The 71,760-nt window shown below is 47.8% G+C and overlaps 1 long non-coding RNA gene across 2 annotated transcripts; it reads left to right on the forward strand.

Annotated features, from left to right (window-relative positions):
- The first annotated feature begins 12,820 nt into the window (after positions 1 to 12,820).
- Positions 12,821 to 49,954, forward strand: LOC120875250. Of its 2 annotated transcripts, XR_005723899.1 has the most exons (6): positions 12,821 to 12,944; positions 44,849 to 44,961; positions 45,966 to 46,283; positions 46,701 to 46,761; positions 48,843 to 48,996; positions 49,416 to 49,954. It is a non-coding gene; the product is annotated as an uncharacterized LOC120875250 (long non-coding RNA). The 2 variants fall into 2 exon arrangements; XR_005723898.1 differs by lacking the exon at positions 12,821 to 12,944 and having other exon boundaries at positions 44,129 to 44,961.
- Positions 49,955 to 71,760: the final 21,806 nt, after the last annotated feature.

Below are 71,760 nucleotides of genomic sequence, written 5' to 3' on the forward strand. Positions count from 1 at the left end.
CGCGAGCCCCTCCCGAGTTGGGGTGGGGGGGTCGGGATGGTGGAGTGTGGGGACCGGTCGGCCATCCCCCCTGCAGGACTTGGGCACAGCTAACTTGCTTCTTCCGTGGCAAACTTGGAGGGAAGGGGGCTTTCCCTGATGGGGGGCTGCCTGGGGGCGCGCAGGGGCTGAGGGTGGGCTCTGGGCGTGGGGGCGGGCGTCGCAGGCCCTAGAAGCGCACGAGCCGGCGTGGACGGCGCCCCTGACAGGAGCCCTTCTGCAGTAGAGGGGATCTCTTATCGAACAGGTTTGAGAGCAGGGGAGGTCGTCCGTGGGACAGATCCGGCCGCCCATAGAGGGTCTCCTGAGGGCCTCTTCAGAGACTGGCTGGGGCCCGGGCTGAGCTCTCCGCCGACGCGGGGAATCGCCCCTGAACGTCCCACTGTAGCTCCAGCCCAGGCCTGGAGACCCTTAGCCTCAGCCTCCTGGGAGAGGAGCGAGGTTACTCTCTGAATTCCGGGCCTCGTCAAGATTTATTGAAGTTAGGTTTAAAAAACGTGCTTCAGATGATTTTTTCCCATTTTCTCAGATTTCAAAGGCTCCCTGCAGTGCGGCTGCCTAATTAATGGTGAAATTCAACTAAATCTAATTATGCAGTAATTTTAAAGCAGTTAGTGCTGGGCGTTGGTTTGTAATAGGACCCCAGTTTTTTAAAGTTTGCTTACTGTGTTGGTTTAGGAGAAAGCTATCTTTTGTATGGCAAAGAAAGAGGGGGAAATAGTTTTCCTGCGTGAAGGCCTGAGACCGCCCCCCACCCGCTCCATTTCCATCCCCACGTCTATCTATCTCCCTGCCCTTCTCGCTCGCTCTTTTTCCTTCTGCCAAGCTCAAGCTGAAAGGCTGAGCGAAGTGCTAACCCAGCCAGGAGACCCGGTTTCATAGCCAAAGGGGAAAGACCGAATTTTTCTCAAGGAGACACAAAGGGACTTGGTATCTGCCCTCCTGGACGCATCTGTAAATGCCCGAAAACAGGGAAGGGACTCTCATCTCCTCTAATAGAGAACAGATATCCTCTCTTTAACATCCATTGTCATTAAGGGGAAAAGCTGACTCTTGGAGTTATAAATCTTATCGTCTTTCTGATAACAGACTTGTAATAAGTTAGCGTCTTATTCAAAGTGAACTGTAAAACTGCCTCATTTAATATGGCATCTGCGTCATTAAAACTTTTCCATTTTTTCCCCCCTTGCGTCTTGCAGGCCTGGCATTCGGGCAAGCCCCGAGGTGCCTAGTGGGCCTCTGGGGTTGGACCAAGAGGGAGAGAGGTGTGAAAGATGGGCTGCCTGGTTTAGCCTCTGGATCTCAGTCTGGGGTTGAGAGACCCCTGAGGCAGAGAGGACGTGGGTGGGGGGGTTGCTGTGTCCCCCTTTCCCATTCCCCGGAGCAGCCCCCTCGAAATGACGTTCCTTGAAAGAAACATGCTTGTGATTAGCTAAGCAAACACATCTGCTTTCGGAGTTGGGCCTTCGTTAATTAGCTGAACAAAGGGCCGTTTTGCTTTTTACCTTTTGCTGGGGGAGAGTGTGTTATTTCAGGAGTGTCGCGGGCCCTCCTCTTTTCAATTGCAGCCACGACGTTAATTTTATTGGGATTACTGATGGGAAATGAGGTGGCGCAGGCTTCCGAGAGGAAAAGCTTGATCATTACCCCCTCTGGAACTATATTTTTCCACCCAACCTCCTGCTTGCGAGGAGGGGGTGGGGGGCGAACTGCGCAGCAAGTTCGGAGCAATTGGAATCAGGCTCGCCGTCCGCTGATATCGGGTGACAGAGCGTGTGTGGAAGCTGAACTCTGTAATTTGCGCTTCTGTTTCTTTATTAGGCCTGGACAACGAACTAATGAGCTTTGGCCCAGCACAATGTCACTTGTATTTATTTTCTTATGGCAACTTTGAGGTAGCAGAAGTGTTCCTCACCAAGAGCCGGGGAGGGCCAGCAACTCTGACCGAGGCTGCCCTCGGCCGGGGCTGGTGGCCGCGTCCCCGGGGAGCGAGGAGGCGCGCAGAACTGACGGAGCCGGGGACTGGGCCTTTAGGTGAGGCCCTGGGGCGCTCAGGAAGGGTTAGGCCCTTTGGAGGCCCAGGCATTCCCGCAGGCCAGCTCCCTGAGATCGAGGTCGAGGGCCGTGAGGCTAGCCTGGGGCAGGTCCCCAGGCGGGATGATGGTCAGAGGTGCAGAGGTTGCGTGGCTCCCTCCTGGCGCCGGACGGAGGAGGGCTCCACAGGCCGAGCAGGTCGGGCCAGAGACACCTTGGAGCGAGCGGGGCTCTCCCGCCCCGTGGCCAAGGCGCCGGTCTGCTTTGTGTCGAGGGAGGCCTGGCTCAGCTCTCTGGCTAACTGGTTGGGGGGTGGGTGGGGCGAAGGGGACGCTTTAAAGGCGCTTTCGGAATCTTCAAGTGCCGGGGCTTCCCTGCCGCCTCTCCCTGGCTTGCTCCAAGGAGTGTCAGTTGGAGAGGCCTGGGATACAGTCAAGGAGGAGTTGGGGGCTGGGGACCGCAGAGGGTCAGCGGAGGCAGCGCGCGAGCATCCCTTGCGCTGCGACTGAGAACACAAGCCCCCCAGGCGGAGAGGGGGGCGGGGTGCGGGGCGAACGGGAGCCCAGGGAACTGCGAGGCGAACGCGGGCTTCTCCGCCCCACAGCCGGAGGCTTCCCGCCTCGCTCCCCGCCAGGCAGCCCGGCTAATAACGCCCAGGCGCTGTGTCCCCGCCCGCCCCATCTCCCCTCGCCCCATCCCTCTGCTTTTTCTCCCCACTCCCCACCTCTTCCTTCCTTCCTGCAAACGGGTGTTAACGTGGGTCTTTATGTTCTGTCTATAACTAGGATGTAATCACGCGCCCCATGCCTCTCTCTAAAAGCATTTAATAAATGTCTATTAAAGCGCTACAAATGTAAGATGAATTTAGTGGCGCGGCTGCCTCCCTGAATCTGAACGGTAATGATGGATTTATCAACGGGGATTCGCCTTCAACACAGCAAGGGAGGTTTACTCAGCAAATACGTCGGCGAGCACCCACCCAAATAGAATCATTTGACCCCCTGAGGGCATTAGCCACCTCACCTCTTCCGCGGCCTGCTTGGGGGTGGGGGGGAGCCTAGGGTCGCCCGGGGCCAGCGCCACCCGAAGGACCAGAGGGGCACCGCCCCTCCCCTGGCCTCTTGCCTCTCCTCTAGGCCTTCGGGTCTCGATCTAACCTTTTGGACGAGTGGGGGACCCGGCTTGCAGGTTTGGGGAGTGGGTGATGGCAGTGTTGGAGCACACGATGAAGTGTGGGCTGTCTTGGTTTTGCCAGGTGACATCAGGGGGGCTAAAGCCCCCTTTCGCTCCTCTCAGTTTTGAAGAGATAGCAATTGTTCCTGCGAGTGGGCTCTCGAGTACCCAGCTTTTGAGCACATCTTAGGTCCTCAGATCCTTGCTGGGCCCTGGGCACCGTTCTAGGAGAGGCGGCTCCAGGACAGAGGCCTGGGCTGCCAGGCTCTCAGAGGGTCCCAGTGTGCCCAGAGCGGGTGCCCGGTGGGCCTACTGGGCCTGCTGTCCCCAGGCTCCCTAGAGCAGCCAAGCCGAAGCAGAGGCGGCTGTTTTCCGAGGTTAGGATGGAGCCCCTAAGGCGGAGGGCAAAACTTCCGAGCGTCTTCCCCTGGACAGATCCAGCTTCTCTCCCACCTGCCCTGGCAGAGCCCACCCGGCCATTTTAAAGTCTCTGTGCCAATGAGTTTTATAGAATTTGGTTTGGACTGTGATCATTAACGCGCACAAACCCCCACTGACCACCACCTCTTTCTTTTTGTCTTTTTATCTTTCTTCTGGAGAGAGGAGGAAAAGTGCTGGCCTGTTCCATCAAGCCCGGTTCGCATTTGCTCTGGCCTCTGATTTCTCTTTCTTCTTGGAAATTTCATTGAGATGTCTCTGTACTCCGCTTGTCAGTTATCTTTGTTCCTTTTAAATAAAGGGCTTTTAAATGGACTTATTGCTCCCAGCGTGGGTTCCTCTCTCTAAATGTTAGAAAATTGTGCCATCTACCCGCTATGCTGAGTACTGTCACACTCGGAGACCTCGGGGACCTCCGGGCCGGCTTCAATGCCGCCGTGTCAGGGGCCGCGGGCGGCTGGAGGAGGGGGCGGCTCACGTGGATTTTTGCAGATTTCCGCCGGCAGCCGGCCCGCGTGGCCACGCCAGGGCCCGGCCCGCCCCGCGCGCTGCCGCCGGCTTCATGGCGGCCGCGAACCCAGGACTGCGGCCGATCCCGGAGCACATCGCAGGCGTGGCCGGGGCTCTCCCCTTCTCCCTTCCCTCCTCCGAGATGCCCCGGGCCAGGAAGGGGAGCGCCAGGGCTGCCTGTGGACCCGAGCAGCCGCCGGGGGTGGGGGGGTCGGGGATGAAGGCGGACAATGAGGGGAGGCCGCCGGGGAGGGGCCGCGGGGGGAGTTGGCCACGCCGCTTTGGAGCGCTCCTGCCCGCCGCCAGCCCCCCTCTCTGCCTCGGGGAAGCCGGGCCCAGGCCTGCGGAGAGCCACGGCCGCCAACCGGCTTCCCCGCCTCGGTGAGCGAGAGGGGAGCTCGGGCCAGGCAGTTCGCTGGCAACTTTCAGCTCTGTTTTCCCCGGTAGAGATCCTTCTGTAGTCTTCTGGAAGGCCACTCACTACTTGCTTTGCTTCAGGGGAGTGTGGTTTAGCTGAACCGAGTTCGAACAAATCAGATGTCTGACGTGGGGTCTCCTCACCCCGACCCCTCCTCTGCAAAACCACAGGTTCTTTTTGAATTAGTTAAAATGGATTAGCAGTTTAGATTTTATTATGTGGCTACCCCTCTCAGATGCCTTTTTTTTTTTTTTTTTGCCTATTAAAAGTATTAGCTAAGATTTCCAAGTGTCAGCCGGGTATTTATGCTACTGGAGGTGGGGGGAATCTCCGATACGGTTTATGACTTTTATTACATGTTTCACACTGTTCGAGAAATGGAGTTTTAAACAACATACAATTAAATCTATATTGCTCTTTGGAGAAGGGCCAAGGAACTCGACAATCAATTAGTTTAGATATTTTGATACTTGTTGCTAAAATCAAGGTGTAAAACTACCACCCCAAGGTAGAGCTGCTTCTCCATTTTTCCTAAGGTCACGGAGCTACCACATAGGAAATGGCAGTTGCTTTTTCCCATCCCAGGCTGTTTTTCCTGATTACTCTGCACAGATTGGTCTTTTTAAAAAATTCAGACTCTTTTCTGTGTTTTTTCCTCCCTTTTCTCTCTCTTACTGCCATCTCACATCTCCTGCCTTGATCAGTTAGGTTTAGTTTTTTAAAAACACATTTAATTTGTATTATTTGAAAATGAATTGTCTGCTCACCCTTTCTCTTTATCCCTCTCTCCTTGCCTTGACACTAAGAAGGGAAGCCGGCATGTTTAATAACCACAGTAATATAGTGGTTTCCAGACAAAGACAAAATTCTCTTCTTTATAACCACAACAAGATGAGAATAGGGGACTCATCCTTTCTCTCTCTCACTCCCTCTCTCTCACTCACACTTCTGTCTCTTTCAATAAGCAGTTTAGGAAACAATCTGCATTTAACAGAAACTGCTTCCTTCTTAAAAATGACACCTTTTCCACCTCCCTGGCTCTCTCTGGGCCAATCCCCTTGACTGCCTGGTGGCAGTCTGCCTGTCCTTGGTCCTGGCAGGGGTTGGGGTGCCTATGGAGACCTGGAGCATCATGAGAAAGTGGGAGGTCCAGCTCACCTGTACCAGGCAGCTGAGGCAGGTCTGCTGACGAGTTCCAGAGGGGAGCTTGCTAATTTATTAGATAGTTCTTACTTCCCCTTAGCATCTTCTCCTTGCAGACACCCAAGGTTCTGGAAAGGAGACGGGTGTCTGAGGTTTTACGCCTGTCCACCCAGCCCACCCCACCACCGCCCACTTCCTCTTCTGCTTTCTAGGCTGGGCAGCTCTTGGCCAGCTTCATGACTGATTTGAAACCCCTGTGGCTCTTGGGATTGCACAGGCCAGTCCCTGAACAGCCATCTTTACCAGGATGGGGCATCCAGAACCTTCCTGCTTCTCTAAAAGAAAGGCTCTGAACCCAGGGAAGGGATGGGATGGGATGTCACTAGCCTCCCTCCAGAAGCCTTCCTCTTCCTCCTGTGGCGGAGAGGGACCTTTGCCTGGACTCAGCGATGTGGCCTTGCCGCGCCTGGGCCTCCGCTATCCACCCTGCCTTGTACCCACCCCCATGCCGCGGCCCTAATTGTGAGGAAGGTCTGGGAAGCATTTTCTCTGTGCTAATTTTATATTTCCCCTTTCCCCCTCACAACATTAAACATAATTTTGCGCTGTCAGTGTCACTAAGATTGCGGTTTGTTGACGTCTCTACTTGGAAACACGACCCCTCCGCCTCCAACGGGGAGTCCTCCCTGCGTAGCCTCTGGGAGGCCGCTTCTCCACCGAGGCTTTCAGGGTTTCTGGAACACCCTGAGAGAGAGAGAGAGAGAGACTGCAATAAAGGCCATAAGGGTCCCTACCAGAACCCCGCAATCATTTCAAATCCCCTCTCCCTGTGACAGCAGGAGCCAATGTGTTTTTGATGTGCGTTTGGTTGTTGGCTTGTTTGTTTAATAAAATCCCTGTGTGTGTGTGTGTGTTTTACTGTCTCAGTGTCTGTGACGTGTAACCACAGCCACTCCACTTTAAAAAATTCCCTTTGAATTTCTTTTCAGTTGGTCTGTTTTAGTCTGTCCTCTGCAACTTCTTTCTGTTCTCCATCCCTGCCCCCTCCCTCCCCAATATATTTCCTTGGCCTCAGCAATAATCCTCTGGCCCACCGGCCACGTTCCTGGAGATAAAAAATCCATTTATCTCTTATGTTGCTTCACCGAGGCCCAGTTATCCAGGGTTTTTGGCGACAGAAGGGAGCAAGAGAGAGGAAGACACTTCTTACTTTGCAGGCCCTGCTTCTTTCTTTCCTGTGCCAGCCTGGAGGGGCTTGGGACTTAAGCAGATGCACCTAGGGTCTGCAGGTTTACTCTTCATGCCTGGCTGTGGTTCTGGTGGCTTCTCCTCTGTTTTCCTTTTCTTTGAAGGAGCTGCTAGCTACTCTGCCCTCTCCACAGCAGTGTTTCCGCGCCTGTGTGCACCAAGGCTGGTGGGTTTCAGGGCGATTATCTCATTTCGCTGGTGCAGAGCGAAGCGGCTTGCAGCCCCTGGGTCAGGCATTCAGCAGAGGGCCCATGTCACAGACCCAACCCAAAGGTTAATTTTCTCTCATTAGCATGTCCATAGTTTGCTTCTAGCCCAGGAACTCGGGTCCTCAGTGTGTCACCTCCCGGCTCCCCTCTAAAAGTCTCTGGCACCTTGGCTGTCTCTTCTGGACCTTTCTTCACAACCTCACGTTCTGCCAGGGTCCTATTGGGTTCATGGACTCTAATCTCTGAAAACCCATCTCATCCGTTTTCAGACAGTTTGCCTATTTTCATCCTGGAGCCCCTATCTTCCATCCGCCCCTCCTTGCCCCCCCCTTTCCTCTATGCACCTCATTTACAAACGGATTCTGCTTTATTTGAATTAGTTCACTTCTCCTCTTTTTTGCTTTCTCCCCTCCCCTTATCCTTTCATTCAGGGCTAGTAAAAGCAAAAGATACAAAATGGCAAAGTTCAGCTGCCTGTGCTTGAGGGGAGCCAGCCACCCCAGCCACCTAGAAAGAAGTTGAAGGTTTGTAACAACAGAAGAAACAACAAAGAAAAGAGAATTGCATTTGCGGCTTAAGTGGGCGAGTGTGTTTGTGTGTCTATATCTGTGTGTGTTTTTCAGATTTCTTTGAACTGCTTTTGTGCTGACTCGACAGAGACATTTGCCGAAGCTAGTCACGGTATAGGAACTTTGAGTTAACCTCTTATATCAAATGAATCTTTTCATTTAGAGACCAATAAATCTCAATCTCTAGCTACCTTGTGTAGACCCAGCCTGAGCTCAATGAGACAAGACAGGGGCTTATAATAAAGACCAGATAAAGTTTGCCAAACTTTTTTTTTCTCTCCTCCCTCTCCATTTTTTTTTTAAAACTAGCCTGAAAAATTCCCCCATCTAACAAATAAAACTTCAGGGAAGTAGCAGCTTTTCCTCAGCAGAAGGTTGGGGATTTCTTTACCTTCTAGCAGCAAGCCTGTTGACTGAAGTGGTTTTCCAAGCTCAGACACTGAAATGATTTATAGTTTTTCAACAAGTCATTATTTTGGTGTGTTGTTTAGGTGGGGTTGAGACAATCTAATAATCAACGTAAGATGGGGGGAGGGGATTGTCAGTGACTGAGAGGAGAGTTAACATCAGAAACATGAAAGCTAGTCCGGTCTCCAGGGACAGAATTTGGGAAAGAGCCTGCACACGTCTGCTCCTGGGCTATAAAGAAATACATTGTTAACAACAACAAAACAGACAATGCCCTGAGCTCTGCCTTGATTCAGAGCTGAGCTACTTTCAAGATTTTTTAGCAGCACTGTTCATTTTGATGGGGTTTCTGGGCCATTTGAAATTCAACCTTTAGCCAGCCTGCTCATGGGGTATGGTTACAGAATTCATTTTCTGATTTACTATCCCTCCTCCTGTATTTTCTTTATTTCCTGATGGCCTCCCATGGGGCTAATCTTTTTTTTTTTTTCCCCCTTTTCTTTTATATTATCCAGTTTTGTTCTCCACACAAACGACTCAGTGTTTTTCCTGTTTCTAGTGATCACTCATTTGCTTCCTTTTTCTCTTTCCTTCCTTAAGAGGAAAATAAAAAGCATGGGAGGGGGATTTCCAAATCATTCCTAAGTGTTATTAATTACTGTTACAAGGCAGGCGATTCTTAACTAATAACAAAGTTGTAAATTACCCCTGACTTTCAAATATTTCTCATTTGTCAGCTCCGATTGATTTGATTAATATTCCATCCTTTGGAATAATTTTAGCCGCACTTACAATCAGCTCTACTCATGAAGCAGGAAGCAAATCATCACACTCTCACAGCACCTCGCCTCTCTGCTTTTACTTTTCAAGTGAAGTTTTGGTTTCCATCCTGAGGTCCATGATTCTGACTGGAGAGCAACACTGGAAAAGCTCATAGGCAGTTAAACTGCAGAAATGGAGTGGATGGGGGGGCGGTATCTGCGTATGTTCAGTGATTTATGTGTAATTTTGAAAACATTGTTGAGGAAATTAATTTTTTTGAGACAACCAAACAGCTTCATTTCCTAGTTCTCCTAAACATTTTCCCCCTCCAGATTCAGGCTGAAGGGATGGATTTCTATAGGATTCCTAAACACAGGACATTCACCCAGGCCAAGCCCAATTTCTCCTTATTTTCCTTTTCTCAGAAAGAACTGGTTTACTCCCAGTCCACCCAATCAGAGATGGGGATTGCTGCTGAGGGGAAATGGTGTACGCTGAGCGTTGGGGGTCGAAAAGGTCAAAAGGGCTGCCCAGAAGAGAGCACCCTGAAAACCCCATCCTTTCGGAAGGGGGTTTGTATTTTCCAAAAGTCCTTTTCCCTCCCATCATCATATTCAGAACGCAATTTTTGAAGCTATCAATACCCGCTGCCTCCAATACCTCCGGAGTTTTCATCTTAATTATATTATTAAGTGAAGTACTGTGCTTTCAGGGAATTGAACATGATTTATGACATCTGCCTATTAAAGGATCGATTGTGAATATCGCTACTATCATCTATCAATATTCTTAGGCCGGGGTATTTCTCGCTCCACGGTTGTTACTTGTAATACCAAAATGATAGACTGCAGGATAAGACTATTTTTTCTTCGCAGGACTAGCTTTCCAGGTGCGGCGGTGAGTCAGCGTGGGGAGATCGGAAGCTCAGCGCGACCCACCATGTCTCGCACCCAGAGAGGGTTTAAAGTTTGTTTTGTTTTCTTAATGTGAATTTTCCCTCGGGTCTAATAGAAGAAGCTAGAGTCGCTTTTAGAGAAAGAAGTAACTTCTACTGGTCGATATCAGGAGCCGGTGTTTCCGAGCTGCCAGGTGATTCGCAATGAGACCAGAAGCCAAAAAAGAAAAAGAAAAAAGAGCGAATAGGGGGCCCTTTTATAGGAGGGTGGCTGGGTGGGGGCAATCGGGGCGGGCGGGGACAGACTGGATATTTTGGGAGCAGGTACTCGGGTCGCGCCTATGCCGTGGGCCTCGGAGGTGTTTGGTTTCTGGGATCAGTCGGGGCTCTCTACCCCGACCACCCCGACCACCTGCTCCGCCTAGGTGGAGGCGGGTGCGAAATGTGCTCCAGCCGAGCCTGCACGCGGAGGCCTTTTGTCTGCAGACAGAGCGCAGCGTCTGTTTTCTTCCACCCTTGCGGGGCACGGCAGGGGTCACCGGCGAGTCTCAGCCCCTGGTTTGGGGGGGTGGGAAGGGGAGGCCGTGCAGGAGGAAGCCAGAGCCCTCTTCCCCGGAGCCGCCTGGGAGCGGAGGCCGGGGCGCCCCGGCGGGGTGGTGCGTGGAGAGCGGCCGGACCTGCGCCCAGCTCCGGCCCCGGGGCGCGCCTGGGGCCGCGAGGAAGGCGGAGGCCTCGGAGCCGGTGCAGCGCCCGCGGCCCCGCTGGGGAGACGCACCTCGCTCGGAGCGCCGCCGCGCCCGGGGCCTGGGCGGCGGGAGGAGGCCTCGGGCCTGGTTGCAGGCCTAGTCTCGGCGCGCCCTGCGCTCGCTCCGGCCCTCGCGAGGCCTTCGCCCTCCTCACTGCCCAGTCTTCTTGCCTCCTGAATTCCAGCAGGAAGAAGTGGGCACATCAGTGGAACTCCTAGCCCTCCTTCTCTCCGGCCGGAGGTTGGGGGCCCCGCACAGTGCGTGGCCGCGCGGGGCCGGCCGGATGTGAGAGGACCACAGGCAAGGCGGGAGGCCGGCTGGGCCCGGGGCCTGGCTGCCCCGCGCGACCCCTCTCAGGCAGAAGATGCCTTGCGAGGCAGGAACCTCTCATCCGCCGCCACGGGCTCCCACCTCCCTGGCTACCTATCTGCTCCCTCCCTCTGGGCCCCCCAGCTCTGCGGCCTATCCCTGACCACTGCGGGGTGTCCCAGGGGAGGACACAGTGTAAATGTGTGGACACACTCAGTAAATGTTAGCTGTGGCTCTTAGCATTATCAGGCGCTTCTGGTTCCTCCGTGAGCATCACCTCTCTAATACACGTTTATTCCGAATCAACCACAGCACAGCCGCGGTCCCCCAGCCCCCAACTCGTGCCTAGATGCCCAACAGCTGCTTCTGGCCCCTCTGAGCCCAGAGCCACAGTCCTCCACTCCTAACACACGGGAAGAACACCCGGGGACCTCCATCCTTCCTCCCTCTCGGAGCGTGCTTGTCCAGGTCTGAACCACCGTGAACCCAAGACACTGAGGCCCGAACCATGTGTTACCCGGTTTCTTCTGAGCTCTGCCCGGGCCAGCGCCAGGAAATGGGAACTTCTATTAAATAAGAACTTGCTGGGAAAGACTGGGGAGAGGGCGATTTTTAAAGCAAACAAGAAAAAATTACGACCTTCAGTGTGGGGTTTGGGGGGAGCAGGGCAGGCCGAGACAGGAGCAATAATAGCTGAGTCAGAAGCACCGGAAGGACACCCTTTTCTTCCAGAAACACATTCTTGGGTAAGCCTTTCATCGGCCTGGGCTGAGCGCCTGGGCTGGGCTAGCTGTCGGAGACCTGCCACTAAATATACATACGACACCTTCAGGACGGATTTCATCTTACGGCCTCAATTAAATATCACCCCGCCTTCCTGATTCTTATTATCAATAATACCTCTAATATTCTTGTTATTTTGCAAACGACGTTTCGGCGGCGGATGTCCCCTGGAACTGCAGCGGGAGCCACGCCCAGGAGGGCGCTCACCTGCTGCGCAGACCCCGGGACTTTGCCCCATCCGCGTCCCCTGCCTCCTCCCCACTCCACCTAGGCTGATGGATATCCTTGGATGTGGAGCCCTTTAAAAATGACAAATGCCTTGTCAATACAGACCATCCCTCCCCTCCTGCTTTCTTTTTTTTTTTTCCCGGAGCGAGGATGGACCCAGGCGCAAGCCCAGCGGCGCGGATTACAAGGCCTGCGTTGTACCGTAATCGCCAAAACCTTGGCCTAATTTACAGCTAATAGATCTCAAGCGAGGGAGTCGGGAAGAAATCAGTGGCCTAAGGAGCTAGATTGGGGCTTTGGAGGGATCGGAAATTAAGAGACTGGAAGGAGGATGTGCTTCACATTATTCACCGCTCCCCGCGACACGCACACACACACACACGCGCGCGCGCGCACACACACACACACACACGCACACACACACACGGGACCAGGCGCCTCCCGCTCGGCCTCCGCGGATGCGGCCCTTGGTTCTCCGCGGCCCGTGTCCCTGTCGCTCGGCTCTCTCGATCGGGACCACACTGAGCGTCAGGGGCGCCTACGATGCGCTCAGACCCCTCGGCCTCCTCCCGGCTTCTCCCAGCCCCCGGGAGGAGGCGCTGGAGCCCGGGTCGGCCTCTGGTCCCTCCCCGTCGGCGTCCCCGGAGCCCCCATTCACAAAGCCGCGCTTGGAGGAGGCGACACACACACACACACACACACACACACCCCGAAGAGAGGAGCTTGATCTTGTCTCATTGGTGTCTCGGGCCTGAAAGGAAAATCGTTTGGGTAAACAGCCAAGCTTCCAGGCTTAGCTCCCGGCTCCCGCCCTCGCCCCCGCCCCCCGTACCCCGCCTCCCCCACTCCCCTTCCACCCCGCCCGCCACCCACACTCCGCTCCGCAGCCGGGCCCCGAGCGAGCTCCACGCCGCCGGCCGGGAGTCCGGGGCTCACGGGTTCAAAGGGCCGCGGCCCCGAGGGGATGCCCTCCTCGCTGTGCCCCGGGGGGCAGAAGCGGACCGCAGGGCGGTGGGACCGGCCCGGGCCACGGTAGGAACCTCGAAACCTCCCGCTTCCCTAAGTAGAGCGGGTCTCGGGGGAGGGCGCCGGGGAGTTCCGAGCCCGTAGAGACTGGCCAAGACCGAGCGGAGGCTGAGCCCCGGGCCCCGGACGGGCCGTCCCGGGCAGGTGTGCAAGTGTGCACGACCGCGGGCGAGGGCGGTGAGCCTCCGCAGGCCCCGTAGCGGTCCACGCACTGCGGGGTGATTACCGGGTCCCCACCTCCCTCCAAGCGGGGCGGCTCCTGGAAAAGCATTTAATCTGATATTAAGGGTTTTCCGAAGTGTGATTCTTTCCAAAGGAGAGTTCTTCACTTAACTGACTGTAAACATAATTAATAGTTATTTAACTTGCAAAAAAGAAAGAAAGCAACCTTTATGGTGTTTAAAAGGATATTGCTATTTCACACTCTTAAAATCTCGAACTCTGAAAATATCCTGATGAGATTATTAGACTTGATTATATGGTGACACCCCCTCCCCTTTCCTCTAATGAAATTCCTCTCTCTCCTCCCTTTCTATCTTTCTCTCTGTGTGTCTCTTTCTCCTTCTCTCAGTCTCAATCTCTCGCTAATCCAGGAGTCATTAGCAACACCCTCTGGCTACATGTTTTGCATCAGTGAAACACTGTGACATAGTTGTAATACAAACTCTGCCGCCTTGCACTGCATCTTGCGGTAGGAAGTGTAATAGCAATAAAAATCATTTTTCATCTCCAGGCATTATTCGATGGGGGGGGGGAGAAAATCTGAATGTGAGAAGCTGAGGGGGAGGAGAGAAAAATGAAGAGAGGGGAAGATAAGGAGGGAAGGAGAAAGAAGAAAAAGCTTTCCAATTTAGAGACTTCTCAGAACTAGAGGCACACAGATTCAAGCCTGTCATTTTCTCTGCTTTCCTCTCCTCTGTTTTCATCCTGTCCCTCGGTGGACCCCTGAACCCCGATAGGAATTGTCTCCTAGTTCCCAGGGTCTCTCAGCTACTCCCTTCTACCCCAACATAGCATCCCTTCTGGTGAGGAAGCCCCAGAACTCCCAGAGGCTGGGCCACCCTTTCTCAGCTGGCTGGGGTGAGGAATCCTCATTCAAGTCCTGCTAGGAAATTGGGGCCTCTTTCCCATCGGGTCTCTCACGAATCTTTCCTGGCTTGATGGAGAAAGAACAACCACCCAGCAAGCCAACGTGGCTATTTTCCTGATGCAGCCCTATAATTTGCAAGCAAGGGCCCTCAGAGAGCCCCCTAATCTTCACTGAGGAGTGCTGGTTACAGGGAGAAGGAGCATTCCCTCCTTGCTTGCCAGCCCTTACAGAACTCACCCTGCCAACTCAGGGAGGGCAGAGTTTCCGGGAAGGGCTCTCCATGTTGCCTTTGCTCAGGCAGGGAAATGCCGGGGCTCACCCACCACCACAGGCACAGTGTCCCCCCACCCTGTAGCCCCCAGTCCAGCCATCATTCTATGTGGGAGCCACCAAGTTCCTTTAAACAAAAACAAAATTGCAGTCAGAACTAAATTAGAGAAAGGTTCTGTACCTGCCTCAAAACAAAGAAACCACACAAATCTTCACAGGACCCTAAAGTAGATACTCTCTACTTTTAACAGGAAAAAAATCTTGTTTTGTGAAATATGTCACTAATCACCCTGTGTCTGGGGCAGTGCACTTTAGAACAACAAATTGAACAAATACAAATATAAGTAAGTTAAAATTTCTGTATATTTTTAGTCGTGTGAGCTTAAGAGTAGGACAAAACAGTTAAGTTACCAACCAGATAAAATAAGGTCAAACTTGCACCTTGAAGAGAAACGCTGCGTGATTTGTACTTCTTGACTTTCCTGTTCTTACTGGACTACAGGTGTACAAGTTAGGAGCGGCATTTTGTGGTTATTTTGTCAGCAGAGTTGAAGGTTGGGGGGGAGGGGACAAGGTCCCAGTAGGCTGGCGACAGGCATGGCACAGCTCCTCTTTATGTCCATCTGATGAGAATGAGTGGATATGGGTGGAAATCGTAATTGGGAAGGTCTGACTTCATAAGCACCCGCCTCCCGGGAGGTATTCTCAGCCGCCACAGCTGAGTGGCCCTGGAACACACGACGGGCCAAATCCGTGTCCTCCAAGAAGACCCCGCTCATTTATGTTTCCTATGAAAACAGCATCACCACTTAGACTCGATGATGCTGTAGCTGTATTTTTGCTCCCCTTTCTCCTATGATTTGCCCTTTCACCCAGTACAGACATTGCGGGGTATGTTGGTCACAGATCGGTGGAAAGAAGGCCTGTGCGTTTCGGCTTGTCTTCAAGTTTAGATGATGCAAGGAAAACTCTTGATGGTCCAGTGAGGCGGGAGGCTGCGCGGGGCGGCCGAGGAGTTCCCGTTTCCGCAGCGAGGTGGCGCTCCAGGGCGCGGCAGAGCGCCCGGCCGTCCGCGCCGAGCGCCGCGGCCTCGCTCCCGCAGAGACCGCGGCCTGCGAGCGTCACTCCCGCCGCCTCCCTTTAGCCTCGGCGCCCAAAGGCGGGGAGCGCTCAGACCCGCTCGGCGTGCTGGTTCTCGGGGTGGGCGGAGGCCCATGGCCGCGACCGCGAAGCTGGCGGGGTCGAGGAGCGCGGCGGGGGCCCGCCGGGGCGCTTTTAGGGCGCCGTGGTCCCGGGAGCTTGCGAAGTTGTATTAGCAGCGGGACCCGGGCGGGGCCGGAGCGGCGGCGCAGGGTCCGCTGGCCCGGTGAGCGTGCGCGGGGTCAGCCCCGGCCCGGACACTGTGGAAGGTTAGACAGCTCCTCCCTGGGCTCGGGAGCCTTCCTTCTTTTTTTTTTTTTCTTCTTCTTAATTTACACACATACATATATTTTAAGAAAAAAAAATACAGGAAAGAAAATCTAATGCACTCCTTATTGGTTTGTCCCAAAACTAGGCAGTTTTCCAGTTTGATAGGTTTTTCTTTTTTCTTTCTTTTCCTTTTCTCTCTCTTTCTAAAAAAACTTTTCCCCCCTGTGGTGTTCCCCCCCCTCTTCTGTTCCCCTCCCCCCAACCTATTATACTTATGAGAGCTGGTTCCTTGTGGGTTGGTGGGTGAGAGATTAACACTAGCTCCAGAAGACCCAGCACTGGGCAAATGACAGCAAAATAGACGAAGAAACTACTTCAAATTATTTAACTATTTCCATCCACACGATTTCGTTTCCACACTTGCCTTCAGTGGGTATCTCACAGCTCTAAGTCAAAGACGACGGACAGGAAATGCCTTTCATCCTGTCACGCTCAACCTGCGGTTGTGGGACCCATTAGAACCAGTTTGGAAACAATGTCAGAAATAATAATAGTCATAAATAGTTTGAACAGAAATTCTATCCTTCGTGAACTTCCTCTGCGGTTTGCCCCCGATTCTCTGGGACCCGGGCTCCACGTGCAAACATCAGGCTGGGCCCTCTTTTCAGCATTTCGATTTCCCGGAGCCCTGCCCCGAGAGTTGCCCCCTTACCTAGGGGCTTTGATTACCTGGCCTAGGCCCTAGCCCCCATCGGGGAGACTCTGTTGAAGCTGCACACGGTCGCCGACTTGTCGCCAACTGCACTTCTTTTAGTCTGTATTTCCGGCTCCCTCACCCTCCCTAACATTTTCTGATATAAATGCAGGAAATTTCGGTCCAATTTAGGAGTCTACAGAAACTCAGAGGGTCAGGTCATTAGAATGTTAACGTGGCGACCAAGAATTATAAACATGATCTAAAAGTCTCTTCCAATTCATTTCTTCAAGTATTTATTTGAGTTAAGCAATGAAAAGTGACAGTTGTGAAATAGACAGCTTTTAAAAGTAATGAAGTCAGATGAGGCTTTAACCTGTCGATTGCGATAAATCAACTTTGAAAAAGACGAATGAAGAATATTACTTGGGCGCCTAACCGCCAGCGTTTGCTGGGCAGGCTGCAGATTCTGAAACCGGCCTGCGATTACCCTGGGAGCCATGGCCTGGAGAGGCCCTGAGACTGAAGCTTGGCCCTTGGGTGACCCAGCAGTCCTGGCACCCGCGCTGCCTGAAGGCAACACTTTGACGGGGATGGGTCTCTCTTTCCGCTTAGACTTGGGCAGATTTCGGCTACAGCAGTTTGTCTGGGCAGGTGACTTCAGCCCTCAGCACGGTTAGAAATTCAGAGGGGCCACTACCCAGGGGACTAAACGCTATGCAGGAGAGAGATGGGTGCTCAGCCCACCTCCCCACCCAGCTGAGGGTGTCAACTTCCTGCCGCGGTTCAGAAAGACCAGGGCCTGCCTGACCCCCGATATTACTAACCCTTTGAAACTGGTAGCAGAAGTTGGAAGGTGAAGAAGAGCAGAAAACTAAATTTCCCAGGGGCCCTGGGTGGGTGGCGCTGGGAGCGCTTCCGGTTCTCACTGACATCAAATGGCCTTATCCACGAGGGAACCTAGAAAAGGCAGAGACCCCCGGGACAGGCATCCGGTGGTCTTGCGATGGGAGAAAGGTCTTAATTCTGCACCTCCCCCAGGTAGAGGGTCGGAGAGGCGGTTCTAAGGGATGTGAACTTGTAGGGTGTTTTAAAAGAAAGTTGACACATTTTATTGGACATCTCAAGTTCCTCAAAACTGCAACTTTGGACCCAGGCTTGGGGGGACTGGTTCCCTTCCCAATGATTTCAACCCCCAATCCCTATCCCCGCCCCCCGAAGACTGAAGGAGCATGCCAGGAGCTTCTAGCTCTCTGGGTCTGCCAGGATCTCTTTCCTCCAACAATTCTCCCGGTCGAGGAGGGCCCAGAGGTTTCCCCCGTTTCCTTCGTCCCTGTCCCCCAGGGAGAGGCGCCACTCTGCTGGAGCGCCAGCAACAGGTCCCTGCACTTTGTCCCCTGAACTCGCCTCCCCTTGCTCTCCACCCTCAATTTTTGGGGTCCACTGGGAAGCCTGGGAGCACCTCTCCCGTGTTCTCTCTCGGGGTTTTCGGGTGCAACTCAAGGCCAGTGAGGAGACAGCGCCGGAGTTTGCGGGCAAGTGCCGGGAGGGGCGGCTCTTAGACCTGTCCTGTGGTTCCCTCCTCCCCAGCCATCACCCAGCTCCAAATTCCGACTCTAGTCCGGAGGCTCCGACTCTAGTCTCGAGGCTCCGACTCACACGACTTTGAGGGTGAGACCCAGGGCAAGGGAGAGGAAAGGGACCACGCCCTTCCCGAGGACAGTCAATAGCGACGTGGGGGCCACGCTGGGCTGGTGGCTCCACGCTGCCCTCCCAGGCCTGAGACGCCCCCGCCCTCCGCGGCCAGGGGGCCTGCTGTCGACCCCGTGCAGCGTCCTCTCCCCCTTCCCGTCGCTTATCCTTCTCTGCAGACCACACCATGGGGAAGGAGGTGCCCCTACCCGGGCGCACAAGTCTCTCGCTCTCCGCGCGCTCGGCCCGCCCTCCAGGTCAGCCGAGCTGGAACCCGGCTGCGGAGACCCCGCCGGCCGCCGCGCGGCCACCATCCCCCTGCCCGCCCCGCTGGCGCCAGGGTTCCCAGCGTCCCAGGCTGGGGCTTCGGGGGGCGCGGGGGCGCCCGACCTCGCTGGGGTTGGAGGGTGGGTAGCAGGGAGAGCAAGTCCGCGTTTCCGGCCTGGCAGAGGGGGCCGCTGAGACTCCTCCCCTTCTCCGCCCCGAGGCACCCAGCCGCGGCTCGCCGCGCGTCTCCGCCCGCCCGAGCGTTTCCATAAATCAGGCCGCTGGCAGGCTGCTAATTAGCTCGGACCGAAAAAGAATTGGCAGAGGGAGAGTCCAGGAGCGCTAAGGGGGGTGCGGGTGCCAGCTCGGTAGGTGGGAGATCAGAATTTCCCCGGGACCAACCGGAGGCTTCGCGGAGCACGCCAGCAGCCCCCGCGGAGAACCCCTCACATCGCTCCTCCCGCCCCCTCCAACCCCCCGCCCCGCCCCGAGCCCAGGCCTCCAAGCTGCGCCCCCAGATCACAAGCACCCCGCACCGAGCGCATCCCCGCGTTCGACCCGGCCCGCCCACCCACGCCGCCGCCGGCTCTCCCACTCGCTGAGCCAGCCCCACGTTAATTAACTCTCCCCTCACCCGCTGCAATCTCAAGACTTTTCACAACTCATCCCAAGTGTTCCTCCTTAAGCCCGCAGCCTCTGGCGGGGAACAGCCGCCGGGCAAAGAGGGAGCTGGGTCTGGAAGGAGGGTCAGCCCCCCTCCAGGCTTTTGGGATGGCGGGGTGCTCCCAGGGATAGAGGATGCTGTGTGGCCCTGGACCAGTTCCCCTCCCCCAGTGACAAGGCTAGGCAGGCCCTTCGAGATGAGAAATAACTAAAATTGGAATATAGATGGCCATGTAAATTCAGAGCAGAGCACGCGGCGAGAGAGTGCAACTGCTGTTATTTTCCCTCTTTCCTCCCCCACCCGTCTCCCAGGCCGCCCGGCTCCGCTCGCCCCCGCCTTCCCCCAGTCCTCCCCGCCCTCGGCTTGGAAGGGACTCTGCGATGACATCAGCCTCCCCGGCCCCGGGACCCCGGAGCGGAGATTGACAGGTGTCGCTCGCAAGGACAATGCCTTCCAGGTGTCACCGTCGCCGTCTCAGCCCTCCCCACCCGCCCTCTCTGCCCCCTTCACTTCCAACTCGCCTGTCCCCCCAACCCGTTTCTCCTCCGAGGGAAGCGCTCTCCTCACCCCTCCCCTAGCTCCGCGCATCTGGGCCTCGGGGCCTCGGTCTGTACGGGCGGGGGGTGGCGGAACTCCGCCTGCTGCCTGCAGCGGGGCGGCCCGGAGATTGCCCCGAGCCCCGGGACGGGTCCAGGCTGCTAGAGGCAGCTCGGGCAAAGGCGGATCCGGCTCTGCTTTCCATGCCCATCTTCGCCCCCACCCCGAGACACTCCACACGCACACACACACACATAATATAACAGACGCGAAGATAATCCTGCCATCTGGCAAATCCCAAATTTGGCGCCCGAGCTCTGAAAGCCACGGCGAAGTGGCATCCGGGAGTAGGTGGCTGGCTGAACCTGCCCTGCGCTCTGGAGCCGAAACCAGGGCACTGAGCTCCGCGCCCGCACCTCAGCTGGATCCCCATCTCTTCCCTGACCCCTCGATTTCGTGAGGTTTTGCTCTTACAGTGGACAGAGGCTCTGGGAGTCGGGAATGGGGACACAGGAATTGCGGGGTGGTGGTGGGGGCCGTCCCAGTTCCCACCAACACTGCCTCAATGAGCTAAAACCCAAATTCGGCTTCATTATGTAACACCAAATGTAATTTATAGCTGGGCGGCCTGTCGGCAGCGATTTAGATCATTTGGTGATAAGGATCACACTTATTAGATTTCTTCAAAGCCAATGGGGGTTTTCTGTTTGCTTTTTTTTTTTTTTTAAGGAGGGCATTTGTGCTAAATTGCCCAGTGCTGGTGTGATAACTGTCAAAAGTTTGACATCAAAGGAGCTAATATTATTCAGTTACTAGAGACGCTGTCTGTCTAAATAAGAATATCTTAATTACTGCATGACAAAGGTAGGAAGGGGTCGGATCTGAAAAGGGGAGGACATTCAGACACTCCTTTTGATGCGCTATCTATATTAGACCGATGCGTGGCTCTTAATCAGGCTTCCCTCGATTTCCTCTCCTCTCCCCCGTCGGTCCTCTGAACTTTATAACTATATGTAAACACGTTGTCAGTGGGGACGTAATCTTCTCGGGTTCTTATTAGAAGAAATTTCCATCCTCTCCCGTTCTAGATTAGCAGTGGAGTCCGCTCCATCAATGAAGGGACTAAGGTTTCGTGGACAATAAAGTGGCAATTGTTGATGGTTTGTGACCCATAAAATGTGGAGGTGACTGTTCTGGCTTTGGTATGTAATTATGCAAAACACTTTCCATAAAGACTTGCCATTCGATCTAATGGCAGTCCCTGCGGTCTATTTCAAATAGGGAGGGTCTATGTACAGAGAGAGAAAAGTAACATTTGTTTTAACACAGGTTTTATGGGGGGATGGATAAATACAAACCCATCGTAACTGCTGCCCAAAGTATTTTTTCGAGTCGAATTAAAATAATTACGAGGGGGTTTAATAAGTTAATCATAGCAACACGGCCTATCCAAACACAGAGGGAGGGGCGTTCGGGCTTCAGCCCACCACCTCCGCGACCTGGGACTGGAATTGTGGGTGGCGATTCAACCTCCCGCTTACACAGGGTAGAGTGGGTCCCCGTGTCATCTCGGTCCACCTGAGTGCAGGGCTGGGCTCTAAAGCTCACTGGGGCTAAGATTGGGGGAAGGGTGGGCAACGTCCCCCCCCCCCCGCAAAATCTTATCCGCGGAATTATTCGACAGAGGGAAGTTTAACAAAGCAATCGTCTCCCAGGAAGCCCTCCCCCACACTCCCTCTGCCTCTAGTGCCCTCGGACCCCCAGGATCCGGGGCCCACAGAGAGCCTGGTGGGAGGGGGTGCGGGGCCGGAAGGAGTGCCCGCATGATTGGGTTGAGATGTCTAAACTTGGCGCCCCGGCTCAAGACACAGCCCCGGGCCCGACTGCCAGGGGCTGAAAGCAGCACCTTTCCATGCCGCCTGAGGTTTTGTTTTGTTCTTAAAAAAAGAAAAGAAGCAGCATCTATAAAGGCTTGAAGGAGGAGAGGTGGAATGAGACACGAGGTGGTCAGCGGGCCCAGCCCAGCCCTGGCCGCCGGCTACACAGCAAGCGTTTCTCTGTGACACCGCCACCCCCAACCCGGCCCGGAGAGGCGCCCCCCCAGACTCTGAACGGCTCTGCGTCCAGCTTCGCGGCCTCGCTGCCCGCCGCGCAGTGACGTGGCAGTGTGAGTTCCGCAGACGCAGGCGACAGGGGATTTTTTTTTCCAAGGGGGAAATGATGATTAAAAGAGAGAATCACCTAAATATCAAAGCGACACATGGGGAGACCTGGAAAAAAATATTTAAGCTAATGAAAAGCAAATAAAGAAGCAGGCACTTAGGCCGGGAAATTAAATATTATGTCTAAGATGGTGCTTTTCTGCGGGCTTGAAGACTTCCGATTCATGTACACATAATAAACACTCAGGTTTGTCATCTGGAGGTGCAAATCTGAAAGATATTCCAACGAATGAAGTGCCGGCAGAGAGAGGAATAAAGAGATCGGCGCCTGTCAGGGGTCAGGCAGCCTGAGATTGCTTCTAGAGATCTTTTGAAAATTTCACACGATTGAAGGCTTAGGGGCTTCACTGTGCTTGCATTTCAAACTCAGATCAGTGGGATCACAATCAAAAATAGAGGTCTGGAAAAATTTGATGCAAAGATGGCCACGGGCTGCAGCGTTTCTCTCACTAGCTCACTCTTTCTCTCCGCGCCCCACCCCCCCGTTTTTTCTTCCCAAGACAGACACCCTGACATAGCTGTGATCCCTTGGATGACAGAGTTGTCAGAAAAGAAAGAGAAAATTGCATCTTGTCTCATAACTTCTTTTCAGTCAAAAGGAATTTAGGATCTTGTTTCCAATAAAAGAGAGGGAAAATGACCATTTTCTGGCAAGCATAGGACCCTAGCTCGAAAGAGTTTTGGATTTCATAATTAGCGATTTACTCTTAGACATTTAGGTCTGGGTCTCCTCTTCATTTATCCAGATTATTAAGATGATTTCTCATTCAGCTTGTGTCCCTACATTACATTAAAATTTCTTACCACTGTCAACCTTATGCAAGTTCGGGTGGATAAATATAAGTACACACTTAACACATATACATGTATATACACACAGAACTTTGTTAAACCTGGAGATTGGCCTGGCTGCTTCATATTTTGTGGGATTTCGTGCTCACTCAGATTTCATCCAACACCTCAAGACGTCAGCATTTTCTGGTTCAAACAGGACACAGGAAAATCAATTGTCTCTCTGATTGATCCATGGCTGGTGAAGGGAGAAAATAAAGGGACAGGGAGGGTGGGTCCTATGAGAACAGTTCTAAGGAACTCTGAAATGGGACCAGGCTGAGTAGAAGAAGCTGGTTTGACAGTCCCAGCTGTAAAAGACTTTGTGAACAAGCAGAAGTAATGACAGTTATGCTAAAATGGGAGTCATCTAAAATGAATTTCTATTAGTTTGGCCAACTTTAGGAAGATCAAAAAAGAATGGCTAATTCATCATCAATTTGCCAGTTTTCCTATTTACCTAGCTAGGTACTTTTGAGAAATAATCTAAATTATGGTTGAGTTTCATTAAGTCTGAGACCAAGATGAGCAGAAGTTAGATGCCTAAGAACTTCTCTTAAGTGCATGCATTAAGAGCAGTGACCTCACAGAGGAGGAAGAGGCCAGAATAAAGAATGTCTCCTATTCTCTGAATTACCAAGTCAAACCGTTTAAGAACATGTGTTCTTTAACAGGTGGGCAGAAAGGGAAAAGTGTTAAGAGTTGCTCTAACTGGTTTTACAAGTTCAAATCCTTGACTACTCTAGCTTCTGTCCACCAGAGCAGCCGCTGCCAGCCCCTTCTAGTTGGGGAGCAGGGGCTGAACCGGGGTGGCAGCTGGGGAGGGACCAGGCCTCAGCTGCAGCCACTGTCTCTCCTGTACCAGGCTGGGGTGGGGGGTGGCACTCGGCTGCAGACCCCCTGGATTTGGGATTCCGGAAGAAAGGCGGGGGAAAAGTAGAGTGCCCCTCAAATCTCACATCCAGACCCTTGGCAGACACTCAGCTTACTAGGGCAGAACCTCCTGCCCCGGAGGTTTGGGAGCCAGCGGCCCTATATCTACAGGGTAGCCACTCTTCTAGATCGGCATGTCCTGTATATGTCTGGGTCTTTTTTCCAGACCCACAGGAAAGGAATAGACAGCGGCCTTGAGTATAACTTCTAAACACTTGACCAGAGATGCAAACGAAGGGGGGCTTCTCATTGCAAGAGGGCCACCCCCTGGGCTCTCAATCTTGCCCTTTCTCTGTCTCCTACGAGGGACCGAGGCTCCCAGCCAGGCTTTAAAACGGGGGTTTTGTGCCTTGAATACATCGGGGCCCTGTCCTGGCTTCCAGGAGAAGCGCTGGGAAAAGGGCCGGCGGCTAACGGACAGAAAGCCGGGGAGGCTGCAGAGGACCCTCGGCCGAAAGGAAACGGCGCCGCCTCCGAGCCGGAGCCGCGCCCGGGGCCCGGCAGAGCAAGGGTTAGGCGAGGATCAAGGCCACTGCGGGCGCGCCGAGTGACCGCCATCCCCGCTGCACCAGGGCCGGAGAGGGCTAGGGGCGCCTTGAGTGGGACGTCGGGGGTCTTTCCTGCAGCCTGGAGAGCTGGCAGGAGGCTCCATCAAGAAACACCACGAGTACGCGGGTTTGAGGACTGCCCTCTTTGCCCACCACAGAGGGCCTGGAGGGGAGGTGAAACTCCCGAGTGCCGGCCCCGCCAAGGACCCGCGCGGAGTGACCCTTCCGCAGCCTATTAAACAGGGACTTAAGGGATGGAGAAGAGGATGGTCTCTCCAAGCCACAGGCTGCTGGTGACCTCCGGGTCCCCACGTTCTAAGGTCTCCAGCCCTGGGAGCTATGGACAAGGGAAACCTGTCCTGGTCTCGCCTTGGGGGACAAAAAAAGGGGCGGCACAGCGGAGAACTGCAAACTGCAGGTCAGAGGCTTCAGGGAGCAGGAAAGAAACCCGCGCCTCTAGGTTTTAAAGTAAACAAAGCCGAAAACCACCCCAGAGCCCCTGGTAGCCCCTGAGCCAGAGCTCGGGATGTCCAGGGTAGCGCGTGCGCCGAGCACCCCTGCTCCGGGGATCAGCCCCAGGCGAACCCTGGGCTGGGCCCCCCGGGTGCCTCGGCCTGTCCCGCCTCGAGTGAGGAGACCCTGAGAGTGCACCCCTGTTCGCAGCTGCTGGACCCCTCCGGACAGGGTGGCTCTGGGGAGGGCTCGGGGCTCAGGGGGGGAGACCAGCACCGCTGGAGGCTGGCGCGCACGGCGGGCCCCATTGCACCCCCTCTGCCGGGCCGCACGCTCTTGCCCTCTCCAGGAGTGAAACTCGCAAATCTTCCCGAGAGCTGGGTAGGGAAAAGGAGAGCAACCAGAGGCATCTTCTGGCTGTATTACCACGAGCTTGGAAAACTCGGCGTTTCCACTGTTGGAAACCTCCCATGGTGGCTGGGAGAGGCCGGCCCCGCGGGGCGGCGAGAAAGCACTCGAATTCCCACGTTGCCGTCTTGGCCTTTTCTACAAATGATTTAAAAAAAAAAAAAGAAAGAAACTAAAAACCCCAGGCGAGGCAACGCCTTTCTTCCTCTTTTGATATGACATCCACTAAGTAAAATCCGCTTTTAAGCTGTCTGTACTCTTAACTTCAAAGGAGCAAATGTTAATTTTACCTTTATTTAAATGGTTGCCAGGCTGCCTTGTGAGAGGTTCTCCCCCTCCTCCGGCCCTCCCTCTAGATTTTAACATATGGAGTACTGTAATGATTTAGCGCCACTCCGGAAAGCAGGCAGCTCTTCCCACCCACCTCCTGCCTCCCCCAGCACTTTGCCTCATTTTTGTTGATATGGTTAATTTCATGGACCTCTCCTTAAAGTTTAGCCGGAAATACACGGTGCCAGGACACAAATGGCGAGTGTGTGGGTTGTCTCCAGTGGCCTCTAAGTGGCGACACACCAGCAACAGACCCCACGTCTCCTTGGGTGCCTGCAGACCATGCCATGTGGGATTTCGTGGGCACCGCTCCTCGATCTAAGCCCAGACATGAATATTTTTACTCCACACACGCCCAGGTGACCACACTCCTGGCGGTTCGCCACTTGCGCCTGGAACTCTGTTCCTTGAAGGCAAGACTGCAGACCTGTAGGGAAACGCAGGGAATTTCAGGTGGTCTTTTTGATCCCACCTCCAGTTTTTAGGATCTCCTGCCAATTTCTCAGTGTGTTTCTGTCCAGATAGACTAAGCTCTTTGGAGTTAATTAACCTGTGGTCCGGCTATGATGAGTACACAGCGAAGAAAAGACGGAAAGAGAGGATGTTAGAAAGAGGAGAGGGAGATAAATAGCATACGTTTAGCCCCATTCCTTTACACGCGTCGGCCACAGTTCGTTACCGACTTTCCAGCTGTGAGGACGCTGTGCGCCATTTACGGTAATTGAATTGCTGTTATAACACCTTTCAGGGGGACAATGCGTTTCAAAAAAGTTGCGCGCGGCCTGCGGCTGCCTTTCCTGCTCTTGCTACCACCGGCCGCCCGCCGGGCAGAGCTGCCCCTCGGGGACTGGCGACACGGGAGGTGCCCGCAGGTGGAACAGGAGGGACCCGGGCCCTGGTGAATCCAGCCCAGGCGGGGCACCTCCTCAGTCCTGCGAATACTCTGGAGTTGCCAGGGACCCCGCGAGAGCCAGAACCCGAAGCCTAGTCTGAATAAAAGATGAGGACAGGACCTGGAACTGTAGAAACTGGGAAAAGCAACATGCGATCCAGAGTAATTCGAGCGCCACCAAGGCCTCTGCCTTCACTTTTCCACTGGATTCGGACTCTCCGGCGCTGCCTGCGGCCAAGGGTGGCTCAGACAGCACTCCCTTGGCCTGTGCCCTTTCCCAAGCCTTGGCCTGGCGTCTCTGGGTACCTGCTTGCCCTGAGAAAGAGGAAAGTTTCCTGCCCAGGGCTAGGCACCCGAGTTTGGGGGCCCGTGCAGAGATGCCCCGTCGTGTGTTCCCCTGCCCCTACTCCAGCGACGTCCCCAGCTTCTGATTTTGGCCACGTGGGGCTGTGGCAAAGCCTGGGAGGCCCCAGGATTCATCACCTCCCTCTAGTCTCTTGGCAACAGCTCTGGCCTCCTTCCTCTTCCAAGGTACATCCCTCCAACCCTTCTCCTGTCTCTCCTACCCCTCAGCAGTGGCCTCGCTGAGACCTCAGGGCCAGCCAACTCTTTTCCCTGGTACCCTTCCCTCCAGGCTGACTCCTCTCTCGAGCATGTCACAACTTTCCAGGTAGAGAGAGCAAACCTGATTCATTGGTTTTTCCCTCTCTCCTCCTCCCCACCCCTTTCTGCTCCAGGACAGCCTTTGGCTCGGTGGCCTGGGTAGTAGCAGGTTGACAGAAGTGTGCAAAAATGTGTGTTTGTGTAGAAGGAGTACAAGGGGATCTCCCTACCCTTACCCACCGTGTAAGACCTCTATGGCTAGCTTAAAGAAACTAGGAGAAGAGAAAGGCGAGAACTAGAGGCTGGGCTGTCTCAGCAGGCCCCGGGAGATGAGCCCAGTGCGCTGGGAGGGACTAGCGCACCAGGCTGCTGACCCAGGGGTCTGAACCTCATCTACCCAGGTCAGCCAGAGAAACTGAGATGCTAGTGGCCACGCTAGGCTCCCCCCAACCGCCCAGTGCTGTGCGGAGGTGGGAATCAGGCTGAACGAACTGTCCAGGAGGAATTGGGACTGAAACCAGTGGGCAGAACAGTGTAGAAGGAGAAACTGCTCCAGGGGGAGGAGTGCTGTGGGATCCGGCCCTGAGCCACCGAGTGGGGAAAGTCTTATGGCCTTAGTTTGGGATTCACCGAACAGGAGTGTGTGTGTGTGTGTGTGTGTGTGTGTGTTTGAGGTGGTGGTGGTGAGAGGGAGCCGTGGTGGGGGAAGGGTGGTTGGCATCCACCTCACTCATCACTGTGGCTCCAGTTAACCTCTTTTCCTGGGAAATCTTCAGCTCCCACCCCCTGGAGTCTCCCCCACCACCCCCACCCCCACCACCCACCCTCCACCCCCCACCCTCACACCGCCTTGCTGCCTTGCTAGACTCAATGTTTCCTCTGGAACCAAAAGTCTAGTGCTCCCGGAGGCATCCAGCCCGGGAGCAGGAATGAGCTCTGTGGTCCTGCAAGGTGGAGGTGCATTCGCCTGCCCCTGCCCCAGCCACACACAACCCTTAGCCGCCTACGTCTATTTTCGGCAGAACCAAGTTCTTTGGCTCTCCTGCGTGGGCAGGAGATGGGGTGGGGGTGCCCTGCCTCCTGGTCCTCCATGGCCTCCTGAAGCTGAGATCAGTTTGGGGTGGAGTTGGGGAGGGGATAAAAATCTACAAGAACTCGGTAAAGTGATTTGATGGGGAGGCCGCGGGAATGTTGGGAGTAAATGGACTCAAGCTTCGGTTGAGGGCAGGAGGAAAAAGCAGGTAGCTCCTGTATCTGTGACCAGTACCCGGTGCTCTCTGCCGAAAACGACGGGCTCTTAGGTTTGCGCTTCAGCGCCTTGGAGACGAAACAGGTGCGCCCCTGCCTCCTTCCGCTGCGAGGCGAAGAGGGTGCGCGTCCAGGGCCCTCGTTCAGCTCACCCAGGGTCGGTAGCATGGTTGGGGGAGGGGGTTGGTCTGGCTGGTAGGAGACTCCCCTTCACCTGGGAGCGCAGCCACGGCTGGGTTTGTGAGCGATTGAGTTCCCGCTGCATCGTTCGGCTCTATCTACTCTCGCAGCCCTGTTGGAATCCATCTACTTTGCAGGTTTGACTCTCCCATCTCTAGACTGCTCAGGAGTGGTTTTCCCCGGATATTGACCTTTGCGCAATAAAGTTGATTGTCAACAGCTAGAAAGATTCTTTAGGAAAAGGCATGGACCAAAAAAAAAAAAAAAAAGAAGAAGAAATAAGATTGAAGCGAGCCCTGAGCCCTGCGCGCGGCTAAGCACCGCACCCTAGCACTCCCAGAAGCCGCCTCACCCCACCTCCCCACGGACTTAGGAACTGCCATTGTCTCTTTGCTGCTAAAGAAACTGAGCTTCAGGGAAGTTAAGAACCTTACGTTGAGCCCGCTAGCAACAGATCAGGCCTGGATGGAACCGGGCCAACTTGCAGGAAGTCAGCTTCCATTCCACACTGGATTTAGGAGAGAAACCTACTCACTTGGAGGGTAAATGGAGCTTCTCCCGGGGACAAAATGGTGCTTCCCCGGGTGATCTGTCCTTGCCAAGGGGGTCAGGAAAGGGTTTTCAAGCAGGCTCCAGCCCGTGGACCACTCACCTGAGAGGTAGCAAGCAGGTGGGCCAGCGATTCCCCTTCAAGGCACAGCCTGCTGCTTCCAGGGATGGGAGACACTATGCCCCTGCGCTTTCTGTATTTCAAAGATGAATCAGGGGTGCTTGCTGTGTTACGTGTGCCCACAAAAGAAGCTTGGGATCTTATCCCTTTTAAAGAGCTTATTAAAAGAGCACTTGGATTTGTCAGAGGAAGGGCGGAGGGGGAAAAGGAAAAAAAGCACAGGGATACTTGGGCATATTCATCTTGGGAGCTGGAGCCAGACTGGTGGTGGCCAACAGTATGATTTGCAACATTGGAATAAAGTTTCATTTCAAACATTCTGATACGCTCCCTGTTCTGATGGGGAAAGACCGTGATGTGAACACAGTCACGAGAACGTCCCTCTTGCTAAGAAGTCCCATTTCCTCATGGGATCCCAGGAAAATGTCTTCAGGGTAGAGCAGAGAATTATCTAAGACTCAATGAACATGAGTTTGGGCAAACTCCGGGAGATGGTGGAGAACTAGGAAGCCTGGGGCGCGGCAGTCCACGGGGTCACAGAGTCCGCACCATTTAGTAACTGAACAACTGCAGGTTACTAAGGAAAGCATCTCACACGTTTTTCCTTTTAATCAATCTCCATGCTCTTTTCGTGGATTTCATGAGGAATCAGACTTTAGAATTGATTATTTTTTTCATCTAGTAAAGCATACTATGCCTTAAGCATAACCACAACAAACTTACATAGTAGTGATGATAGAGAACCATTAACTTTCCTGCCAAACTGGTGTGGGTAGTATTTGACTTCACCTTTTCTTCTTTTTCTGTTTGTTTTGTTGTTGTTGTTGTTGTTGTTTGTTTGTTTATTTCTCAGTTTTCTCCTGAGGGTGAAATGAATTTAAGAAAATACTCTCCTTAATGTCTCTCTCTCTCTTTACATATACACATACAAGTTACATCTCCATGAGTCTAAGCATCCAATATTTTTAAGGTCGATGTAGGAAAAAAACCACTGTACCGAGGTAGTCATTTTTTTTTCAAAATTCAAAACAGAAAAATGACAGATAATATTCACATCCTCAGCTTGTAGGAAGGAACCACCCGCGTGTGTGTTACTTATTTGGAAGGAGATGGTCAGCTTGGGTCAGCCAGTCCTAGGGGAATATTTGCTAAGCCAAGATCAGCTGTGCCTACCCAGTGACACTGCAGGCATTCTGCACTTATAGTTTCCTGAATTTAGAGCTTCCTGGCTTGGGAAGTGGGTCATCAGTGTTGGGAGGAGGTGGGAGCATAGGTGGGCTATGAGTGAAGCATGGAAAATGCAGGCATCCAGGAGGACGAGGAAGAGTGATTATCTTTCTGCTCACCATCATTGACTTAACACCCACTTATTAAGCAGGTAGGATGTTCCCAGCGTGGTATGAGGCACTTGTGGACACAAAGATTAGTAAGTCATGGGCCCTGGCCTGGAGGAGTTTTTAAGTTTGCAGCAGCGAGGCAAGCAAACAGGGCATAATACTCTCTGACAATGTGAACAAGGAGCTTTGGAAGTTTGAAAGAGAACTGCTTGGGACAGATGTCCAATGTAGGTGATTTCATTCGGTATTCAAAAAGTATGGGAGGTAGGGCAGAGCAAGGAGAGGGAGGAGAGAGGAACTGGAACTTTAGCTGGAAAGAGGCGCAGAGTAAAGGTAGGGACCAGGGTTCTTATTTCTCTGGGGGACACTCAGGTTCACTGTTCCTTGAATTATTGGGGCTTATATAAAGAAGCTGGAGGTGTCTCCCATAGTTCTTAAGTAGAGTGTGTCTTCTGCCTCCCTGTCATTTTCATGGGGGGAGGAGTGGATTTGAGATGGTTTTCTTTTTAGTCTAACTGATGAGCCACGTTTAGATTCCCTTCTGGAGGGAATAAGTTGAACTCCTTGTCCCTTGGTCATTTACCTGAAGATTTAAGACAGAGAGAAGGACACACAGACATGGACAAGGTTGTAGAAATATCAGAGGAGATTAGTATAAAGAGGATAGTGACCAAAAAAAAAAAAAAATCCTGCCAGAATGAATTCCTAACTTTGCACAAGTGCCAGAAATATGGGTACCATCAGCTTCCACTTCAGAGTTTCCACTTCTCTCAGAACAGATGAAACATGCTGTTTGGGTTAGTTCTCTGTGTCTCTCTCTCCCTTGGGGCTGGAAGCCCCACGGAGGCTGGGAGTTGAACTGTTTCACTTACGTTCCCAGCTCCTGGCACAGCGCCAGGCACATAAAGCGAGCTCAGTCCATTCTGAATGAGTGAACGCTGCAAGTGTAAGGATGTTGGCTTTTAGTTTGTGTTCATGATGGAGACTCTGAATATCTTCTTAGGTTTATCATTTTAGGTTTTTAATTGTGATCTCACAGAGTAATCACTGGAACAACTAGTTCTGATAATAACTTGTTTTTATTCATGGTGGAACTAGCCTGTTGAAGTGAAAGATTTGAGCACAATAGTTATTAAACTATACCCCATGCCTTGACATTGGACACTCACTTACAACACACTCAAGAGCCACAAATTGAAAACCCACTGTCCTAGAGGCTTCACATCAGCGTTGTCCAATTTGTCGCTCTCCTTATTCTCAGCATGATGATTTGACTTAACTGTTCTCTCTGAGCTGGTCTTCCTACCGTCCAGAGTCATGGTGAACTTTCATACAACCAAACTCACTTTTGGCATATGTTTTGCTGTTGCTGTTTTCGTCATTTCATGTATGACTTGTACCTTGGCCAAGATACTTTCATAGCTGGACTAAAGAAAGGTTAAGATACCTTCTTCTTCCCAAGGTTTCTGTATAACTTTTAGATGACCCAGGGAATGGCAATCATCTGGGTTCTTAAAAGTCAATATTTTATGGCCACTTAATCAGGGAGAGGGCAAAATCTAGGTTGGAAGAAGGATTAATCTAAGATGTTTTGATGCCCTTCTTTTGCATCGCTGCTCTGTATTAACATTTTCCAACATAGGCACCAATTAGGTCTTGGAAACAAGCATGAAGAAAAGCAGAAAATAAGATCAAAACATGATCAGCTCCCTCTGAATTCTACCTTATGTTTTAGCCAGTCTATTGGCTCCTTGGCTTGGAGTAATTTCAAATTCCCACTGGCTTAGTGGCAAGACATCTCATTCTTTTCTAAATACATTCGTCCTTAAAAAAAAAAAAAAAAATCCTCCCCACCATCTTGTGAATTCTCTTTTTAGGATTCAAATTGCAAAGAAATTCATAAGTGAAATAGCATGCATTTTTGACCGCTATGTTCATTGTGATTCCTAGCTCAATGGGGCAGTAGATATTTCAGGAAGGAAGTTTGTAGTTTGTTTTTTTTTGCTTTGAGTTGAGGAGGCTGTGTTATCTTTGATAATCATCTCAGTGATACTGTGTCTTGGTACCCAGTCAGCTGAGGTACAATACAAGTATCATCTAATCTTGATTACATTGCTCATAAAAAGGCAAAATTTTGAGGGCCATGGACCTCTCAGGGCAAGAAGAGTGTCAAACTCTCCTATTAGCAATATCAAAATATGATTCCAGAGAACCCATGGTAAGAGATTCAGATGGGATTATATGATACAAATGCAAAGGATGGGAAATCCAATTTTAGGTCAGTTGCCAGCCCTTGGCATTCTGGTGGCTCTGTGAAGATTATAGAAAGTAGAGACTTCACTTTTGAGATTCTGAGAGGAAACCAATATGTTATAGTAACCTCGTCCATCTTGGAGAACTGTGTTCATATCTGTATGCCTACAGAGAGGAATCTAAGTAATTATTACAACTAACATATTGATTTATTATTCTCGATGTGTGCATTCCTAAGAAATAACAAGAAAGAAAATTATAAATTTATAGATTAAAAAGATAAAAATGATTTGAATTTAAAACTTGAGATGCTAGTAACATTTCCTTTTGTTTAAATTATGGCTGCCTCAAATGAACCCATGTCTCACAGACATAGAGAGCAGACTTGTGATTGCCAAGGCGGCTGCCTGGGGCCAGGGGCTTCTATATTTTAAAAGAATATATAAAGGCAAATTTAATTTAGAGATTTTTGTTTAATATCTACAAAAACTACACTCCCATGTAGGGACCAGGAGACTTCCAGCCATATTGCTTTTTGAGTTACAGTGGAATTTTGATGAAAACGTGAGCTGCACTAATTTTGTGTTGCAGGATGGGGGCAGGATGGTGGGTACTGGAGAAATGAGCACATTTTCAATAGGTTTCCCATATTTGTCTACGTTTGCTCCTTTTTGTCCTCCTTCTCTACAAGGATGGTGTTTTAAAAAATTAATGCACATTTATTAAGAGGGGGCTGAGAAGGGCTGAGAGTTTCAGGTTAGAAGGTGCAAACTGTTACATATAGAACGGTCCTACTGTATAGCACAGGCTTCCCCGGTGGCTCAGTGGTAAAGAATCGGCCTGCAATGCGGCCTGCAATGCAAAAGGCACAGGAGGCTTGGGTTCGATCTCTGCATCAGGAAGATCCCCTGGAAGAGGGCATGGCAACCCATTCTGGTATTCTTGCCTGGAGAATCCCACAGGCAGAAGATTCTGGTGGGCTAGAGTCCATAGGGTCACAAAGAATCCAACACAACCGAAACAACTGAGAGCTCACTATATATAGCACAGGGAACTATATTCAGTATCCTGGGATAAATCATAATGGGAAATAATATAAAAAAGAATGTATGTACGTGCAAAACTGAGTCACTTTGCTGTCTGGCAGAAATTAACACAGCATTGTAAATCAACTAAACTTCAATTAAAAAATAAATGAAGAAAAATAGTAAAGTACAGCTGCCGGTGCTATCTTTACTTACATGACAAGGTCTGTAATAATCTTCCATGATGGCCAATGAAAAATTTCTTCCCATGCTGCCAACTTGGTGAGCATAAATTACTGGGAACTTTATATGGAATAAATTATGTTCTTAAGCCTTCTCAGATGTGCAGCCAATAGAGATTTTAAAGCAGAAAACAAAATGCAAAATTGAGCTCGAAGGGGCATTTGTTGTGTTTGGAACCCTCTCTGGAGTAGGTTCCTCTTTAGCTCTGGGAGGGGATTACAGGCGCTGCCTTCCAACCCCAGGCTTTCTTAGCCACACACAGCTCTTCAGAAACCTGCGTGTGGTTTGCTTCTTAGATTTAAATAAAGCGATGTGGACTATTCCAGTGCTGATGTGGCAGTGGGCCCTCAGAAATCAAAATGAAGAACCCTGCTCAAGTGGCAGACAGGACAAAGACGGAAAGTGTCAACTGACCCCAAATGTGCCATTGCCTGACTTGCGTGCTTTTGTTGAGAACCCTGTGCTGCCATCTTTTCTGTACGCCCGCTGTAAGTGCAATTCATGGGTACTCTCAAATCCACCGTGAGTTTAATTGATTTGTGGCTTTCCCCACTGCTGACGATGAAGTGGTGCTTTGGCTGCTGAAAGGTGAGGGGAACTTGATTTCAGTGCAGAGATGAGATGAGATGCAGCATTCTGTAAACTGACAGATGGAAATTCCGCTTCAGAATTCATTATTTGACGTGGAAGATAATGGTGAAAGTTTGAATCTTTGAACAGAGTGCAGTGGGTCAAAATACAATCAGACCATTGAAAAGTTAAATGAATTGCACTGGGAAATACATTTAGATGGCAGCTTCTAGGTTCCCTGATGATCTTTCTGATAGATTTTCCTATGTCATCTTAAGTTTTCCTCATTCTCTTTGAGCTATTAAGGTGCCTAACTACAACTTTGGATGCATGCATATGTGCTAAGTAGCTTCAGACATGTTTGATACTTTGTGACCCCTTGGACTGTGGTCCACCAGGCTCCTCTGTTCCTGGGATTGTCCTGGTAAGAATACTGGTGGGATCTCATGCCCTCCTCAGGAACTAGAAATTTGGGTCTGTGTAACTCCTGACACATGAATGGAAAATGGTATTCCTCATCTAAAGATACCAGATATCTTGAGGGATTGATGCTTTCTGGGTCTCCTATGAAAAGGTTGAAACTACATGGCTATATCTAGTTTATTAGCAGGAAATTAAGTTACAAAATATCATGTTAATTGTAATTAGTCAAAAAAAATGAAAAAGCTATGAAAAAATTTTTTTAGCAATTTCCTTTCTAATCAACTCCCCTCCATGGTTTTCAAATTGTAGACATGGATTCTCTGATGCTTGTCTTTGAAGGATGCGACCTATTTCCCACAAACGACATAGAACTGCTTTGGAAATTAGGTAATAAAAAGCAATGGTGGCTTCTGATTTGGGTGCAGGCTCTCTCTCTTTTGGATCTCTGGCTCTGGGAAGCCTAACAAAAAGGTCCACAAGAGTAGGAACTAAAGTCTCTGCCAAGAGCCAGTGAACCACTGAGCCTGCCAACAAGTAGGAGAGTGAACTTGGAGCCAGATTCTGCAGCTCCAGGCAGTCTTAAGATGACCTGAGCTCCAGCCAATAGCTAGACTGCATCCTCACAAGAGATCCAGAAGCAAAACCACTTCACTAAGCTGTTCTCAGATTCCTGAGTCTCAGAAACTGTGTGAGATTACAAGTGTTTGTGCAACTTGCCAAGTTTGAGGCTAGTTTTGTACAACAATAGATAGCTTGTACATCACTCAGAAGTAACTTGCACAGTGTCTGGTGCTGTCTAGGAGGCTAACAAATATTTGTGGAGTGCATGAATTAAAATGAATAAATGAAAAGTTGAATTTAGATCCTTCCCTAGCATTCCCTATTATTTAACAACCTTTTAACTAGCTTCAGAGTGTTTCTAGAAAGGGTCTCTTCAATTATTAAAAGTTCAGTCATTCAACAAATATTCATGGCTGTTACTGTTTGTCAATGAACAACTCTTCCACTGTGAAATATTGTGAGCCCACAGGAGCATCTGCCAAGCTTTTAAAAAGAAGTAGTTATGGAAGCTCTCTCTGTTTAAAGCAGTTGAAAACTAGATTTGGGGTTGAGGGGGACACAAGTCACCAAGAAAAGTGAAGGATTAGGAGAAGGACAAAATTTATCTCTACATTGACAAACTCAAGGTGTTCATAGGTGAGAATGAGACCATCACTGAATCGAGGGGTATAAATAGTGTGGGACAGTCAACAGTGAGTGTGGACAGTGAGGCAGAGTGTGGCCTCTCATCCTCTCTGGGGTGTGATGTGTGCCCCGAGCTGCCTTTTGGGTCAGATGACCTGGCTCAGAACCCTACCTCTTCCATTTCCCAGTTGTGAGAACTTAAGAAACTCATTTAATCCTTTGAAATCTCATCCACACATTAAGCAAGCAAAGAGTATGATGCACGATTTTAAAACAGATGACACTGGTGAAAGGTTTAGTCCACTTCCTGGAATGTAGTAAATCCTTTAAAAATGGTTATTTCCTTTTCTTATGATGAATTGTCATGTCTCCTACATGGTTAGGCCACTTTCCTGCTCACATGAACCTCCCTATGAGGTTCTTTACCGTGTGTGACATGTTGAGATCATCTGAAAATACGGAGTCATGGAGTAAAATTAGGACATGGTTGGATTCGTCTGCTGTTCTAGGAGGAGCCTGGTACGAGGAGATAAACGGAGCTCGGGCACACCTGCAGTCTTTAAGGATGGACACTATGGAAGATGCTGAGCACTCATGCTCCTGTTCTTTCTGCTCCATGTGGCTTTCTGCTTAGGTGTTCTTTCTTCTTAGGTTCTAGCTTTTGACTGGTTTCTTGAAGAGACCAAATGCATTTGGAGGCTCCTCCTGCACCATCAGCGTGACTTTGATGGCTGGTCTTGCATATCTCTAAGCGGTAACTCTGAGGTTTGAGCTACCTGGGCCGTTACAGAAACAGTTCAGCCAGATTTCAAGGCTGTTTACTGAGAGACAAGTCAAGAAGTGCTTCTCTCGCTCACCGCTGGCTGCTTCACCTTGTCTTGGCCGTGCTTGAAATTGTCTGTGTTTGCCTGCGTACTCTCTTCTCCTTTTCTCTTTATCTTGTTAAGTTTTGTCACTTGGCCACTTCCTTCTTCTGTTCTCACCCATCCCTATAATCTGCCTCAAATATCCCCCTCTCTCTTCCCCTTCTCTCTCCTCCGACTCCGGGAGGAGAGAAGAAAACCTGGAATGGGCCTGGAGCTATGCTGGGTCCTCCCTTTCTTCTCTTCTTACTCACGTGTGTGCTTCCATTGTAGAAGCACTTTGGAATTTGCCCAGCAAGTGAGTTCATAGGTAGATCCCACTAGAATATTATTCAAGCCCTTTGGAACACATCTGCAAATAAATATGACGAACAAATTAAATGTAACATCTAATGATATTAAAGCTACATTTCTGTTCTGTTCACTATTTTTTGTTGTTTTCTGTTCTGTTCACTTTTGTATTAAAATGTGTCTTCCAAGTTTGACTCCCATTTGTTTTTGATATTTAGTAAGATAAAACACCCCTTTTAACTTTTTAAAAGTCCTGGTGGGAGGAATTGGAAAGCATAATCGAGAAAATTCTGTAGAATGCCCCCTCCTAGGGGCAGAGAAACTCCATGGAGCCTTTCCCTATCTATATATCTCTCTCTCCTTGTAACTTATAAAGAAAAATATCCTAGAAGATCTATGGGATTCATAGCTTCTTTTTGCTCTAAATCCATTATCTCAGCATAGAAAACATATTGCATGGCAACTGTATCAATGAGAATTTAGAGAAATATGGAAATTATTTTATTTGTAAGGATAAACTAGATTATGCTGCTGTAACAAATTAGCACTGAAGTATTAGTGATTTAACAGAACAGAGGCTTTTTTTCTACATATCAGTGGCAGGATGGCAAGGGGATTCTGTTCCATGTACCTACACAGAGCCCAAGATGAGGGAGGCTCTACTATCTATTGCTGGACCACCCTGAATTAATCCCTGGAGAAGGGAATGGCTACCCACTCTAGTGTTCTTGCCTGGAGAATTCCACAGACAGAGGAGTCTGGTGGGTTATGGTCCATGCGATCGTAAAGAATTGGACACAACTGAGCGACTAACGCTTTCACTTGAATTAATGGCAGCCTCTGTGGCTGCAGCAGGGGAAGAAAGTACTGAAAGGCTTCATGACCAGAAGTAGCATTTGGTCTTTCTTCTCATTCCCTGTTGACCAGAACTAGTCATCTGGCTAAGCATAACTGCCAGGAGTCTAGAAAATATAGTCTTTTGTGTGGTTGGAAAGAAGTGGAAAGCCAGATATTGGTGAGTGCCCACGTTGTCTCCCACATTACAAATTTAATCCCTTCAGGAAAACCAAGGGCTAGAAGGGGCTGTGTCCTAGGCCACAAAATAAGCCAGTGACAGGGTCAGTACTAGAACTCAGCTCTTTTGGTCCCAGCTATTATTTCTGCAGTTAATTTTGCAGTAGTTAGCTCCTTCCTCTGTGGGAAATAATGGCACACTAGTGGTAGAGAACCTACATGCCAACGCAGGAGATGCGGGTTCGATCCCTGGGTCAGGAAGATCCCCTGGAGGAGGAGAATTCCATGGACAGAGGAGCCTGGTGGGTGACAGACAGTTCGTGGGGTCGTGGAGATTTGGATGTGACTGAAGTGACAGCACGTAGCATACGTAGAGTAAATCATGAGGTGTGAATGGAGAATGATGACCTTGCTGTGATTTTTGAATTATCCTTTTCTATCATATGCCAGGCAAAGTTAATTTTCTGGTTGTGGCTTAGAGGAGTTCCAGGCCATATCTCACTAGTAGAGGGTTTTCTTTTTCTTACTTAAGCAAAAGCTTTTTTTTTTTTTTTTTACATTCAAGTAGTAACAATATTCTGTATGTACTTAGAAACTTCTGAAGTCATTTTCAAGTATCTTTTCTCATGTGCTTTACACATAATGTATGAGAAATAAGGAGGTTGCATGTCACTGGCTTAATTTTACAGATACCCAAGTGTTCTTGCCTGGAGAATCCCAGGGATAGGGGAGCCTGGTGGGCTGCCGTCTATGGGGTCACACAGAGTCGGACACGACTGAAGTGACTTAGCAGCAGTAGCAGCAAGGCAATGAGAATATGCATACAAGCTCACACAACCAGTTAGTGGTGACCCTGGGACTAAAATTCAAAGCTGTGATTTTCAAAACTGGTACTGAAGCACAAGCTGGTTTGCTTCCATTGTTTTTCCTAGCGTTGTGAATTTCCTGGTGTAAATTAAATAGGTTACTTTCTCCAAGCTTCAACAGCTTTTCCGTGGTAGGAGGAGGAGCATAATTTGACTCTTAACCTTGGATGCTTTTGCTAGATTCTTATGTTGAGAAAAATATAACACACTTTGACATCTGGAGGGTGTTACATTGAGGCTCAACTTATGTCTCCAATACTCTTCTGAAATACAACATTTTTTTTTGCTCGTTATGTTTTCCTTAGTTGGGAATAATAATATAGCTAAGATTAAAAGAATGCCTCTCATATTCCATACACTATACTCATGTTTGCTGTTACTTATTACTGAATATTCTGGAATAATCAAGAGCAAAGAGGAATATGAAACAAGCGGAATAAACTCAGCTCTACAATTTCTCTTTCTATATCTACTTTCTATTCCTTAGAAGCTATCGGAGTACTGATAGACAGTATATGTCATATGTAGAAATTTTGTACAACTGACACATCTCCTTGGGCTAATGGTTGCAACTAATAGAAATAATAATGCTTGCTTCCAGTTGCAGCTAATAGAACTAGGGTAGAAACTGGCTTGATCAAAAAAAGAATATATTACCTTTGGTAATGGAAAAGAAGAGGGAAAAGCTAAATGTGCAAATAATACCCCTAGGAAATTATTTTTTTTATCTTTTGGATCTGCTTTGTGTTGATGTCATTCTCAAGTAGTTTCTTTTCAAGTGGCAGCAAAGATGGCCACTCATACCTCAAAGATTATAGCTTTGTAATTTAGCTTTTTTTTTTTTTCTCGGTAGTTGTTGCATCAAACATTTTCGGGTTAATAACCATAAGTTTGATTGGGTCTCATGCTCAGCGTTGGAAAAGTCACCATCGTTCAGACTGGTCAGGTCTCAGTTATCTTTCGACTGCTGGACCCAGTGGGTGGAGTCAGCTCTATTTAAACCTTAAGGACTGAGATACAGAAAAGAGGTGGTATCTTAACAGAAAATCCAGCTTCTATTACATAAAGAAGGAATGGATGCTGGGCAGAGAAAAATTATAGATACCTATTGCAGTTCTCAACTATATTCTTGAGTACTCAACAAATGCAGGAGAGAAAAATAGATTATTACCGCCAAGGGTGTTATTTTATGTTGAAAGCAAAGACAGCAAGGACGCTAAGGACAGGTGGAAAAAATCTGATAGATGAAGTCAGATCTCAAGTTACCTTCTTCTCTTTAACACTACAGTTTCTCAGAGCTTTACACATGTAATATAAGTTGATAATAATTTTTGCAATTTTTTAATAGAAAAATATATTGGGGGGAGGTCTATAAGCTATAAAACAAAGTTTTTAAAGTTTGTAAGTGATCAGTCTTCTCCAGGTAAGTAAACATGGAGTTGCTGGTCTATTCTTTAGATAAGATCGCTTTTCAATCCCCAGGCTCCCTGTTATTCAATTGGATTTACCTTCCCTGGTGGCTCAGAGGTCAAAGCGTCTGTCTCCAATGCGGGGAAACCCGGGTTCGATCCCTGGGTTGGGAAGATCCTCTGGAGAAGGAAGTGGGAACCCACTCCAGTATTCTTGCCTGGAGAATCCCATGGACAGAGGAGCTTGGTAGACTACAGTCCACAGGGTCACAAAGAGTCAGACATGACTGAGTGACTTCACTTTCACTTTCACTTTTGCTTAATTTGTAAGCAGTGCTGATCCCAAGTACAACTGCCTTCAGAAGAGGAACCTTATCTTTGGTGTTCTAACTTTCTAAAAATGCCAATTACTGGTGCCCCAAGACTGGAGTGCAGTTATGGGACAACCAGTTCCTTCTACAAATCATGTCCATTTATCTCTGTGGGCAGAGTCCATCATTTTCATCTGCTAGTCATATCTAGTTTTGGTGGAACTCATTTGCAACCCTCATACATAAATTATTCCCTAAATACCAACTAAATCAATACAAATCCATCAACAGGCTATGCTTGTAACTAAACTCTATCAACTGATACTTGTATAGCACTCCCGTTTCCTAAGTTCTTGCATGTAAACCCTCTCACTTGATCATCATGAGAGCTCTGGAAGGCAGGAAGGACAGATAAGAATATTACTTTTCTCCTATCAAAACTAATGAAACAGAGATGGAGTGATCTGCTCAAACTGATGACTACTGTGAGTTTTTGGAGTCCAGACCTCAGGTTTTTCCTACTACATCTTGCATCTGAATTTGGGTGAAAGCTGTAGTGTTCACTGGAAGGTTCAAGAAAAAACTCAGGAGTCAAATGAACAAGGGTTTTAAGACTGACTGCTGATTGTAGTTGTATGACTTTGGGCAAGTTTCTTAATCATTTAGCCTCAAATTATTCAACTGTATTGTTTTAACCATTGCATACCTCATAGGATTCTTGTGATATAGTAATATGTGGACAGTGCTTAGCAAATACTCTGTATGTAAATTCATGCTTCAGTATTCTAGGTATTGTTCTCATCATATATCTCTAAGCGCTTATTTAACCTTCATTCACAAAGAGAAATAAAGATTTGAATCATTCATGTGGATTGCTCCATGCTTATGCCTCTATTAACTACATCTTTTAGGTATGGGTAAAACATGAGACCAAATTGCCTGAATCAGTCTTTTACCTCATCATGCTTGCATCTAATTGCTTGATCTATCTTTTTTGCCTTTCTGATCATCCACTATAAAGCCAAGTCTTTGTTATTTGTACTCAACAGGTTATAAGGTTAATACTATCCTGCGTATTCTAGGAGATAAGTATAAATTCTGCAATATGATTAAACAGTTTAGACTAATAGTAAACAACACTACCACCCATTGGAGTCCTGTTTTTCAGACTAAATAAACCTCAAAGAAAGTTATTTCTCCCCTTTTACTTTGTTTTGAGCTTTTCCCAATTCAGGCTGCATTATAGATTTTCCCAGTGTTTGTTTTATAAAAGGTAGGCCAATTATTTTCATGCAACATGGTTCTTCTGTAACACTGGCTTTGAATATGATAGCCAAAACATCCATTTCTTTTGAGCAGAGCCTCATCAGTGAGTGATTTTGTAGAGTAAATGCAAAGGGAAGTAGGAAGCGTGTTCCTGAAAATGGTCAGGCTCTCCTGTTGGTCCTGATGCTCTCTTTCATCTCAGTGTATCAGAACCGGAGCTCAGCGACGAGGAGCACTGCTGCATGGTGGATCCAACTTTCTGCCAAGGGGAGTTTCTAGTGTCATGGTGGAGGCAGAGAGTCAGCAGAAAATAAGAGGTGGTGACTAAAAGAAGGGGGCTGTGAGCATGTGGACGGGAGCGCCGAGTGTAGATTTGGCGTGGGGGGGATTCTCCAGGATGATGACATCCAAGGAGAGGGCTGGAGGATGAGTGTGAATCAGCCACATCAGGATTTGGTGGGGGAGAAAAGAGGCAACTATTCTGGGCCAAGAGGAGATGCAAGGATTGTGAGGAGTGAGCAAATTGAGAGGGATTAAGGAGCTCAGAATTTAAGGAGTAAGCTGGCTTCCGTGGTGGCTCAGAGGGTAAAGCATCTGCCTGCAATGCAGTAAGACCCAGGTTCAATCCCAGGGTCAGAAGATCCTCTGGAGAAGGGAATGGCAACCTACTCCAGTATTCTTGCCTGGAAAATTCCATACACAGAGGAGCTTGGCAAGCTACGGTCCATGCGGTCACAGAGTCAGACATGACTGAGTGATTGATACTTTCACTTTTCACACTGGCAGGAGAAAAGGCAGAAAAAAGGGTAGGGACCAGAATGAGGAGAGAGTGTAACCTTGCAAATTTGTCCCATTCCTACACCCATCTCCACAAAGGAAGAAATGACCTCTGATGTCCCATTCTCTCCCGGGGAAAGATTAGTGAAGTCAAAGTCGCTCAGTCATGTCCGACTCTTTGCGATCTCATGGACTGTAGTCCATGGAATTCTCCAGGCCAGAATACTGGAGTGGGTAGCCTTTCCCTTCTCCAGGGGATCTTCCCAACCCAGGGGTCGAACCCAGGTCTCCCACATTGCAGGTGGATTCTTTCTCAGCTGAGCCACCAGGGAAGCAGGGGAAAGATGATTCCCTTTAAAGCCCAGACTTTCAAGGAATTGAAAGAAAATAACAATGACTGAGCACTCTGTGATATACCAGGCACAGTTTTAGTTACTTTAGATCGATTTAAACAATCCTGTGGCATAGGCACTATTGTTGTACCCATGTTATAGATAAGGATATTGAGACAAGGGGAGTGAAATGACCTGCTCAAGCCACTCAGCTGATGGCTTCTTTGGGACTGAAACTGAGGGAGGCTGGCTCCAGGGAATGTCCCCTCTGCAAGGAGTGCTTGTAGCAGTAAGCTGTCCCGTGAGCCAATTCAGGAATTCCTCTAGAGCTTCCAACAGTGCCATGGCAACTATAGAAAACTCTACTGAAATTCATATATGGCATTTACTCTTTCATTGTTGAAATTTTTGGTCAGGATAATGTTTTAATAAGACATGGTTATGAAAATAATGATGTTCTTAAGCTCAACTTATAACTACCATTGCAAGTTATGGAGGTTTATCATGAAAGAACTTCCAGACACCTTTTATCTTTACTTTTTTTTTTTTTAACATGAGTAATGAAACTAGACAGGTCACTGTCCGTTAAAGTCAGTAACATTTCCTGGTTTCCAGGAGGTGACAACGATGACTTTTCTTTGCCTTTTCAGCACAGCTACATTTTGTTAAAATTCAAGATCTGCTTTTAGTATGACTTATTCAGGATTTTATTTTATTTTGCAATTTTTATCACAATTTCTCTCTCTCTCCATCTCTCTCTCTTTTTTGTAGACTGTATTATACTCTTTTGTCCCCAAATGAAAATGCAGGCTCCAGCCATACTTCCAACAATGGCTTTTTGGGTGTCTTGTTCAGAAGTTCATATGTTAGGGTGTCACAGGTACAGTACGACTTTTGATACATGGGTTGTAGCAAAAAGTGAAATTTTAAGAGAATACATTACAATTTTAAGAAAAAAAAAAAGCTTAAAAAGTGGAGCAGATTCCATAAAAAAAGAAGCTAATTTTAAACTGAGATGCCTTTATCCAGGGGTTTGTCACTGATCTTCTACATGACAACCTCAGAATTAACATTGCCTTGCTAACATTTCTAGTGCATGTATAACTTCTGACTAAACTCTGTGCTCTATGGGGAAAAAGAAAGTCATGCTTGCTAACTGTTTCAAACTTGGCAGATTTACTCTGAGAGTACTAGTCAAGCAAATCAGATTCAAAACCAAAAGCATCATGTCATATTTATAGTGTCACAAAAATGTTTTTATGAAAAATATTTTAGGAATATCTATAATTATTTCCTGGAATAGTTTTTTTCTTTTTCACAGTTTAATTTTTTTGTCCCTATCAACAAACATTTGTCATATTAGATCAGGTCATTTGAGCCTTGCATCCTATTTTGACGTTTCTTCTAAGACATGTGAGCATGGGCAAACAGTGTTTAATTATCCTGATCAAGTGTGGGGGACATTTTTTTGCTGACCCCACTTGTAATCAACTGTGATCTTCTAGAAGCAAGAGAATTGATTGCTTTTATCTTCCCCAACTAGTCAGAAGAGTGGGTCATATATTATTCTACCCTTCGGAAAAATGCAACCCAGTGATTGATTTTATGACTGCCGCTGGCAGCAAATTCCTCAGAATGAATTCTACCAGGTGAAGAAGTATTTCCTCTAACTTGCTTTAAATTTCCTTAGTATTAACTTCTCCGAGTGGCCCAGTCTCTTATGGGACAATGTAATAAGGATCTATCAGTTTTACTGCGCAGTACCTATCTTTAATGCCTAAGTAAATCTCTCTTATTTTCTAGCCCTGACTCTGTAATTTTAACTTTCGAAATCTCTCGTCATGAGTGAGTCTACCCTGCACTCAATTTCTTGCCCTGCTCTGGAGCTCTGCCATCCCTGAACTACATACCTGCAGGTGAGAAATAGAGACAATAACACAGATGAACATGTATTATTCTCCTCCATAATGCTGTGGTGCTGTGCTCTTTCATATCTTGTTTTACAAGAGTAAAACAGAAATAGCGTCTGAACTCACATAAAAAAGGGAAATTCATGGAAGACAACAAAAAGTTGCTTTAAAAATTTTTTATCTAGTTCATATCCACATACAGTGCAATATTCTCTTTCATAACATTATACACCCTGGGATTTTTTTTTTTATCCTATAAAAAATGATCTAAAGGGGCTTCGACACATCTTTGTTCTAATTTCTACATCCCATGGAGGGGAGTGGTCAAGCCTTCTTTTTATTTAAAACACTAGGCATCTATTTCTTTAAATAAATGGAGACCTCAAGTATTAGTTACTCGTGAAATCAAATGATAATACAATATCTAACTACTCAAACTCCACATTTTTCTCTAGATTTTTGCCAGGATACACCTCATCTCCACCCGCACCCCCAAATAATATTATTTCTAGTGTCTCAGGTTTATAACGCCACTGTTAAGTTGGACTTATCTGATGGCAAGAAAACTTGTGTAAGACTTTCAAACCTTAAGGGAAAAAACTGTATCTTAACAAAACATATTTTGTCATTTATTTACTGAGGTACATATGAGAGAGACAAGATGCTTTGTGCTTGTTGAATAAATTGGCTTTGAAATTGTTCATTTAAATCATGGAGGCAGGACCCAGAAAGACCAAAAAAAAAAAAAAACCCACACCAAATTGGAGTACATACTGAGGCAAGGATGATTTTAATTTTGCTTCACTTAATGGTGTTTCCATGAGGAGGCAATGACAGAGGAAGAGGGAAAAGAGAAGGGGGGAGGCCATGAGAAGGAGGTGTGACGCACCAGGAGTGCCTCTGCAGTGATGCAGTTTTGCCCTTTCTCTCACGGTCTCCCCCCTCCTTTCGTCCTTCCTTCCTTTGTCTGTGTCTCTCTTCCTATTTTCTCTCTTTTATTTCCATCAAAGATTACTGAGCACCTACCACATGTATGCATGGTGCTGGGTTCTGGGATACAAGAGTAAAACAGAAATAGCGTCTGAACTCAGAGCAAGAAAACTGCAGTCAAGAAGCAATTGCATGAAGTGCCTGAGAAGCCATTGTCCAGGAATCGGGAGCATGGGTAAAGAGCTTTCCGAGATGTGAAGACCTCCTGTGGGGAGCTGTGTTCAAACTGATGCTCAGGGGACGCTCAGAAGTGAGCCGGAAGAAGACGGAGTTAGGAAGAGAAAAGGTCATCTGTAAAACAGACGGAGCTCATGGCAGACAAGCTGAGGGAAGTCCGGGTGGGCAGGAGGGCTGGGTTGCTGCAGGGCAGGGTTCCAGGGAAGAGTTCACTGGTGAAGAAGGACACCAGGGCTCAGGGGGGCCAGCTACTGCTTTGGAAACAAAACTAAAAACAGTACCTGGGAAGCTATTTGGGGAAAAGAAGGTGTTCTTTTCCCTAAATCTCATCAAGATTAGTTTTGAGTTCAAATAATTACCATAAAGTCTTTTGAAGTAGCTTCAGAACTTTAGAAAAGAGGACATTAGAGATTCAATAATATACCAAACATTTATATCCATGCATCCCCCTTCCTAGCTAGGGATCACAATATGGGATATGGGCAGCCTGGCAGACTAGCTGGGTGTAATGGCCTTTACTCTCTCTGGAAACTAACAGAGGCTCACCTGGTGCAGAGAGAATTTTTTTTTTCTTTAAGGGCACTCCTTTCAGCATCAGGCAAATACAGCTGAGAGATACCACAGAAAACACCTTTCCAGGTATGTAGTACTTTTCATTCTAACTTGCAAATTTTTTTTGCTGGTAAAAGCCATGACAGTCATAAAAATTAATGTTTTCGCTTTCCCACGCAGGGGGAGGATCAGTCTGTTGATGAGCGGAAATTAATGATCAGAGTCAGCTCTAATGAGGTGGTTGAGCCTAGAGCCTATCATACAGGGTGATGTTAAGTCAGACGGAGAAAGACTAATATTGTATATTAACACATATATATGAAATCTAGAAAGATGGCCCTGATGATCCAACTTGCAAGGCAGCAAAGGAGATGCAGACATAAAGGGCAGATTTTTGGACATAGTGGGGGAAGGGGAGGGTGGGATGATTTGAGAGAGCAGGACTGAAACGTATGCGTGATCATACGTAAAATAGAGCCAGTGGGAATTTGCTAGGAACCCAAAGCCCGTGCTCCATGACGACCTAGAGGCATGGGATGGGGAGGGAGGTGGGAGGAAGGTTCAAGAGGGGCGGGAACACGTGCACACCTATGGCTGATTCATGTTGACATGTGGCAGAAGCCATCGCAGTATTGTAATTATCCTCCAATTAAAGATAAAGTTTTAAAAATAAAGGTCAGAGTCAAGATCCCCCTGCCCACCCTCCCACTGGGGCAGAAAATAATTGCCCTGACTGCACCTGAAGAAAAGGCACTGTGCACCTCCATCCGTCCATCCACGTCTCCACTGACAGGAGACCAAGGGCCATTCAGCTGCCAGTGGAAAAGACAGCCTGCTAGACAAGGCCTCCTGGGAGCCCAGCACATTCTGCCAGGTGGGGCTGTGACTTGCTGGGCATCAGGAAGGCCATCTGAGCCCCCCATCCTCTTCCACATACTCTTCATGAATGAGCTCAACATCTCGGTTTACCGACCTGCTTATCTCCATTGGTTGATCCCCTGATTTTGTTTTTGTTTGGCCTAATGAAGGCAAGTGGTTAGGACAGATATCTAAGATGCCGGTTCTAGTCTGCAAATGTAGGACTATATTCTGAAATTTGGTTTGGAGAGTCAGTGTAGGGTCCTAGACCTCCATTCAGTTTCTGACCTTAATATACTTTTATACCAAAACTATTAAACATTGAAGCAGAAGTTATATGCCAAATCATTAAAAAGGCATGACTCATCTATGTTCTCACTGAGGCTGACAAATACTTTGGGTACAGAGACAAGCAGAATGGACCAGGGTCTTCATGCATTAGGTTGATATAGTGTTTAAACATTTGGAACCATGTTTTCCTCAAAGGATATTTAGGGAAAAAACCTCTTTTGCTTAGACATATTTAATGCAGTTAGTTGATATTTAAATTTTAACTTAAAAGGGATTTTAAACTGAAATTGTTTTATACTATACTAAAACTAGCTATAATACTCTACTCTACTATACTTATGATTCTAATACTATACTAATGGGCTTCCCTGGTGGCTCAAATGGTAAAGAATCTGCCTGCAGTGCAGGAGATCTAGGTTTGATCTCTGCTTTGGGAAGATCCCCTGGAGAAGGGAACAGCAAACCCACCCTAGTATTCTTGCCTGGAGAATTCCATGGACAGAGGAGCCTGGGCAGGGGCGGCGGTGGGGCGGGGGTGGGGTTCAGTCCATGGGGTCACAAAGAGTCAGACAAGACTGAGCGACTAACACTTTCACTTTTCATACTATGTCGATATATCTATCTATCTATCTATCTATCTATCTATCTATCTATCTATCTATATTTGGGGGAGAAGGAGAATAGAGGTCAGGATTATGTGTGTGTGAATTCAGATTCAAAGAGGCCAATCTGATATTTTGAAATACTATGTCCAATTTCATCACTACCTGGACAGGCACATTTGTTAAATACCCCTTTGTCAGTCAGGAACATTACTGTGTCCCCTGGTTCCCAGAACACTCCTAGAACTTTTTCCTGACTCTTCTATAGAGAAGGAACTCAAAACACACTTGCTGAACTGAATTAAATAATGGAGCAAGCACAGCTGGTGGCATCTAAGGATGCTGAAATGCTCAGCTTGCGTGTCATCCCTGAACCCTGCTACTACTAACTTCTTTCCTGCCTGTTTCCTGTTCCAGATAGAAAAGTATCCATAACTGGGGTAGTTGACTCAAAATAGCAATGATGACAACAACAGTGCGGTAAGGACCTAGACTGAGCCCTCACTATGCATCAGAGACCTTGCCACACACGCACTGTGATTTTCTGTGATCCTTACAGCAGCTGGAGGAGGTACGTTGCTATTATTATTTCTGTTTCACAACCAAGAAAGCCCAGGCTTAGAGAGGAACTGCTCAGTGTCACGGGACTAGTGTGGGGTGGAGTCAGAACTTCCAGTTGTTTTCTATGGTCTGATTCTTGATACCATACTGTTAATCATTTTCCAAACTTACCAGGCCGGACCTTAAGGCATAGAAGGTTCTAGAAAATCTAGAAAGATTTCCCTGCGCCTCAGAACAACCAAAGCAAATTTAGAGTGGGAGAGCTCTCCTTGGGGCCAATTCTTTCCTTCTTTCCTTTGTTCTTCCTTTTCCTCATGACTCTATTAAGCTCTGCCAGGCATTGCAAGACACTTGAGTGGGTGTGGGAGGGCTGATTGAGAAAGACTCTGCTCATGCTGATCTTCTGCCCTCTTCCTGTTCTTCCCACAGGACTGATGGGCTAAACAGATTTAATGCTTGGCTGTCAGCATCCCTGTGGAAGACTCCAGCAGACCCACATGTCCTACGGTTCAACTTTTCAAACCTACCTCTTTGTAATTGCTAAGTAGGAGTCTGAGCTCTGTTGTCATATTTCAGTTTTACAGTTACTCTGAAATATTTTGATCCAAATATGCCCTTAGTGTCATGCTTTATTAATGCGATATGACTCATATTAGTGACTGCTTGTTCTTGAGCCGTATGCCCTGAATAAGTTATCTGGTGTCATTGTTTACCCTAAGTATAAAAAAAAAATTCCATGCGCTCCGACCTCCTGACACCTAAACCCAGCTCATGCAGTTTAAACAGGAAAACTAGTTATCTGATATCACTAAGGCAAATCAGCTTGTAGAAGCCGACAAATGTTTCCATTTCCACTGGTGGGAGGGCATTGTGGGAGCCATGGATTATTCATCAAGAAAGCACCAGAGAGAATTTCTTTTCTGTTTGTTTGTTGACTTTCAAAGTAAACCCAGGTATGAAGAGATACAGCTATGGTGCCTTTATTTTTCATTGTTAGCACATATCATTATGTCATCCTGGAAGAACTGCCCAAAAAAATAGAAAAAAGAAATTACCACGTGAATTGCTTAACGGCCCTCCTCCTGCCTGCCCGCAGAATTGTCTGAGAAAGGAAAATACACACGCATTAGTCAGGCCCTCGGGGTTACAAGGCTTCTCACCACCAGCAGAGCCAGGTTAGCCTGGGAGTCTGTGGAGCAGGCTTTGGCAGGCCACCAGAGAGAGGGCATTTCATAATCAAGAACTTACCCGGGAGGGTTCTGAGCCAACAAGACAGTGTTGGGAGTCAAGGGCTAAGGAAGAACGAGCGGATTTATTCTGTGGACCAAAACCTCTGCACTTAAAGACATTTCCTTTCTAGTTTTGATTTCCTTTTATTTTAGCTGCTGCACATTTTTTTTTTCTCCCTCACCAGATTTCACAATATATCAACTGTTCGGTCTTTGGTGTACCTGACTGAAGTGTTACACAAATCCATCACTAAAGAATATACTGGCTATACGTTGGGTGGTGGGGGTAGTGATGGAAGAGACACTGGTTTTCCTAATAAGATATAGAAATAACGAACATTTACTGAGCACTTTTACCAAGTGATACTAAGACATGCAGGAGATAGCCCAGGTAATCTTCTGAACCCTAGCATTTGGGTACTATTACCAAGTTAATTTCAGTTGAGGTAACAGAAGCATGGAAAGGTTAAGTAACTTACCTGAAGTCACAGAGCAAGTAAGTCACAAAGGCAAGACATGAAGCCCTGTAGCTTGATCAAGTTCATGGTCTTAGGAGAGACTCTTTGTTCCTCCAAATGGTCCCAGCTCTTGCCTTGGGGTCCACCAGGAGCTGTTGGCAGTGCCTAGGTCCCCATGTTTGCTTAAGGACCTATAATGTAATAGGACCTAACTAATAAGTCATTTAAAACTACAAGAGATGCATTGGGTTGAAAGACAGTTTGGCAGTTTCTTATAAAACTAAACACACTTTTCCCATATTATCTAGCAATGATATTTATTCACGAGTTGAAGATTTATGTCCACATCAAACTTTGCATATGAGCGTATATAGCAGCTTTATTCATAATTGGCAAGACTTTTCCAGTTGTCCTTCAGTAAGTGACTGGATAAACAAACCATGGCACAACCAGACATTGGAATGTCATGCAACAATAAAAAGAAATGAGCTCGTAGACAGACATGGAGGAAACTTACATGTACTGTATATAATTCCAACTATATGACATTCTGGAAAAAGCAAACCTATAGAGCAGTAAAAACCCCAGATGTTGCTAGAGGCTTCATGGGGAGAGAAGGATGAATAGGTAGAACACAGTTGTTGTTGTTTTTTAATTTTTTCTCACTTTTAAGTTTATTCATTTTTACCTGAAGGATCATTGCTTTACAATGTTGCATTACAATATTTCTGCCATACATCAACATAAGTCAGTCATAGGTAGACACATATCCCCTCCCCCTTGACCGACCTCCCACTTCCCACCCTTCCCATCCCTCTAGATTGTTGCAGAGCCTGGGTTTGAGTTCCCTGAGTCATACAGCAAATTCCCACTAGACGTCTGTTTTACACGTGGTAATGTGTATGTTTCCATGGTAATCGCTCCATTCCTCCCACCCTCTCCTTCCTTCCTTCCTCCCATGTCCAAAAGTCTGTTCTCGATGTCTGCGTCTCCACTGCAGCCGTGCAAATAGGTTCATCAGTACCATCTTTCTAGATTCCATATATATGTATTAATATGCTGTATTTGTCTTTGTTATTTACTTCACTCTGTATAATAGGCTCTAGGTTCACCCACCTCACTAGAACTGGCTCAAATGTGTTCCTTTTTATGGCTGAATAATATTCCATTGCGTATCTGTTCATCTGTCGATGGACATTTAGGCTGCTTCCACATCCTAGCTATGGTAAACAGTGCTGCACTGAACATCAAGGTCCAAACTCAGGGGATATTTAGGGCAGTGAAACTATTTCTTATTATGCCTAATGGTAGATACATGTCTTTATACATTTGCCAAAACTCACAGAACAGACAACACTGAGTAAAGCCTAATGTAAACTATTATCTTCCACTAATAATAATGTATCAGTATTGGAGTGTCAGTTGTAACATATGTACCATACCAAAGCAAGATGGTAGTAGCAGGGCAAGGTTGGGAAGCGATATGAAGGGATATCCAGAAACTCTTTATACAGTTCTCTCAAATTTTCTATAAATCTAAAATTCCTCCAAAAAATGTATTAATTTAAAGAAGGAGTTTTGGTGAACTTGGATGGGAGGGACTGGGAGATAGGAGGAAGTGTTATTGCCCTTTCCTACCTTTTACATGTCTATTCAAGGTAAATTAAAATTTAAAAGCCAGTAAAGGAAAGAATAGGAGCTTCCGTGGTGGCTCAGACAGTAAAGAACCTACCTGTAATGCTGGAGACTTGGGTTTGATTCCTGGGTTGGGAAAATCCCATGGAGAAGGGACTCACTATCCACTCCACTCTGGGCCTGGAGAATCCCGTGGACAGAGGAGCCTCGCAGGCTACAGTCCATGGGGTCACAAAGAATTGGACACATTTGAATGACTAAGGAAAGAATTCTCAACTTTAGGTATGATCCTGAGGCTATGGCCTATTTTGAAGGGTAGAGTCTTGGTCTCCTGTATTCTTGATGCAACAGAGGAGCCATACTCAGGAACCACCTGCTTGGACCGAAGGTGGCTGGGGTAGAGTCAGAAGGTGTTAGGTTGGGAGTGACGATAGGCTTCACGCTGCCCACTTTGACCCTGCTCAAATCTGCACGTTCATCAGAGATTTTGGAGAGCCCATTCTGGTGGGCTAGTTTGTATCCTGAGCTTGCTGAAATGAGACAATGCTTAGGAGAAAGAGGAAAAAAAAAAAACAAAGTGGGATGGGAGGAGAAAAGAACAAAGAAAGAGAGAGGGGAAGGAGAAAAGTAAGGAAGAAAGTGGAAGGAGAATGTAATTTTGGTGGGCCATTCTGAAGGCTGGTATAGCTTCCTACTAAAGGTCTGGTCTTGGCAAGTGATGCTGGAGAAAGAAGCAGGGGTGCCTTCAGATTTTTCTAGTAAAAAAGAATGGGGCTGGAGTTTTTCCTAATCCCTCTCAACTTCAAACCTTGGATGGACCATTAAACCAAAAAGGGGACGAGCTCATGTCTGTCGCCGTCTCCAGCATCCTCACCACCAGGCCTGGTTGATGCCATTCATCACACAAGGCTTCCATCTGTGTGCCTGTCACTTGAGCAGCTTCCTATGGTCAGAAAAGCAGATGACAGGCAAATGCCAAACGCTTGCTTGTGTGGGTGTTCAGTGGTGACTCTGGGTATAGAACTCACTTCCCTCTGCCTACATTTTAATTTTCATTATTCATTAAATTTTCTCATTTGCTTTCCAGAAGGAGGCAGTTATGTTGGAGGGAATGGAATGAACCCAACTCCATTTGGCTCCTTGCTGAACTAAAGACATGAGAGTTTTAAATATCACTGGGCAGTTGATACAGTAGAAACACACACACTCCAAATCTCATATAAGGATTCAAGTATAGGGGCTACCTGAACAAACTGGTTTTCTATATAATCATTTAAGGAATGTTTGGTTTTATATATAGAATCAGCTAGGACAAGGATTTTATTTAGTTGTGTTACATGTAAATGATTTACGATTGGAAAATTCCAGTTCTTACCAACTCCCCATCTTTCTAGGAGATTGTACCAATGAACTCTGAGGTGTAAGGGAATCTTCCAAGCTATGGAATATTATTCCCAACATGAAATTTTATTTCAATATATGGGTCCCCCAGGCCCTAATAGAATTGAATTATTGACTCAATGGGCTTCCCAGGTGGCTCAGTGGTAAAGACTCTGCCTGACAGTGCAGGAGGACGCAGGAGATGCTGGTTTGATCCCTGTGTCAGGAAGATCCCCTGGAGGAGGAAATGACCACCCACTCCAGTATTCTTGCCTGGAAAATCCCATGGCCAGAGAAGCCTGGCAGGCTGCAGTCCATGCGGTCACTAAGAGTCAGACACGACTGAGCGATTGAGCACGCACACACACATTGACTCAATGTGATATTTCCAGAAAACCAGGATTGATGACTCCTTCCCAGGCAGTTTTCTGAGAACTGCCTGACTCTCTGTGCAGCTGCTAGAGGCTGCTGGCTTCAGAGTTCCTTTGGGTTCTTTCAAGATGAATCTTTAAATGGCACCTGGGTCCATCCTTATATGCAAACTCAAGAAATGTTTGATTCTATTTCTAGAAGTGGATTAATGTAACCATAAGGAAACAATATGTTCCAACTCTGCAATCTCCTTCAGATTTTGAGACTCATTTTGGATCAGTGAGGCAACTTCCCTGAGTTTAATTTCATCCACTTTCTTTATCAGAAGAGGTAGACTTGAGCTCAAGTCCAATTGATACAATTTCTGACCCCAAAGCAATGGGTTAAAATGAACTAAAAATTAATGGCAGATTTGCAGAAATAGTTCATTAAGAAGAGAAGGGAAAAGTTAGAACCAAGGAAAAGGATTAAAGTGGTGGATTCATGTCAATGTATGGCAAAACCAATACAGAATTATAAAGTAAAATAAAAGAAAAAAAAAAGAATCTTGCAACTGGAAACCTAAATTTTAAAGTTTGGAACAATTAAACATTCTTACTAATAAAAATTACCCCAAATTAAATATAACTCTCCAGTATCAACAACAGTGACTGCTTTAGTCTCATAGTCTGAGGTCTTTTACCTTTTGTTTTCTTTTTTAAAAATCTTATGCCAAACTTTAACTTTCATATTTGTGAAATTAAAGGTTAAATAATAAAAAGCATCAGAGTTTGAAGTATTACAATGATTGTTTTTTTCTTCAAGAATATGACTCATATACTATTTTATAATAACACTCAGGAAGTAGAAATTATTTGCATGAACAATAGGGATTATGTGTGAAAGTGAAAGGAGAGAGAAATACTTTTATAGGTCTGATAGTCTTCACTTAGGTATAATACAATAATATATGATATTATCCACTAAGGACAAGAGCAATACTTCCTACTTTGAACCAGGTATCACCAGGAATGATTCTTGCCGTTTCTATTACCTCACATTCAGTATCAAACACATGCAAGTCATCTGACCTGCAGAGGAGGGGGTGAAAAAATAAAGATCCATTTTATTGAGAAAAGAAAGATATATGAAAGTAATGCTTACCTAACAAAGTGAAAAAACACAACTCTTGGCTCATTTTACTTGTTGAGACTGATAAGAGCGTCCTAAGCATCTTCCATGGATTTTTATTGTGCATTTAGAGGACAACGTGGTAAAGCACAAGATAAAGCCGAAGAGACGCAGCTGCATACGGCGCCACTAGGAACCAAAGGGCTTCAGCCAGCTTACGTTCACAGGCTTGAATCAACCTTTCCGCCTCCAGCATCTCCATTTTGCCCCCTCCCCACTCACGCATGTGCAGGCATCACAGGCGGGAGGGAAGTTTATTCTCCATAAACAATTCGCTCTTTGGCCACTCTTTGAGCGTGCCAACCAGGTTGCCAATTCTGATGTAGACACCTGTCCATTTGGAACAGGAATGAAAACAGCCACTCATTTCCTAGAAACCATCAAACACGCTGTCAGGGAACAACAGCTCTCTGCTAACTGCAATCTGGGCAAGACATGAACGGGTCACATCGATAGCCAATTACCAATCCTCTGAGCCATTCAGCTTCCTTCAGATTGATCAAAGTTCCTGATTCCTTCACTGCAATATCGTTTCAAGAGGGTTCTCTTTTAATCACTGTGATACTAAGCTGCTAAAACTTTAATTTCTCTTGAGCAATAGGCTTTTTAAAATACTGCTAAGCAGAACCTGCAAATAAGGGTACAAGGCCAATCCATATTTTAAGGTAACTGCCTGAATGCTGGCATCTTCATTGTTCAAACAACAACAAAAGTGATTTTTAACCGTATGGCTATTGGACTCTGGAAATTTTGCATAATTTCAAATACAAGCGTGGGCATTTTCCTGTGTGTGTGTGTGTGTGTGTGTTGGAGGGCTCTCAGCTCTTTATCTTGTTCTTTGTCCTTTGTCCTGTAAGACACTGGCTTGGTGTCTCTAAGGACTACACCCTCACGAATCCTGGATGCAGAATATTTTAGGTTAGTGCTGCCTACGACTTTCAGATGAAATGTCATTACCGAAGTGAACTTTTGGAGAAGCCTGGGTCCCGAGTTTACGAGCTCCTCCCTGGCGGAGGCTGGAGACTAATGTGGGTTTAATGTTGTTATGAGCCAGGCGGCTGAGCGGGGTAACAATACGAGTCTGTTGGACATGTCTTCTGGGTTGTCACGTTCAATTTGCACATGACCTCCTGGCCAAAAAATGGGAAAGAAGTGGTAGAATGTGGGACTGAAAGCTCATATTATTGCTTTGACAGCTTCACTCATCTAGAAGTAATGCAAAATGCAATTTATATTTATACACTCTGACCTCCTGCGCAGAGAAGGAAAGTATCTAATGATGGGCCGAGGTACTGGAGGAAGAAATAGATCTCAATACAGCTGGAATTTGTCTACATTTTTGCTTTTCAACCATTCAATTACAGTCAAAAGATAAATGAAACACGAACAGCACACTGGTGAGGTAGTGACACAATTATTTTATAGTGACTGGGTTCTGGCTTTCAGTCTTGGCAAAGGTGGCCACAACACGCCTTATTTCACTGGAGACAGATAATCTGTCTGCTCCCACTGGACAAAGGCCCTCTGCTTGTAGGTGCGTCATTACGCCCATCAGAGAGGAAAAAAGACACCAGCGAGTCAGTGACACTCCAGATCTGCATTTGGAAATTCTTGAGAGGGGCTGACACGTTAATCCTATTAACCAAGATAAATCAAGTCAGGCCTGGTAGTAACTGGGGCATTATTCACTTTCGAGTGGAAAGAGGCAGTAGGCAGAAAGCACCATTTTCTTTTGTGCATCGGGAAATTTACTGGCTTTTACATGCTCTCAAATAGCTTCCTTCAGAATAGAGTCCACGAGCTAACTGGGGAGAATGGGACTGTAATTGTCAGGATCTTCAAATATGTCGAGGATTTCAGAACAGGGTTTTAAACCCATACTGTTTCTAGGATCTACAGCGTCATAGTCTAAAAGTGGGACACACACGGAAAAGGAGTCTGGCCCTGTCCAGAGATTAAAAGGGACAGTAATCATCACCTTCATAAAGGCAGCAGCTCCTGCATGGCTGATGGCAAACTACCACTTGAACATGTTTGTGTCAAAGGTTATACGAAGGACCCACAGATCAACCTTGAGAAATAAAGAGAAACGGGAGACTGCAGTAAACAGTGCCCTGGAGTATTCCTAAAATGATTGCTAAACAAGTGCATTTGTCTATATTTTTGCTAATCTTTTCTTAACTTTTATTATTTGGGGGATAAAGGGCTGCAACTATGTAAGTCTTCCTACTTGTGTTAAACTTCTCCCCACTGTGTCCCACCAGTAAGTTCTGATGCAGAAGACAGGAATGCATTTTTTTTAACAGAATATTCTGTGTGGAGGAATATCAAATAACATAGACTCTCAAATCAAATCTTTCTCCTTTTCCTCTCTCATCACAGTTTATGACACAAACTCTCCACCATTACCTCCACCCCTAGGGAAAAAAAAAAAAGGGAGATCACTTGCAGAGTTCAGCTGGTCAATTTCCAGAGGTTTCCTTTAGGGAACAGAATGTGGTTTGGGTTTTAAGATACTGTTTCTAATGTTTTACTAGCTTCTCAGAACAGAAAAAAATTAGCAGAGAGTGTGTGAATTGGAGAGAGATGGACACAGGAAGCCTGGAACCCCAGTCACAGGACAGAATCAGGGTATCAGTCTCCTGGGGGATGCTCTGAGGAGGTAGAGTACCACACCTGGGGTAAGTTAAGTATAGGTTGTTTCTGCTTTATAACTGGATGAGAAAAATCTCACAGTACCTCTCCAGTTGTGGGTCTTTGAAGAGGAGTTTGGGGGTTGGACATGGGGCCCAGAGGTCACAGGGGAGACCATCTCCATGAAGACACCATCTTTATGAGGAAACTCCTTCCTTCCTTGTTAAACAAACTCAGGACCAAATGGCTTCCCTGGTGGCTCAGCTGGTGCAGAATATGCCAGCAATGCAGGAGACCCAGGTTCGATCCCTGGGTTGGGAAGATCCCCTGGAGAAGGGAAAGGTTACCCACTCCAGTATTCTTACCTGGAGAATTCCATAGACAGAGGAGCCTAAGGTCCATGGGGTCACAAAGAGTTGGACACGACAGAGTGACTTTCAGGACAAAAGAAAGCACCAGGAAGACAGCTGGCGGGTTTCTGGTTTGGTCCTCCTTTCCCAGGTACCTGCCCCCTTCCCACACTGGCTTTCCTCCTGGGTGCCATCATAGCCATTGATTCTCCTAGGACGAACTGAAAAATGGCTGAAGACACCCTGGCTGCCATCAGCCCATGAGGGTATTCTAAGGTGACTTTTCCGGGGGTAGGCAGGTAAGAAACCGGCAGCTCTTTCTAAACACACAGTGGTGGCAAAGAGGGGTGTTCCAGAGATTTGAGAAGGATGGGAAGCCAGAGGTCTCCTTCAGGGGCACTCATCCTTGCTTGGAACTCCACGGACCTGGTGGCCTGCGGGACACAGGACACACCAACTCCTTGCCCTTTGCAGGTGGTAGCGGCTGGGGGTGGATGGTGCAGAACTGGGTCCTAGGGAGCTCCTAATTTCTGCTGAGATGAAATGGCAATGCGTGTGAACTCTTCACGTCCACCGGCTGGAGAAGGAATCTCGAATAAATCTTTCCATTTTGATTTCAGGCTTCTGAAAACAGTTATGAGGCTGACTGTAATTAAAGACATGATTTCAACCAGTTACATAACCAGGCTCGTGAAGAGCTCATGGGATGCTGACGGAAATGACCTGGGTACCATTCTTCTAATCTGTTCCCATCCTGTTCTGTTCCTCCCGGCAAATCCCTCTTCCCATGAAAAAATGAACCCCAAACTGCAACAGGGCTCTTCTCATTTTGAGGAACACGCCTTCGCAGCATAAGCGCGCAGCTCCCAGACCCAGAACTTTCTGGCAGAGGCGCGGGGGGCCGAGCCCGGGAGCTGGGAAGGTGGGTCCCCTGGACCCGGGTCCTCGGAGCGCATCCACGCGGGGGCCCATGTCTCGGGACCGGTCCCGCAGGAGTTAAACCCAGAGGCAGACAAAAGGGAGGCGGCCGCGGTTCCTTCTCTCGGCTCTCGGTTGGAAATAGAACGGCTGCCCTCTGGACTTTAACTCCCGCCAGAAAGGGCATTTTATTACAGGTTATGACAAGTTGCCGAGAGACACGCAGAACTCAATAAGAAGGAGCGGCGAGCGGAATCAAAGATGCTCGAGATGTTTGGGAGACAGAGCGGAGATGGCTTCAAATGATAGGTGTTAGCAGGGCTGGAGATGGAATCTGAGGGGCTGGCCGGGCGGGAGGGGCGGCGCGGGGATGGGGAGGTTGGGGTCCCCGCCTCCCGCGCCGCCCGAGACCCCTGCGACCTCCCCTCCGCCTCCTCCCAGAGTCCAGCCACTGCTGCGACCGACCTTCCCAGAAGGTTCGCGCCAGCCCCTCCGCCCAACTTGGGTTTTCCGAATCCAGGCAGGGAAATCTACACTTTCCCCCTCCTCCTCGGGTTCTGTTTCTCTCTGAACCTCTGGGAGAACAGGGATGTTCCTCTGAGAACCTGTGTGGTGCTCCACACACACTTCCACTTTCGTTTTTTCTCGGAGTTTACTTCTTCCCATCTAGTTAAAACAGAAATAAAGGACCTCAAGCGGAGAGTTCTATTTTTTTCTGCCAGGTGGGAGATGCGTCTTTTGGGGTTTCTGCTTAAGTCAGCCCCGCAGTCCTAACAGCTGCTCAGGGTCCCGCTGATCCTAGCTGATTGTGCAGAATGGGGAACACAACCCCTTTCTCCCCGGCCGCCTTTCAGATGCTTTTCATCAGTCATCGCCCTTGGAAAATAATTCTGTCTCCGTGAGTGCTCAGTCCTGCAGAGCCTTGTCCGGCTCTGAACTCGCGGTGGAATGGACTCCATCAGAACAGAAACCTAGCGCCAAATGGAAGTGGCGCTTGCCAGATGTGGGTCGGTCTGAGGGTGGCGGCTGATCTCCAGGAGGGGCAGTTATCTAGATAATTGCAGGAGGGGAAGAGTGGAGGGGGGTGGGCAACGTATTCCCAGAAGGGAGAGAAGTTTATCTAAAATCCATCTCTAGCACTCAAATCTAAAGAAGACGTGGTTAGTAGTTTCAGAAGCAAGCCTCCCTACAAAGTGAGATGATTTTCAGGATTTGAACTCAAAGCCAGAAACAAAAAACTTTCTGGCAGAAATACGTAGCACAGTATAGCAGATATTTAAAATGAACAAACTTACAGATCTTTTTCTTCCCCTTTCCCCTTCCGGCTTAAAAAAAAAAAAATCTAAGGAAATAAGAAGTGGAGGACCCTCTGAACCTCTGTTATTGAGGTGAGGGAACAGATAAACCACAAATACATACCAAATATGTAGCTTGTATCCCTCACCATTTCCCATCCCCTGATGGAAGGCTGGGTCCCCTCAAGTGTACGAAAAGTAGCTCAAGTGCTTGCCTGACGGTCCAATGGGATAAAAATAATAACCTCTTAAAATTGTAGAGAGGCACTTTCTTGGGGTGATGGTCTTGAACATACATGCCTCCTTCCCCCCAGCACCCACCCTGTGGCACAGACCGGTGCAAACCCAACTTCATTTTTCTCACCTCGATCCAATCTTTTACTGGAAGTTTCTTGCAGAACTATTTTTCCTCCTTATGTCAGTATGCCTGATTTTCAGAGACTTTGCTTCCTGACTCTCCCCTGGAACTCTCAGTAAAGCCTCCCCACCCGCCAACAACTTGTTTCAGATGCACAGACAGACATCTACCTCAAATTTGTGACAGAAGTTGGAGAAAGTTCATATGAAAACCGCTGAGCCTGCAGAACAAGTCCTGGGTGCTCATCATGTGCAGAGGAACTGCTGCAGAACTTACATCAAGTGTAAAGAGCCTTGAAAATGAGTGGGAAAGGCCCCTGGAAAAGAGAAAATTTGTGTGACATGAAGCCACAAGATGAATAGAATGAGAGATGCTAGTCATTTTTCTGTCATCATAAGCCAAATAGTACCTTGAAGATAAAACCATATTTCCCCAGAGATCTATTTGTTTGTGTTATTTTTGTTTTAAACTTCTTCAGAACTAAAAAAACAAACAGAGAATTCTTGTTTTTCAAATTATTGTCCATTGGCAACTCATCAGCTACATGTTTTGCATAATTGTAAGACTCTTTTGGTAAAATATTAACATATCAAAAAAATTTTAGCCCTCACAATGGAAAACCTTCCTCTAGTGCTTTGGTTTTAAAAAGATTGGGAAATTATAAACGAAATCACCCCCCTGGCTTGGTCCATGTAATTTGGGAATCCTTACAAAAATGCTGGAGGGAGAGGAAAAAACGCAAACTGAGCTCAATACCCATTCTTGCATTTGGCAAAGTTTTAACAGATAAGGATCCCTCCTTGTTTTTTTTCCTTCTCTCTTGCTTTCTGGAATGGGGTTATATATCAATTCATCTTTCAGAATCAAACTCACATATGCTTAACATTTCATGGATTTTTACGCGTTCTCGTCTTTTCTGTATGCTCTGTCCCCTGCCCCCTTTTTGAATATAGCAAATTGTTGAGAATATAAAGAAAAACTGCACATCTCAAACTTTTCCGTATACCCTGTTGAAAAGAAAGATAGAGAGATTCAAGTAGAAGGAACATTAAGATGTCTCCAGAAACAGCCCAGAAAAAAAAATTATAAAAATAAGAAAGGTCATCTGTAACTGAGTTAAAGCCAGAGCCGTCACCTGTAAGTGAAACTGCCCTGCAGAGGTGCTCTGTATTGTGGCCAGGGGCAGGGAGAAAAAAGAAAGGAATCACCTTTCCTCTGGGAGTGAATAAGAATGAAGTTACTGGTGACAGGGGACAGAGGACAAATTTGTAAGAAGAGGTTACCTAGGGATATTTTTTTGTACCTGTCTTCACAAATCACCCTAGCAGCTTGGAGAAGATCTGGAAAGCGAGGCGAGCAAGGTGAGATGAGGAATTTGGAGGGAGGCTGGCGCGGCTTCAACTCCTTTGTGAGATGTGCAGGGGCATCTCTTTTTACAGTTTTCCTCACTTCTGAGGCTGGAATAATAAACTCAAGTGGCCGCCCCTCAGCTCCTGTCCATCTTCTTTAGCAAACCTGACATAGTGGAAGAAATATGACATGTGAATTATTAAAGAGGAGCTAGTTGACTTTTAACCCTGATTACCTTTCTCAGACCCCATTACCTGCAAGTTTATCTAGCAGTATACTGCCAGAATTACAGGGTGTGCCAGGCAGGGGGAAGAGAGGAGAAAACAAAGCTGGGATTTTGTGCAATTATCAGGGAAAAGCAGAATGCTTTACCTTCCTATTTATGTCACTTTAAGGGATGAGTACTATGTTACAGGAAACAAACCACTCCTAGTCCAAGAAAGAAGTCACTTTCTCTGAACCTGAAAGATAAAATGTAAAGAACCCAGCATTGCCCCTCCTTATATCCCTCTGATTCTCAGTTCCTTCTGGCGAGCTTCCCAGGACTTTAATTTTTGTTACCTTTAACCTGATTTAAATGAAGTCTTAACTTTATGAACCGTAATCATATAACTGCTCTTCTCTGAATCCTCTTCCTCCTCCCCCTCCTTTTTTGGATACAACTCCTGTTTTTGCTCTGTTGCAAACACTTCTCAAAAGGGAAGCAACATTGCTTTATCTGCTTTTAAAGATAGCTCAAAGACCTAAATTGAACTCTTTCAAAACTTTAGAAAACATCCAGAGACTATTTAATTTAGGCAACCGATATTATAAAAATCAGCAATAATCATTCAGGCATTCAAACAAAAGTTCCTCTGTACTAATTAGGCAACCATTATTCTGGGGGGCTTGAGTAACCCGCCAGCTGTTGTTAGGCTCAAACAGGAAGGAATTTTTTGAACAGTTAGGGGTGTCTTCTTTTAAAATGAACAAGATAAGAGTTGGAGTCAAAATAATAATAATAATGATTGCTTCGCGCTTTGGGCATAGATTTGTGTATCCTGTTGCCAGGGTGAAGGCAATAATTGAATCTATCCCAAATCTGAGTGATGGAGTAGTCAGAAATGACTCCATGTGACAGAAGAGCCAGGAGGCAAGTGATGGATACTATTGTCCAAACGTGACCCTCCATTAACACCACCTATCAGCATCTGGATCCTGTCACTGTGTCCCATCCCAGAGCCAAGAGGGCTGCCTGGCATATCCCTAGCGCTTCAAGGGCTTGCAGGCTGCGCTCAACCCCGCATCAACTAAATGGATGGGGAGACTGACCCAAACCTTGCTCTATCTCCAACTCGCCTTATTACCCCTCTCCAGGCCCATTGTTTGGCAGGTGCTGGCAATTTGCTCCTTATCGAGCCTCTGTTTATGAGGGCTTTTTATTAATAACAAAGGGAGAGACGGTATTAATATTAATTAACAATAAAATGAAACAGTTTGGAGAATCCACCAAAGGAATCACCTCATCCTCTAATTGGAGCTAGAGCGAAAAGGGGAGGAGGAGGGGAAAGGAGGGGAGGGGGGAGGGGAAGAGGAAGGCATAGGGGAAGGGGAGGGGGAGGGGAAGATACAGATGACCTACTGGGTGACAGGCACAGGTTGGAAGGGTGACATTTTATTGTAAGCCTCCCAATGAAAGGAAGAAAAGGAAGGGACCAGTCAATTTAATGCAGGGACCAAGAGTGCAAGGGTGTTGCTAAGAGACAGGGATGCTGCTAAAGTTCTATCAGAAGCACTACTCTGACCTTATGCAAATAGAGGCGGCCAACGCTTTGTGGAGCGGCTGAAAATTCCATCCCCTGTGTCACCAATACCTGGCATGGAGCCTTTTATTCAAATGTTCTCTAAAAACACACAGAGGATGTGACAAAGCATGACACATTTAGGGGCTGTAAAACACACACACACACACACACACACACACACACACACACAGAGACAAGATGGGGTGGGGAATAATCATCATAGTCATAATTTTTAAAACCAGGGAGGAAAATCAACATCAGATCTTCCTGCGGAAATGTCACCCATCTTTACCCCCTGGCACTATCATTTTCCTTTAGCTGAAAAGTAACCTAAAGATTCAGAAAATTGTCTTCTCTTTGCAGAAATGAAGCTTATTAAGCACCACCCTGGCTCTCAAAGTAGTGTCTTAATTTACACCCCAGGGGTGTGGGGAAAGGATGGTGTGTGTATGTGGGGGGTTGGGCCAGGGATGTGAAAGCCCGGTGCATACTGGAGAAACTGTATCGCACGCCCTCCTCCACAACTAATAAATAGGCATGCTTTCCCTTCCAATTTTACGATCCACCCTAGGACAAGTGTTAAGTGCAAAAGGCCAGAGGTTTGGAGAACAGTTGGGTCTTCCAGGAAGTTGACTGTCCTTGCAGTTAGTTGTATAAAGGGGGAATAGCAGCGAGTGTCACTGGGGCACCTGCGGTTAGTCTGCCAAGGCAGGGTGGGCATATATCCCACGCCACACCTCCGCCCCAGGCGCGCCACGAGGCGTGACTGGGCCCGGATGCGGGAGAAGATGCTTACCCGCGGGGTCTGGGTCGCAAGGCGCGCAGGTGGTGGAAGGTGCGGCTGCGGTCGCTCGCCTGCCCCTGCCTCCACCGCGCGGCCCTGCAGAGGCGGGGACGGAACCGGCCCGCGAGGCAGTGCGGCCGCCGCGGACCTCGGTTTGGAGCCTTTCTGGACCACTGCAGGCGGCTGGACCCGGGGTCAGGTTTGTGCGGCAGCACATGCAACGGCCCAGGCCAAACTCTCCCTCTCCATCTGCCTTTCTGTCTTCCTCTCTTCAGTCCAAATTAGCATTTGTCCTCCCCAGCCTGGTCACACACAAACACGAGGAAGAGGAACCTCGGTTCCCAGGCCAGTGGGAAAACCACTGACCTTAAGGGTGGCAATCCTGAGAAGTTTCAGACAGGCGACTCTCACAGCTCTTTGCCGGGACTTTTAGTTCTCTGGGGCCAACGCACCCCCACCGCTGCAGCTTTGGGAACGTCTGGGGCTTTGGGCTGGTGAGGAGGGCAAGCTGGGAGCAGAGAGCTCCCCAGACACCCGGGCCAACCCTGCACCCTCCACCTAGGACTGGCTGCAGCCAGAACCCAAAGCCATCACCCGGAGACTCCTGCTGATTTCTCCCCTGCTCCCCAAGAAGGAAAGAGGCATCTGCGAGCGAGGGCAGAGCTCCAGTACACACACACACACACACACACGCACACACACACACACACACACGCACGCACACACGCACACACGCGCGCACGCACAACTTTACAGACTCGATTTAACCAGCGAGCTTTTTACCCACTCCATTCCCTCCCTCACTGTTGACTTCGATATTGATAAAATGCCCGCCCGGTCACGTCTTTCTGGGAATAGCTGCAAATGAATACATTTAACGACTCGGAGAGGCGTTTCCAGGCTTCTGCGGGCGGTAACTTCCTGGGGTAACTTCTCCTTAGGACCCTCCCACCTCTTTTCTTAATGGTGGGCCTTTTCATAATGGGCACACTACTATTAAAATTTCATATTAGCAGTGTGTATGGTGAACTTTGTAATGGGAAATTCAATAGCTGCTGTAAATATTAATGGAATATGAAATGAAGCCACAGCCTCGACCAGCCCTGGCAGTAAAACCCAACGAGCATGTGGCGGCCCCGGGGCGAGAGGGGCCTTTCGTCTTGTCGCGCTCGTTTTATGACATTAGCGTGGGGCTTCCCGCGCCGGCGCGGCCTCAGAAGCCGAGGTGCTGGGTCACCCTTGACAAATGTCCCCGTGTCTCGCCAACAGGCCCCCGCCCGGCCCTACCACTCCATCTGCCCAACAGGCCCCGGGAGAGTGCTTGCGGGTGTCAGTTTCAGGTAAAGAGCTCTGGAAAGCGCCACGTCCGCCCCCAAAAGATTACAGGGTTCCAGCGCCTCCTCCGGCAGGGGCAGCCCCGGGTGCAGCCAGAGCAGGACGGGTCCTCGCCCGGAGATGGAGGGAACCCCAAGCAAATTTGGGGGGATGGAAATCAGGGTCAAGATTGACCGGATCCGTACCTCCCGTCCTCATCCCCGTTCCCTCCCCGCCTCCCGCCCAGAGGACCCGGCTCAGCACAGGGACCGGGGCTCGGAAGGGCGTCGGGGAAGGGACTCGGGGAAGGCAGTCCAGGCCGCGCGTTCGGGTCCCGCGCGTTCCCGGGGTCTCGACGTGTCTCCACGTGCGCTCGAGTGGCAAAGGCCGCCCGGGCTATCCAGCGACGTGGTGGGGCGGGGGGGCGCTCAGGGGGCGGTCGGACTCCAGGAGCTGGGTCGCCAGTGCTGCCCCCGCGTTCGGGCGTGGGTCTTGGGCAAACCGGAGGGGAGGGAGCGCGTGGACGCAGGAGCAGCAGCGCGATCGCGGCGGCCCCCGGCGCCCAGGTTGGAGCAGTTCCGAGCGGCCCTCGCCTCCGAGGAGGGTCCGGGGAGGCGCGACGCGCTGACAAACGTGGCCGTCAACACCTCGGGCTGCCCCGGCGAGTGATTTCAACAGGCTGAGAGAGGTCGGCACTTTGAGTGGCAGGCGACGCCTTTCCTCACTCTCCGTATTTAGGGTGTACCGACAGCACTTCGCAGAGCTTAGTTGTAGATGGGACATTAATCTTGTTAAGAGATAGCCTGTCAGCTTCGGCCCGGGCCTTTCCCTCTCTCTGACGACCCCCCACCCTTACTCCCCGGCACCCCGACACTACCCGCCTGGCCCGACACAGGCGCCCGGGGTGGCGGGTCCACGCGGGACAAGGGGACGCGCCGGGGCTAAACGGGGGCAGGGCGAGACGCCCCAAGAAGGTTCAAGTCAAAATCGACTTAAATGACAGCCGAGCCTGGGTCCTGGCACCTTCACCCCCCCACCCCCCACCGCCCCCGTCATTTTTGCCTGTGTGCAACTAGGGAGAGGGGAGGACTTGATCAGGGCGGGGAGCTTGTTTTCAAGTCACCAAGCACGCAGGCGAGACCCCCCTGGCTGCGAAGAACTCCGGGCAACTGTCTTCCTATTTTCCTTCGACTGACCCCCAGGTGTCATCGCTGTGGAGTCTTCCATCACCTCCCCCCTTACCAACAGCCCTATGGGATCACTGTTCTCGCCGGTTCCCCACTTTTAAATGATTTCCTCTCCAGTTATTTTTTCCCTCCCAGTTAATCCAGGATAGTTTCTCATGCGCTCCAGATGCAACAGACTGCAGAGCGGAAATGAACTGAAATAAGAATGGAATTGACATAGCGTGGGTTGGTTTTGCACCAGGGGTTTCACTGCGGGAATAGTTTCAACAAGGCATCCGCGTTTTCCAGATCCATCGAAAAGCTTCAGGTGGGGTTTTGCATTCTCACCGAGCCTCTGAACAGTTCCTTGTATCACCCTCGCTCCCTCTCACCCCCACCCCACAAAGTTAAGTAGCCGCGCCTCACTGTTTCTCTTCTTAAATCTTCCTTCCTCCAGGATAGTGCATCTTTTCCCTCTTGCCCTTAAAAGAGTTGCACTTTAAAAAAAGAAAAAGAAAAGGCAAGAAATGGATATAGGTTTTGTAAGTGTTAAATAACTTTCTCAGCATGTATTAAAGGAAGATTGTATTTTATCAGCAGCTGATTGATGCAGCCCTATGATCCTGTCGGTTTGTCTATAGTATCATATTTATTTAACCTGCTGGGGGACTGTGTTCAGGGGCAGCCTGTTCACGCTGACAAGAGCATGCACATTACACACTACTCCAGGTATTTTGATTGATTGTTCCCACCCCAAAGCCTTTGGTTCATAATTTAGCACAGCAGGTTTTGCATCACAGACTAGGTTTCAACAACAAAAAAATCCTGTAAGAGATTTCAATGAACAACTACCGCCAAGAAACCTTTCTCCACCTGCAACCCCCAAATATTTTAAATACCTCCTGAGATGGTTCAGTTGGTATAATTACAGGGCACACAACCTTTATTTACCCCGGTTCCCTAAGTGTGATCAGATTATTCATTTTAATTTGTAGCTGGACCAACATTTCCTTAACTGTGGGTGGCACGGGAAGTGGGGTGGTTGTGGTGAAAATGTTAGATAGTATGGGCTTTTCTTTTCTTCTCTTTGGCTTTCTTTGAATAACAGGTTTGAGATGTGGAAGCAGTAGACAGATGAAATGGCTCTTTTGCACAGTCTCCTGAGGTTGCTTTGGGAATGAGTTCAAAGCATCCTTTGGCAGTAGACTCGATTTTTACTACCTCTAAATGTCCCCACTGTACCCTGTGGTTAAGGCAAGATTTTTTAATAAGTGATGTCCTGTTCAATGTATGGAATAAACTTCTTAATATTTGTGTCTTTTCAAATAAATAATCCCAGTGATCTGGGCACACCCTAGTGGTTCTGAAATTTTTGATCTGAAGTTAGCATTACTTATTGAAGGACACATGAATAATTACTTCCTATGAGGTTTCTTATAAAAAGGAGACTCCCCTTTGACTTCTTTTTAAACTAACAGCAACAGAGTACACATATATGTGTAGTAACTAAACTAAGCTTGCAAAACAATATATATGTTTTGCTACAATGAAATGGGACATATTTTTTGTGCCTCTTGGATTTTTATATTCTGGTTAGCAATGGCTTTGTGTGTGTATGTAAAAGCAAAATTTCAAAATGTGTGCTATTTTCTAGTAATAGAGATGTTGTTTGTTATGCTTGCTATTTTTACATTTGTCCTTTAGAAACTCTTGGAATGACTCCCGAAGCCTGGAAAGGCAATCTTAGCACTATATCTCTTTGTCCATTAGAGTCTCATTTTGTTGTTCTAGATCAGATGAAAAGATTTTTACCAAAGTGGTTTATTGCATATTTACATAATGCTTCACTGCTGGGGTGGGGGTAGGATTTAAAAAAGATGTCAAGTGGATAGTTGCCCCTCAATAACGCAACACATTTAAAGTGTTTTTCCCCTTCAGCTCTTAGGTAAACACTGGGGAAAAATTATGTATCTGGTGATGGCAGGGATTCCAACATTTATAATTAACACTTTCTTCGCCATCCATCTATCCATCCATCACGCATCCATCCATCCTTCACTTTTCCTCATTCTTAAATATGATTATTCACAAAAGTGTAGCTTTTGGCTTGATTGTATACTTTATAATGATGGTAAAGAAATTAGCCAGTGTGATCCACACTTCCCATTCCAGTTAATATTTCCTTTTATCGAACGTCCCTTTTATTTGGAACAGGTTTAGGAGACCCGGATGGTAAATCTTCCTTGCTGATAGCATAATATTCAGCAATGTATTTTTATCCCTAGATGCTGCTATTTACCCTTATTTGGCGCTTGATGACAAAAACCAAAATATTTATAAAACTCCAGGAGATGCATCTTTCTGCTGAGAAAAATAGCCATTATCAAAAGTCAGTACAGACACAATATCTGGAGAGTAGGAGAAACGGCAGGCTGACAAAGAAATATTAATCTCTGACTCAGCGGCAGCCAGGGGGTAGGAAGGCAGATCAAGCGAGGTGAAGAAAAGGCCAATTTGTTTGTGATGAACCAAATCTACCCATTTTAATCACTTGAGCTAAGGAGTTTTGAGATACCTTGTGAATCAACTTGGAGCCATGTTTCCAAAATGTTTTAGTTTTGCATTGGTTTGCATTGAAAATAAGCCATTTCTAAGAGCCATTCCAACTTGAGAGATAGAAGCTAGGAACTAACTGAATTTCCATCCCCAGTGAATGGGTTTGGTTAATAATCATCCTCCCTAGGCCCCAGGACCCCATAAGACAAGTTATTACACCAACCTGCATTAAGCAAAGAAGGCTAATCAGTCAGAATCTCCAGATTAAAGAAAAAAAAAATTACTGCAACTCAGATGGTCTGGATGCTTTTTTATCTAAATTATCCAGATAGTAACCAAAATTGTCTACCTGACTTCAAGAAGAACCTGCTCTACTGCTGACCAAAGGCCACATCTATTGAGTACCCCGTTCTTTCTTTGCTTACTTACTAAAATATATAATCCACATAATAATATAAAAAAAAGAAAATAAATCTTTTAAAGCCATCTACCACCACCATGTTTCTTGAATAAAATGTACGTTACTCCTAACAAGGACGAAAATACTTTCACATGTTGGCTGTCTCCTGGGGACTCAAATAAATTGGGTCCTATTTCTTTTCAAAGGGCCTCTTTAACCATGCTCATACGCTCACAGAGAGACACATATATTAATACAAAAGAACTTCTTTGAAGTTTAGTCACTTCTTAGCTGTGCAGCCCCAGACAAATCACTTCATTTTTCTGTCCCTCAGTTTCCTCATCTGGAGAAACTATAATAGTACCTGCCTCAGGGATTGCTGAAAGGAGTGTGTTAACATGTGTGAAGAAGCTCTTAAAGCAGTACCCCCTACATACTTATATCTAAATCTGCATCTGCTATTATTATAGCCCATAGTATGCATTAGTGTCTTACTAACATCCTTACTGAAAATAATAGTTTTACTTATGGTCACCTGGATTGTGGTGACTGTCCTCCAAATTTAAAGTGGTTCTTTTAAGGCATTGTGTTCAAATGTGCATTGTACTGAAGTGCAAAATTGTCCCCAAACGAGCAAAGTGATTACTATGTTTCTCCCTGTCTCCCTAGGCCCTAAACACACTAAGGGGCCTTTCACATAAATGCCAAGCTAAAGTACCACTCCAGGGCATGGTGGGTACTGCCACTGAAGTGTTTGTACATCAAATAACAAGAAGATTCCACCAAAAGTCTGCAAAAAGGCAAACATCTCTCCAGCCACTCTGGTAAGGCTGTCAGCACTCCCTTCCTCATTTTATCTTACATATCTAAGCCCTTCATAGCTTATGTTAATATCCTCTGGGTTTCAGGATATGGTTTTTGTACGAGCTGGCACTGTCCTCCGTTTGACTGTCGAAGGCAAACAGAGAGTGATGTTTCCTAATACTAGGTTAGGATGTTGATCAATAACTAGAATCTTGATGAGAAGGTGAATGGAATTAAATAATAAAATTCGGGGAGGGGGGTGTGGATTTATCCATATATCAACTTCTGAAATTTAGACAAAACCAATTTCAGTGGGAAATAGCATCAGCATTACCTCAACTATGGAATATCTGACTTGTTGTTGTTGAGCTGATCTAGGTGCCACTTCAGAGGGTAACTTGAGATCAGAGCTAAAGTGAAACCAGAGTGCTTGAAAGGCTGCTAGCAGCATGCCCCCCACCTTCTCTTTAAGTTACCCCACATGGAGACAGAATATGACTTACCTTTGTTACTGTTAGATCGCAGAACCTCAGATATGAATAGGTTTCATTTTATGCCACTCCCCAAACTGAATCACGCAAACACGGCGGACAGGAGCTAGTGTTTTCTTACATGTGTTAACATTGACCTTGCCACTTAGAACCACACCCCTCAATTCCCTAAATCACCATTCCATATCCCTTTCATATCTTTTCTTTTCAACCTGCTCCATAGTGTGAGACAGTTTTTTCCCACTCTGTATACACTGAAAATCCATGAAGTTCTGGCAGCCGAACTTTTCACGAAGTTAAGAGGCCAATAATCAGGCATGTGCGTT

Source organism: Oryx dammah, unplaced genomic scaffold (genome assembly GCF_014754425.2).
Source record: "Oryx dammah isolate SB20612 unplaced genomic scaffold, SCBI_Odam_1.1 HiC_scaffold_16, whole genome shotgun sequence".
Taxonomy (NCBI): Eukaryota; Metazoa; Chordata; class Mammalia; order Artiodactyla; family Bovidae; genus Oryx; species Oryx dammah.